Source organism: Musca autumnalis, unplaced genomic scaffold (assembly GCF_047663935.1).
Source record: "Musca autumnalis isolate F117 unplaced genomic scaffold, ASM4766393v1 scaffold_3, whole genome shotgun sequence".
Lineage (NCBI taxonomy): Eukaryota > Metazoa > Arthropoda > Insecta > Diptera > Muscidae > Musca > Musca autumnalis.
Window position 1 is genome coordinate 127,366,336 of NW_027411866.1, and position 60,948 is coordinate 127,427,283.

At 35.8% G+C, this 60,948-nt stretch overlaps 6 protein-coding genes and 1 long non-coding RNA gene across 7 annotated transcripts; 3 read left to right on the top strand and 4 right to left on the bottom strand.

The window, feature by feature from the left end:
* Positions 1–7,190: 7,190 nt before the first annotated feature.
* LOC141399661 (uncharacterized) lies at positions 7,191–13,766 on the bottom strand. The gene is made up of 2 exons (XM_073978798.1): positions 13,427–13,766; positions 7,191–11,958 (listed from the first exon to the last, which is right to left on the bottom strand). The coding sequence occupies exon 2, from the start codon at positions 11,924–11,926 to the stop codon at positions 8,240–8,242; it is 3,687 nt and encodes a 1,228-aa protein (XP_073834899.1). The 5' UTR covers positions 11,927–11,958; positions 13,427–13,766; the 3' UTR covers positions 7,191–8,239.
* Rpn12 (regulatory particle non-ATPase 12) lies at positions 13,325–37,312 on the top strand. The gene is made up of 6 exons (XM_073978801.1): positions 13,325–13,662; positions 13,725–13,931; positions 34,634–34,874; positions 34,962–35,137; positions 36,587–36,794; positions 36,855–37,312. The coding sequence occupies exons 3-6, from the start codon at positions 34,767–34,769 to the stop codon at positions 37,158–37,160; spliced, it is 798 nt and encodes a 265-aa protein (XP_073834902.1). The 5' UTR covers positions 13,325–13,662; positions 13,725–13,931; positions 34,634–34,766; the 3' UTR covers positions 37,161–37,312.
* On the top strand, positions 21,885–30,547 carry LOC141397703 (uncharacterized). The gene is made up of 3 exons (XR_012411483.1): positions 21,885–24,313; positions 29,476–29,790; positions 29,969–30,547. It is a non-coding gene; the product is annotated as an uncharacterized lncRNA (long non-coding RNA).
* On the bottom strand, positions 37,257–37,700 carry NdufV3 (NADH:ubiquinone oxidoreductase subunit V3). Its single transcript, XM_073978804.1, has one exon. It carries the CDS (start codon positions 37,618–37,620, stop codon positions 37,324–37,326), a length of 297 nt encoding a protein of 98 aa, XP_073834905.1. The 5' UTR covers positions 37,621–37,700; the 3' UTR covers positions 37,257–37,323.
* A 2,986-nt stretch (positions 37,701–40,686) lies between these two features.
* On the bottom strand, positions 40,687–41,383 carry LOC141399665 (uncharacterized). The gene has a single exon (XM_073978803.1). It carries the CDS (start codon positions 41,243–41,245, stop codon positions 40,715–40,717), a length of 531 nt encoding a protein of 176 aa, XP_073834904.1. The 5' UTR covers positions 41,246–41,383; the 3' UTR covers positions 40,687–40,714.
* A 432-nt stretch (positions 41,384–41,815) lies between these two features.
* Positions 41,816–50,788, top strand: LOC141399662 (nucleolar complex protein 4 homolog A). Its single transcript, XM_073978799.1, has 5 exons — positions 41,816–42,046; positions 42,111–42,882; positions 42,950–43,285; positions 43,348–43,541; positions 50,624–50,788. Exons 1-5 carry the CDS (start codon positions 41,912–41,914, stop codon positions 50,747–50,749), a joined length of 1,563 nt encoding a protein of 520 aa, XP_073834900.1. The 5' UTR covers positions 41,816–41,911; the 3' UTR covers positions 50,750–50,788.
* On the bottom strand, positions 50,774–55,224 carry DIP1 (DISCO Interacting Protein 1). Its single transcript, XM_073978800.1, has 4 exons — positions 54,948–55,224; positions 52,047–52,269; positions 51,369–51,973; positions 50,774–51,292 (listed from the first exon to the last, which is right to left on the bottom strand). Exons 1-4 carry the CDS (start codon positions 55,023–55,025, stop codon positions 51,092–51,094), a joined length of 1,107 nt encoding a protein of 368 aa, XP_073834901.1. The 5' UTR covers positions 55,026–55,224; the 3' UTR covers positions 50,774–51,091.
* Between the last annotated feature and the right edge of the window lie 5,724 nt (positions 55,225–60,948).

The following is a 60,948-nucleotide window of genomic DNA, read 5'->3' on the forward strand; positions in this document are numbered from 1 at the left end:
CTGGGATTCGAACCTGGGTCTCCGACAACTGAATGTCAAGCATGGCACAATTACCAGGTAGATGCATCTGGTAGATGCATCAGCAAACAACTACAACAAAAACGAGTTCCGTACTGTGAAATGTCAAAAATGTTTTCCAAAAATAAAGCGATTCACACATTTTTTTCAACAAAATTTTGTTAGGCAGTTATTAATAAACATATTATAACAAAAATCCGTAAAAAATTCACAGTTTTTCTTTTAAATTTTTGTTTTTTAATTTTGTGTTTTCAATTACAACAACTTTTTTGACAGCTCACAGTACATCAGCTGGGCTGACGCGGCTACCTGTATGATTGTGCCATGATGTCAAGGTTGCCGGCGTCATAGCGTTCTGAGCCACCATCAACTTGTCAAAACTTTAGTAGAAAACAAGTAAAAAAGTATCAGTCGGCTTTGCCGACAGAGATATACCCTCAGCCTGTGTATATTGAAACAATTTTTTTTCCAAAAAAAAAACGTATGTATTTAGGGGTTTTTAAGAATTTTGGGCAACGACAAAAACGTTGATTAGGATTAAAGAGCAAAAGTTTTGCGGAGGAAATACTTAAAGTAATGGATCGACATTGACCATTATGAAAGTGGATCTCCAGCCACTACGAGTACATATGGTGCCATAGGGGGTTTTTACACCCTTTGGGATGTTTGCTCAAGAAGTATGAACTTGCCCCTGAAAAAAACTTTTACCATCGCAATTGAGGCAGCGAATGCAAGTTGCTTCAACAAAAATCAAAGTGATTCAATAGCAGGTCTTAAAGTGAACTTATCCGAAATTTTGTTTCGGAGGTACTGGATGAAGTGGACAAATATAGTCCATATTTGTACCTGATCTATATCTGGTAGATATATTAGGATGTGTAAAGTATGGTCCAATTCGGCCACTCCCTTCAAGAGTTACCGTATAAACAAATTTTCCAAAAATGTTTGAACTTTTGTGGGGGAGGTACTGAAGGAGTGGACCGATATGGCTTATCTTCAAACTTAAACTATGTTTGGACAAAATATTACTAAGGCTCGTTCGAGAGTTATCTTGCGCTCCATCCACTACACACGGTGTTAAAGGGCCTTTTTGCATCTTTCAGGCTCTTTTCTTAGGAAGTATGGACTTGCCCCTGATTAAACTTGTACCGTCGTATGGGGGTGAATGAATACAAGTTGTTGCAACAAAAATTACAGCCATTCGAGAGCAGGTCCTAATCTGAACATAACCAAAATTTTGTGTGGTAGGTACCGGAAGGAGTGGACTGATTGAGTCCATTTTGGAACTTCATCTAAGTTTAGTATAAATTTCAGGATGTGCAAAGTATGGGTCAAATCGGTTACTTCCTGTTAGACCCCCATCAACCCCCAAAATTTCGTGAGGATCCAATAAAAATTTCGTAGTGTGATTGCACAAAAATGGAAAAAGGGATGCATTAGCGACTATTGCGATATCCCTGTTGTTTGACCACCTATGACAACCTACTTCACATCGTTGTAAAGGTGATCTTTTCCTTGCCAGGTGTTGCTTTCGATATACCTCCTACAGAAGGGAGATATTAACTTTGAAATAAAACGTTGGTCTTTTTTCCTTTTTTTGTCACATTCCGACCCCTGAATAATATCCGACCATTATCAAAAATCAAAACGTTTTTTCCTCTGTAGGACCCCCAATAACATCGTGACGATCCAATTAAAATTGCGACCTGTAGCGTGATTTCCAATAAAGTGGAAAAATGGGATGTATTACCGACTATTGCGATATCTCCGTTATTTGGATACCTACGCCAACCTGCTTTAATCATTGTAATGATGGGATTTTTACTTTCATTGTCAGACTTTGCTTTTGGAAGGTCCCGAACCAAAGCTGTGATATTCGTCATTATTATTAAAATCGCAAAAATGAAAAGTTGTGTTCTATTAGCGGCTTTTGCGATATCTGCGTTGTTTGACCACCTACGACAACCTACGTAACATCGTTGCAAAGGTGATATTTTCTACTTTCATTAGCAGGTTTTGCTTTTGATATAACCCTTTTAGAAGCGGAGATATTCGCTTTGGAAAAAGACGTTGTCTTTTAATCCACATAAGTTTTTTGCCCATTCCGGCCCCTAAATATTATCCGACCCATGGTACAATAATTCTTAGGTAGGCCACAGCTAACAGCTGATTACAATTTTTTTTGTTATGGCTTAATCTGTCAAAACCGTGTTGACATGCAGAGTTGATATTTATTATTGATCAAAAAATTCAACTCTGTTTTGTTTTCATTTCAACATTTCGTTCTTCTTCTTCTTTGTTTACTCATCCGTTATCATTCATCAAAACAATTTTGACGTTTTAAGCCATAGCGACAGGGTTGTATTTTTTTGGCGATTCTCATACCTGGCCTACCTATGAATTATTGTACCATGATCCGACCATTACTAAAATATAGGCTTCTTCCCCTCCGGGACCTCCATCAACATACAAAATTTCGTGACGATCCGATCAAAATTGCGACCTGTAGCGTGATTACAAGGTTTAGATGGACAGAAGGACGGACAAACACAGATCGACTCAGCTCGTCGAGACATTCATTTTGGTATATATAAGTATGGGTCTACGACCATTATTTCGATGCGTTACAAACTTTTTGGCCAAAACCAACTTATAATACCCTTCCCACATAGTGGTGTAGGGTATAAATACAATTCACTACAATAGGAAGTGTCCTTTTGAACAATGATCCTTATACCCCGTTTATATATATCCGGATTTAACAAACCGACTGGGTTTTAAATGTCAATTCCATTGCTTATATTTCAAACAAATCCTCTTAAAGAAGGTTAACCCTGCAAAAAGCTCTAATATAAACAGCATATTAGATACATCTATTAAATATTTTATGCCAGTAATACGTTAAAAATATGAATCTGTGGTAAACATAAATAATAGCACGCATGGTACAATAATTCATAGGTAGGCCAGGTATGAGAATCGCCAAAAAATACAACCCTGTCGTTATGGCTTAAAACGTCAAAATTGTTTTGATGAGTGATAACGGATGAGTAAACAAAGAAGAAGAACGAAATGTAGCACGGTTACACAACAGCTTTTTGCCGGGTTAACCCACTTCATGAGGATTTATTTGCTTAATCTGCTCAAATCTGACCGGTAGTGGGATTCTGTAACTCACTTTTGCTGTTATCGATAATTGTCGAAATTTTCGGTAAGTTAACGATGAATAAAAAGTAGTCGCTAGCCTCTACCGACACAAACAGTGATGCAAACTTTTCTTTATGTTTTTAGTCATAATTTTACGATTTAATTTTACCGATTTTTGTCGGTAATAGGCCGTTTACATATAACCGGGTTTACCCAGTGGGTCTGGGTTTCAAATGCCATTTCCATTGTGTATACTTCAAATAAATCCTCATAAAGAAGGTTAACCCTGCAAAAAACTATAATATAAACGCCGTATTACAGCAAACATGAGTTACAGAATCCCACTACAGATTTGCCATACAAAAATTAAATCCTCTCATGGCTGGGTTTATTTTAAATCCGGCACAAATCCACCAAAAATACAGTGTTGTATTCGGTATTTGTGCAAAAAAATCCAACTCTGCTCAAAAAGTACCAAAAGTTGCAAATATTTTTGCAACAGATATTTGGTGTGTTCGTTTACTCAAAATTTGTACAAATTGTTACTGGATGTTGTTCGTTTACTCTACAGTACAATGCAAAAGACTTTAGTCGTTTACAAGAAGTTACTGGACTTGTACAAATTTGTACAAATTATTGAGTAAACGAACACACCTTTTGTCGTGTTTTACACATTTACGATTGGTCGCATGAGATTTTATGGAGTTAATAAATCTAAAGTTATTTGGAAATCATAAAATTATTTTTTTTCACTAGACACTTTTTTAACAAAAAGTACGATTGATACCATGATACAAAAATGTATCCCTGTGTGTAAAATATACCAATATGAGCAAAGAGGCGACGATATCTCATACGAGAAATTGTAAAAGTGTAACACACGACTTTATTAGTTATTTTTTATGTATACGTAAACAAACATCGGCTGATAGTTTATATCCTCTGTTTATATATAACCGGATTTAAGAAACCCACTGGGTTTCAAATGTCAACTCCTTTACGTATATGTCAAATAAATCCTCATTAAGAAGGTTAACCCTGCAAAAGGCTATAATATAAACATGGCCTAAGTGTAACCAGCAAAGATTAACCCACTGGATCTATTAAACGGAATTCAAAATTAACATAATTCAAACTTCTAATGAAATTATTTAAATTGCTACTGTTTATAAAATGATTATGTTTCAAATTATATTTAGAGAAATTCAACTTAAATATTTTAAAAAATCCCCGTTAAAACTATAAACGTACGTTTTAAATTGTGTATATTTATTAATTATTTCAGAATTACGTATTATCAGGGAATATGACGACCATGGTGATATTTACCTGGCCTAATAATTCATAGGTAGGCCAGGTATGAGAACCGCCAAAAAAATACAACCCTGTCGCTATGGCTTAAAACGTCAAAATTGTTTTGATGAATGATAACGGATGAGTAAACAAAGAAGAAGAAGAACGAAATGTTGAATTAAAAAGAAAACAGAGTTGAATTTTTTGATCAATAATAAATATCAACTCTGCATGTCAACACGGTTTTGACAGATTAAGCCATAACAAAAAAAAAATTGTAATCAGCTGTTAGCTGTGGCCTACCTAAGAATTATTGTACCATGGTACCATGGGTACGGCAGTGTTAAACGCGAAGCATTGTACACTAAAACGTTCACATTTTTAACTAAGGAGTCATCTCGATCGAACTATTCTTTTATCCAAGTGAGTTCTAAGTAAGAATCGAAAGATCGATTCTTGAGATCTAAGTAAGAATCAAAAGATCGATTTTTGCTTGGTAATACGTAGGCCATAGCTAACAGCTGATTACAATTGTTTTCTTGTTATGGCCTATTCTGTCAAAAGTAGGGTTGACATTTTTACCGTTGTTGACATTATGCAATTATTAAGGTAAATGCATCGGTGAATTGTTCCAATAAAAAACTGCTTTAACACCACAGCAAAAAATGTTGGAAGTGGGGCATGTGGAGTTATGATTTTACAACAACCCTTGATGCAGTCCATATGGAGTTATGAAAAATGCAGTTGGTTGATCCCTACCCGATGCTGGCGAAATCATTTATTCTAAAAATAAGAGGGAGTGCAAGGCCTACAGAAGGTCGGCCATTCAGGGTACTGTTAACAACATTTGACAACAAACATACTACATTTTACATTATTGTGATTTTAGTTTCTTTGTATTTTAAATCACAATAATGTTTTTGATATCAAACATAATAATCATAATTTTACAAATGTTTTTGCAGTTGTCTGGACGCCTACGTCACACAGGCAAGTTTTGGGTTTTTGGCAATCAATACAGCTGTGTTCCTTTACTTACCTGAGGTTACCATTTTTACCTTTTGTTGCCATTTTTAACCTGCAAAGCGTTCCTTAACCCCGAAAGGTGGCAAAACTGGAAGCAATTTTTAAGAGAGTGAGAGAGGAGAGAGAGAGAGAGCGAAAATGGCTTTCTCTTCTACCACAGGCTACCAGCAAAATTTCTGCAGGTAACAAATGGCAGAACTGATTTTTCGACTTTTGTTTGACGATTATTTCACAATGACGAAGAAAATGGACGAAAAACAGAAGAAAAAGTCGAACGCTGACAAAACTAAATTAAAAACTGTGAAATAAAAGACGAAAATTTATTTTTTTATGTTTCTTTTTGACATTGCTGCCAGATCTACCATTTTTTCCGTTCCTTTACTTTTCTGGTAAAAATGTTCATGAGAGAGCAATTTTGACACTTTCCTCTTTTACCACCCTTACCATTAAAAAAGTATAGGAACAAAGCTTACATGTACTCAACTGTCCTGTCATGTGTAAACGCAGGGTAAATGTAGTAGGAATTTTTGTAGAAATCGTCGGGACTTCATAAATGCAACAAGACGCATCACATTGTGCAGTAATTGCCAAATTTGTGGAGTTTACCATTTGTGTTGCGCTGGCAATTGACATTTACCCTGCGTTTACAAATGACAGGACAGTTGACTTCATGTATTGATTGTCAAAATCCCACAACTTGCCTGTGTGACGTAGGCGTCCGGACAACTGCAACAACAGTTGTAAAATTTTGAATGAAAATCATCGATTTATTTTTGTTTTCCGTTCTCATATTTTGTTTTTGTTCATGTTCTTTTGTTTTTAACACATTTCAATTATTATCTCACTTATTTTTACAAAAATGCCCAAAATTTGTCTTCCTTACTGTCTGTGAAAAAATGATGGACAGCTGAGAGACAAACGACAAATGTATGTATGTGTTGGTAAATCAGAGTTGTATTTGAAGACAAACTGGCTGGTGTAAACGCCTAGTGAAGACTGACGATACGGAAGTCATACTATGTTTACATTTACGAAATCACCTCTCGATTTGAACTGTCATTTCCATTGCTCAAACGTAAAATGAAATCGAATCGATTTCAGATGAGTTTTCATTTGACGTATACGCAAAGGAATTGACAGTTGAAATCGAGTGGATTTCGTAAATGTAAACGTAGTGTCAGCCTATGTGTTAGTAAATCAGAATTGTATTCTAAGACAAATTGTCTGGTGTAAACGCCTAATTATTTAATACTGTTATGCCAACTGACATTTGCGAAGAAAATCAGAAAAAAATAATAAAAACAATTAGAAATGGCGGATTTGTGGTATGTACAAAAATAATAAATTTATTTTCAATAAAAACAGAATATTAAAAAAGTAAAGCAATGTATGCATTCATAAATGCAGTAAAATGACATGTCCCCTTTTTGACAATGCTGTCACACATTGTCAATATTTACAATGTAAGTATTGCATTTATGAAGACAGCCAACAACAGCATATATATATATATATATATATGTACATATATGTAAATGCTATAGTCATATATAAACATTACATAGGACAATAAGAAAATTTAACTGGATGAACACCCACAAATCGGCCTGTTACCAGAACCCTTAAATTAAATGAAAAATCCTCCGTTATTTTTTACAGTGTAGACAATTAGAGTTGCCAGATTATTGAAAATAAAAAACGCACAATTTTTGTTAGCTCCTTTATTAGAAAAAAATCAGATATTGTTCATACATGTTATTTTTACAGGGGGAAATAAAACTTCAAGAAAACAAATTTCACTTGTTTTAAAAATCTATATTCTCTTAGTGTAGATTATTTGTTTAATTATATTATTTTTTTAACTAAAAATAAAAAATGATGATGTCAATAAAACGATTGCAAAAAATAATTATGAAGAAAAATAAATGAAATAAAATTAATTTTCAACAATATTTGTTTCATGTTTTTTTTTTTTTTTTTGTAATAATTTACATAAACTTGTAAACTAAAAAAGAAATGCTTAAAAATTAACTTATTTGCATTAAAACATAAAATATAGGTTAACAGACATTTCTGCTGTAATTATTTAATTTAATTGTTTTTTGTGTGTGAAAATAAAATAATTGAAAGTTTTAAGATCAAAGGGGGTTGTTGTTTACATTGCAAATGTAAGCTTGGTGATTCCTTTTTCTTTACATTTTTTGTTGTTGTAAATGTTTTATTAAGTGGGATATTACTAATTTTCTTATTATTAATATTATTACAATGGTACAAAGTCAACATATTTTAACAATATATTTCAAGATTGTGTTCTTGTTGTGGTGTGTGTTTTAGAGAATTTTTACACATTCTTACATTTACGTAATTCAATTACATATTCCTCTTCTTTGTTGTTTATGATTAGGTTTCTTATTTTAAACTAAATAATAAAGTTAAACTTATTGCTACTGTCTAAAAGTAAAAAGGTTCTCGTCCTCTGCTCTATTTCTAGGGTGTTTTCTTTTAATAAAAACAGAAGTTGAAAAGTTGTTGGGTTTTAAAATAAATATGTTAAGTTAATTTGTATACTCCCTTCTCTTTTATTTCAAACTTCTGTCCAATTTATATTCCAATTAAATTTTAATTTGGCCAACAAAAAATGTTTTTTTACGCCTAGGGCATTTTTGAATCTGACAGCTTATCGATCGTCCTTGGAATATACCTGCTTTTGGGATATATTTCTGTGCTTGTGGGGGAAACCATGATATCTAAGACATTACTGCAGTATTGTGGCATATTCCACAAAATCACTTTGTAAATTTAATGAATCCACAATTTCGAGCAATATTTCAATATCTCTTTCACTACTTATAATGCTTGGAGCACCAACCAGGCGTATATTCTTTCCCTCAATGTTTGTAGAGAAGGTTTTATTTTTTAAAATAACAGCGCGGTCGTATGGCATACGTGAAAGCTGGCGATTTTCAATTGCCCTACGGAACATGACACACGATGGTTGATATTTACCACGATCCTCTTCACTGATATTATACTCCTCCAGATCGCCGGTGTACGTAACAAATGTACCCTTGGCCAATGTTGTGGCTGAAAGTTCGTACAACGTCACCTTACAACTCCACAATCCCGATGGTAATTGTATTGATTTGGCATTATTTGCCAAATTTATTAATGGCATATCCAGTTGATTTTTAATAATTGTGGGTCGTTTGGGTTCCATGGGCATATTTATCACATACCAGGTTTCAAAGCAGGTTATCTTTTTTATGATTTTATCTCCTTGTTTTGATATGACAACCTTTTCGGGTGGTTGTTTACGAGTTTGGGGTGTTATGTGTGAAGGTGAGGAGCTTAGACTGCTGGTTTTTGTGTCGTTGACTTGTTGATTTGTGGCCGCCAATGAATTTTCTTTTGCCGCAATGGGTGTCAATATCCGTTTTTTGTTGGTGGTAACAGCAACTGGGGAAGTTTGAGTATTTTGTTGGGCTGCTGTTGCCAGGCGTTTCTTTCTTTGGGCAGGTGAGGGGGATTTCTTGGTCACCGTTGATGATTTCACTTGTTGGCCTCTAGGTGTTAAAGCTTTGCTGATTGGAACAACAATTTCCTCAGGATCGGAATTTTGTGACTCCGTATCCTCGGTATCGTCAATATCCATCAGGGGATAGTTGGAGCTGTCGTTTTCTGCCTCCGCCTGCTGTTCTTGTTCAAACGATTTGCTTTCTGCCTCATCTTCGGTTTCTTCTTCATCCAGCGACAGGGGGAAACTTTCTTCAGCAGAATCATCGAGATTGGTTATCATTGGCTTGACGGGTTGGGTCTTCTTGGCCACAACGGAATTAAGGATACGTGGTGCAGGCTTGTCTGATGTAGAAGTCACTGACGCACTGGTTTTTCCTGCAAGCCTTGCATTATTTCTCAAACCTAATCTGTGATTAAGTATTTGTGGTTTGTTGGCGTTCACTGCATGGGTCTTAGGACCCATCGCCGGGGGAGATGGTTTGTTCAGGGGTCTACTTGGTTTCTTTACCGGCATTGGTGTAACATCACCATCCTCACCAGCATCCCCACCACCGCTACTACGCGTCAATGGTAATTTCTTCTTTTGTTCGGCTTTGTTATTTTGTGGAGATGACTTTTTGAGTTTGGCGGGCACTTGGGCTGCCGCAGTTTGACGTTTGATAGATGATTTTCTCCTAATGGCGCCTTTATCACCATCTTCATTTTCGTTTTCTTCTTCATCATCGCCATCTCCTTCTTCATCCTCATCATCAAGGCTAATACTTTCGCTAATCTCCAAAACCGTGGGCGTAGATCCACTAGTGTTGCCTTTATTGGACTTTGTTATTAGCACATCTCCTTTTTTGTTGATGATATCATTGACATTGACAATGGTAAATGTGGGCATCGTTTCAAAATCGTCCATAGTCGAGTTTGGAGAGTCATCATTTATTGCCACTACACTATCATCCAGGGAGATTGGGGTGGATGGTTGTGGTGGTGCTGATGCTGCTGTTGCCACTCTTGTACTAGTGGATTGTGTTGCAGATGATGTTGGTGAGGAAGTTTTACTGCCAGTTGCACCACCCTTTGTAACTGGTCCGTGTGAGGCAGAGGAATTGTTGTTTGCTACCGAGGATTGTAGAGCAGATTTTAATTTATCAATTGGCTTGGTAACAGTGGTTAACTTCTTTTGTTGTTGTTGTTGAGTCTGTTGGCTCGATGATGATGATGCTGTTGTTGTGCCGGACGAATTTGTTGGTGTCTTTGTTGAAGTATTACCGGCATCCTTTCTAGTCAAGGGAGGCTTTGGTGAACTGGTTCGTGTTAAACGATTTATATTTGTTACCCCAGATCCCAGAATATTCTTCTGATGGACCGTCACCGTTTGTGGTGTATTTGTGGCAGTTCTAGTTGTAGAAGATGATTTGTTAGCCGCCATTCCCGCACTCATTGTTTGTTGTTGTTGTTGCCTATTTCCTAAAGTTTTAATAGTCAACCGGTTGTTGTTGGTAGTGGTGGTATCCGAAGTTGTTGCTTTATTGGACTCTATAATTTTCTTTCTATCAATAAGCTGGGTTTGTAGCGTGCGATTTCCACCATTAAGTGAGACACGTGATTCGTTGTTGCCAACAACTCTCAGGCCCGGTGTGACGATTCTTGGTTTATTGGCTGTATTCGACGATGAATTCTCTTTGACCGGCATTCTAAGCCTAAGACCCGATGAGGTAGTAACTAACATTTGTTTGCGTGGCACCGTATACGTTACACCACTGGCACCGCCGCCGCCTCCATCATCGCTATCACTTTCATCTGGGTCTCTGGTTGCAGCCAGTTTACGCTTTTGGGCCACAATACCACTACCGGCCAAAAGATTTTGATTACGCTGGGCATTGGCAGATTGTAGAGATCTGCGTAGCTGTTGCAATTGTGTTGGAACGGTACGTTGTGTGCCGGTACTTCCAGGTGTTTGAAACAACCGCTTAACATTGCTACTCTGTGGTGTCTGGTTATTGGGTTTATTTATAGAGGTGGAATTTTGTTGAGGATGCGCTCGTGGTCTACCCCTTGCCTTGCCTGAAACTTTTGTTATCTCTTCCTCCAGTTCTGAGATATCTGAATCATGAGAATCCTCTTCCTTGTCATCCACTTTATATGCCTTATCCCCCTTGGCTTCCTTATACATGTTGCGTCCACCATCTTCATCATATTCATCATCAGAGTTGCGATTGTAAAAATCATCTGATGAAGTGGAGTTTTTACGCCGTTTTGTATCTCCTCCTCCTCCTCCGGTGGTCGCTTGAGATTTTGCCGCCACATTACGTACCATTTTAGGTGTTACCATATCATCACTGGCATATTTGGGATTTGGTTTTATGGCTCGACGAGATCGACCAGCAGCAATTGTTGGTGTTGGGGTTTCCTCTCTGGCAGGGGTAGGTGCTTTTGAGGCTGGTGTTGCTGCCCGCGTGTTACCTCCTCGCAAAACTCCTTTTGGTACGGGTTTAATTTTTTGATTTGAACGCAAGGCTGACATATTTGGAGATTGTTTTTGTTGTTGCTGTTGTTGCGGCTTTTGAGGCTGTGGGGTTTGTGGGTTGCTTTTAATGGGACCACCACCACCACTAACAACACCTTTCTTTATGGGACCTTTAAAAATTTTCACCTCTCTCGATTGTGCTGTAGTTGCTGATCCTGCTCCTCCTGTCGCTATTTGTTTGGGAGTTGCTCCCATAACAATCTTGTTCTTTGCTTGTGGCGCTTCACGTTGATTTCGATTTTGGCTCTGTGACTGTTGCGATATCGAGTGGCGAGTCCTTCTAATGTTTGTTGGCGATGTATTTGGGGAGGAAAATGATTCGGGGGATATTTTCTCTAGACGAACTACACAGGAACGAGTTTTCTTCTTTATGTCCGTCGTCTTAGTTATTTTTTTTCCAACACGCATTTTTTACATTTGGGAAAATCATATGAAATGATCTGAAAGAAAATAAGAACATTTATTAGAATTTGTAGATGATTTAGGAAAGAAAAGTTATTCTATAGACTCTTTCTGAAAGAAAGATTGATTCTATAGACCCTTTCTGAAAGAAAAGGTGCTTCTGAAAGAATGGGGGCTCTTAGCCCTAAGGACTAGGTTCCCATTTATGAAAATAAATTGAAATTGAAAGGGGTCTGTAGACATTTTCTGAAAGAAAGGTTGCTTCTATAGGCCCTTTCTGAAAGAAAGGTTGCTTCTATAGGCCCTTTCTGAAAGAAAAGGTTGCTTCTATAGATCCTTTCTGAAAGAGAGATTGCTTCTATAGATCCTTTCTGAAAGAAAGATTGCTTCTAAAAACCCTTTCTGAAAGAAAGGTCGCTTCTATAGACTCTTTCAGATGTTTGTTAAGGCCACTCATATTGTTTTTTTAATGTTGTCCTACAGAAAGGCTTTTTACACTTAAATTTAAATTAAACGACCTTCATGGTCTAGTTCAAGGCTAGCCCTGGTCTAGAATTTTATGATTTTTTTCCTAGGTAGAAGTTTAAAATGCCGGTGGACAATTCTGCCGTGGTGAGTTTGTATAAATTGACTTCGACAAAGAATGAATTCTGATAGTGCTTAAAGCCTTAGAACCCTACAACTCGGGAAGCATACTTCGGTGCTAAAAAATGTACTTGTGTTATCTTAACTATCAATTCAATTTACATTCAAAATTACCTTAAAAAGTATAACTTCTAGGCGATAGGGACCTTTTTATAGAGTTTTACGTCGTACTACCTACATTTTCAATACTAGGCTACGCGAAGCTGCGAAATTGTCTTTAATGTTTACTTCAGCGGATCATATGATATGTATGGACTTCAACCACAAATGATATGTTCAGGACAACAAGACCCGCCTCTGGTAAAAACTTTTTAATTTTCTTTTTTTTATTTATCCATTCATAATATTATTGACACGAATAACACAATCGGCCTGCTTCCATATCCAATTCTACAAAACTATTGGAAATATTTTTAAAAATTACCCCCCAATATACCCTCACCCCATGTAATCTCGCAAACAAAACTAAACTAGTAATCTGGCAACCCAGTTTGACACACAAATTGGCGGGAGTTTTATACCTCCCGCCCGCAACACAATAAATAATATACATATTCCAATACTAAATATAGTATCGATTCATCAAATTTCACAAAAGTTTTTTCTGGAAAATTGTTACAAATATCGCCTAAACTTTGAGGCAAAAAAAACATGGGTTAACATCTTTGATTTACTGTACTGCCCAGCGCAACGCAACACATTCTTTCCACCATAATCTGTGTGTAGTGTGTACGAACGTAGTTTTATATGCAGGGCTGCATATTGAAATACGTCTACTAGCCACCATGAAAGTATCTATTGCGCGGAATTTATCATAACATTTCAACACATTACGCATAATTGTAACAAATATTCACTTACTTTTTACTTTAATAAATGAAATATTACACTTTACACTCCAAAGTTGTGGTCATCAATTCGGTTTTCTTAAATTTAAGAAACTGGAAAAAGTGGTACATATACGGCGGACAAAACGAAACGATGGGGTACAGCTAATATTTTTCTTCTGTTGTTTTACTTTCGTTCCTTGACACAACGCAACGTTCGCTGCAGTACAAAAGAATTTCCACTGTTAACACTTGGCTTACAATTTAATTGTACAAAATCTTATAGATTTTTATTTTCTTGTTAATAATTTTATAAATTATTTTCTTTTCAGCACACCACAATTTGTTTTTTTTTTATTGCTACGTAAAAACGAGAAAGAAAATGAAATAAAATGGATGACGACCAAGCGTTTTGGCTCAATTATGTACAGATAACGAAGCTGGCAATTTGTTCACTACGTCTATGCCAGCCAACGGCGGCGGCACGCCGATGCGGACTTGTTTCCCGACTCGCTGCTAAATTTCGGTTTAGGAATTAGGTACACTAATTAACCCGTTCACACGACACTCTACATAATTCATCATAGCAACATGTTTTGCAGCTTATTATTTACTAATTTTAAGTTAAATTAAAAAATTAATTAAAATTATTTGATATGAACTGAAAAAAATATAATTGGCATTGTAGCTTCTTTCTTTGTATTGAATACACAAATAAATAAATAAATTGGTATGTTCCAGAACTGCAAGAATCTACTAATTTTTACTATTTTTTCCGATAACATAAAGGAAAAAATTTTATCATAGTAAAAAATAGTAGCTTCTTGCAGGTTCTGGAACAGAGCAAATTTTGTCCTTACTTCAAAGATTATATTTTATATTAAATTCTGTTTTTTTCATTTTTTCTTGAAATGTTTGAGTTTTCAGACTTCCTGGCACATATTGATTTTTGTTTCTAGTTTGTACGCGAATTTGAAACAATAGACGGAAAATCGGAAAATGCTTTGAATGTATATTAATCGCGGAACCGTTTACTTTTCATTCATGTTTTGCAGTTTTTCTAAAATTATTTATGCGGATAGTGACTTAAAATGGACGTAGAAAAATCGTCTTTTGCTCACAAAATTTTATTTTGTATGGAAAATTAAGTAATTTATTCTTATTTGAGGGTTGAACGACGAATAGAGAGCGAAACACGTTCCGTCTGAACAAGGCATTAGAAGCGATTTCATAAATATAATTTTATTTTTAAATTTTTTTTATTTATTTAATCCATAATGTAATAATTAAGCCCATTTAGCCCAAAAATGAAAAATTATTACATATTATTAAATTATATTTTTAAAGAAAACATTAAAATTCTATATAGTTTAATATTTTCGAGACTTTTTAAGATTTTAAAAAATAACTTTTTTTCTCTAAAACGTATAGTTTTCCCTTAGAAGGGTTATATAGGTGTATTCATACATGATATGGTTGATGGTTTTGATTCAGAAAATACTCTAACTATATTCTTAACAAATTTTTGAATTCATTTGCTTGTTTATATGTATATTTAAATTTTTCTCAAAAGTCGAAAATACAAAAAAGTCGGGTTTTTTTATTGCTCGCGTTTTAAATTAAATACCTGAAATACTCTATAACAACCTCAAAAAAAAAAAGCGAAAATTCTCGACACCAAACGTCAAAAAAAAAAAATGCGAAAATTCTCGACACCAAACGCCGTTTAAACGACTAAAATCATCATGTTATTAGGAAAAAAAGAAAATTAGAAAATAACAGTCAAAACTAACAGAAAAAACGAGGCTCAATTTGAAAATAAAACTCCAACAAATATTATTTTATATTTATTTTAACTTGTTTATATTTAAGATTTTGAAATACCGTTAGTAAAAAGTTGCTTTTTTTGATTTTTTTATTTTTTTTTTTTTGTTGAAGACAAACGAAATATTTTAAAAATTTTAGTTTTTGCTCAGATTATTAAATAATAAATTATCAAAAAAACTCAGCTCTTTTGCTCTGGAACAGAACTTACATTTTTATATCTGCATCTCTACATCTACCTGAATAAATAAATATGGCCGATTCGCGCCATAATTTACGTCAAAATCACGCCATAATTACGTCAACATATCGATTTTCGATTTTTATCGATTTCTTTTCACTTTTTCTCTCTTCTTCTTTTTCTTCTCTTTTCTGCTTCTTTTTCTGTTAATAAATTGATAAATTGAGGAGGTTATAAAAATTTTAAAATTTTCAAAAAAAATTTTCAAAAAGTTTTTCAAAAGCAAAAAAAAAACAAAATGTTAACAATAAAAACAGAAAATTTTGGTATGCATATTATATTTATAATATATTTATTTGTAATTATGAATTCATATAAACTCATAAGATACCCAGCAAAAAAAAATGGAAGTGGTGCAAGTTGGAGTGAGGATTTCATTACATGCATAGATGCGCTTCCAGTGGACTAATGAAAAAGGCAATCCTTTTCCTCACATTTGGATTACATCCAACAAGCACTTTTATGTATAAACGATAAAAAATTCAATTTTCATTCAACAAATGAAATTAAAGTAATACGGCGTTTATATTATAGTTTTTTTGCAGGGTTAACCTTCTTTATGAGGATTTGTTTGAAGTATATACAATGGAAATGACATTTGAAACCCAGACCCACTGGGTTAACCTTGTTATATATAAACGGCCTATAAGAATAAAATTAAAATGTTCTATTAATGGCCTGTTCCCGTACTTTACAAAGTGGTAAAAGTCGTAAACGATTTTCATACAAATTTTGTGTACGGGAACGCAAAACTCGTAAAAGTGGTAAAAATTTTAAAAATGGAGTGCTTCCTAGCTGCGTGCTGCGGAAGCAAAATGGAGTGCTTCCTAACTGCGTGCTGCGGAAGCAAAATGGAGTGCTTCCTTTCTGCGCGCTCCCTTGTAAAATTCACTGAGGAATTCATAGAAAAAGAAGCACTTCGTGACACTTGCACCAGTGATTTAACTGCTTCCGTGGATGCAAACTTTTTGCTGGGTATTAATATAAGAATGAATGAAAAATTCAAATCGTGGTTTCAAAATTTCAAACGAAAACTTATTTCGCATAAAGTTTGCTATTAAACTACAGCTTTGGTCCAGAGGGATCCCTCATCCCTCTGAAATGCTTTAAATTTACTAAGTATGTGCAATAATGGTACCTCCCGATTGATTTCGGTATTTGAAGGTTATGACCACAACCCACCGAAATACCATGGAATATATCCCCCCATACCTGTATTCTTTGATCTAAAAACTTGGAATTTGTGGCTATGTATAGTCTTCATAAAAAGCTGGAAGTCGGTCTAAATTTGTTTTACCCTCATAGTGGAGGGTATAATTAAATTTGTCATTCCGTTTGTAACACATCGTTTGTACAAAGTATATATATATATATATATATATATATATATATATATATATTATTGATAAGCATAAAATTCTATGTCGATTTAATAATGTCCGATCTGTCTGTCGCAATTTTTAGCTAGAGGCTTTTTTTGTAATTTGCTTTTGGTATAGAAGTTTCTATTACTCTAGGATGTTTGGTATATCAAGTGGGCTTACATCGGTCCACGTTTTTATATAGCCACCATAGAAGCGAGATTTTTGCCTCATTTTCACACCAAAATTGCTGAAATTTGGTACTTTGTATATAGCCCGCATTGAACAGTACCTACCGATTTTCGGTATTTTGAATGATCCCACGAAATAGCTGAAATGCTTATTCGTAATAATTGTTCCACAAACATCCCAGATGGGACAAGGGAGACTTCTCTCATATCAATGAGTGCACGCCGATTCATATTGGCTCAATGATATGGGACCTACTTTTTATTGCCGAGTCCGAACGGCGTGTCTTACGACACCACTTGTAGAGAAGTTTTTCATGGCTTAAATACTCAGGAAATGTCGCCAAGCATTACTGAGGGGGAATTTTGCCACCGTTGAAAATTTGATGTTGCTTGGCTTGGGATTCGAACCGCAGACCTTCTGAGTGCAAGGCGGACGTGCTAACCATTGCACCACGGTGGCCCCCAATGCTTATTCGTAGTTGATCTAAAACTTATTCCTTTCCACCCGAAATTTGTCAGTACAGGGGTCCATGTTTTCATATAGTTTTTATCTATGTATATTAACCAAGTTAGGAAGTCAATACCCTTTTTGTCCCTAGGGAGGGCATTATACTTATATATATCAACATGAATGTCTCGACGAGCTGAGTCCGATCTGGCTATTTGTGTCCGTCCGTCTGTCCATCTAAACCTTGTAATCACGGTCGCAATTTTAATCGGATCGTCACCAAATGTTGGGTGTTTTGAGGGGTTGGAGATTTTGGTGATGCTCGGATAATATTCAGTGGTCGGGAATGGACAACAAACTTATGTGGATGAAATTCAAAGTTTTATTCATATGCGAATATCTCCGCTTTTAGAATGGTAGTCCAAAAGGTTGTCATAGGTGATCGGCAATGTATATCATTTTCTTAGATCGGAAGAAGTATGTCGAGTTTAATGATCGGTCGGATAATATTCCCTAAAATAAAAATGTACCACTGAAAAGCTTACGAACAGGGGTAGTGGTGTAGGGTATCGCACAGTCGGCCCGTCCTATGCCTTTGCTCATTTGTTAATAATAACTTCAGTTTAAAATTTATACATTTTTATAATTTTTTACATAGTCGACTTATTTTTATGCACAGTACGTTTGTTTATTGTTGTTGTCTCACTTAAAAATATTAATTCTTTCTTAAGTTTAACTTAAGTTCCACATATTTTTTTTTCTTGTGTTGTATTTTCATCTAGATTGTATTGCTTCTAGCAGCTGGCGATTACGTTCATTGTTGAGAAAATCTTGATTTGTGGGATAATAAGGTTGTCTTCATCTCCGGTTGGAAGAGTATCACAACTTATACGTTGCTTTGGTGCATGGCTGAGGATAAATCCAATTCATTGGGGCTAGATGATGATTCTCTTTGGTTGCTTCCACTTGAATCATTGATTCCGCTTGCTACATCTTTAGATCCAATAGCTGGCTTGGTGGTGTTTGTTGTTTATGCAATTTCTGTTTCATTATTACTTTTCCCGACATTGTTGTTACGTAGATTCGTTTCGTTATTAAGTTTTGTTTTTCCGATCTAAATTTTAGTTTTTCTTTTTCGTTGGAGTGTTGTGTTCACAAACACATACAACCATTACCCCCACACTGCTGAAATCAGATTAAACTGCTAACATCCCCTTTCATATACACATAATGCTCATTATGCCCTACAAGGGTATTATGTGTTAGTGCATTTGTATGTAACATGCCTAATGAAAAGATATAGACCCGTAGTTCCTTTTGGGGATATACATAGAATCACTTTCTGAGTCGATTTATACAAGTCCGTCCGTTCGCAAGGTACAGGTCGCATTTATTGTCCGATTTGGCTCAAAATTGGGGAATGTCATTTTATTAGCCATTGGAAGAACGCTATTTCTTTTGGTGAAAATCGGTTCAGATTTGGATATAGCTCCCATATATATTTTCCTCCGATTTCACGTATTTGCTGCACGAAACATGCTATATACGTCCGATTGTGCTGAAATTTGGAATAGAGACTGAACGCGGCCTAGAAATAAGAAATTCTCGCAAATTTAAATTATTTTCTCTATAATTATTTATTATTCAACTCAAATTTTTTAACTTTAATCAATTTTTTAAATGATTATTGTTATTTGGTTATTACATAGATGTTTATTTATCAAAATCGAATTCGCATAAAAATAAAGCATGTGCTTCCTCATTTGAAAATGTGTTTTCCAGAGCCGCATCGAATCTCCGCTTCGCATATGCCATGGTAATCGAGGTTGGAGTTCCCTCCACCCTTCTTCTTATGTCATAGAAAAATTTCTCAATCGTAGAATGAGAAGTTGCGCTGTTTATATTGATGTCACCATATGTACGGAGCATTTTTTCCAATGTCTTCATAGTGGTTACAAAATTATACATTGTGTAGGTTGGACTCTCGGTAACAACAATTCTGGAAAAGAGTGTTATCAACTTTTCCACTGTGCTAATTTTTTCTTGCAGAGGCAATTCGGTTGTAAGCAATCTTATTAACCTTTTCATACCTCGGACAAATTTTAAAATTCCTGTGAAGGTATTGTCACTCCTGTTGAGCCTCTGTCTTTGACGATGCTTTTCATGAAGTACAGCCCACACATTATTGTTAAATAACTCCTGATATGCTTCTATTTTAAAGCTATCGTAATAATAATCATTTCGGAGATGTTCCACATCACTGCAATAATGCTTAAGGGCTGTTTACACCATCTATCAATGTCATATGAGCTGTCATTTCTTTCACCCATTCGACATTCTCTATGTTTGTCAAAATTGACGTCATCACACGACATTGATAGATGGTGTAAACAACCCTTTAACATGGTGATAATAAATGTCTGTGCCCAGATAATTTAGTAAGGAATAAGTAAAGAATCGCACTATGTTTACCATCATGTGGTATACATCGAAAAGGAAGTATTTTCCTTGGAACTTCAAACATCCATCCTCATTAATTGGTATAGGTGTGTGAGGGCTGTTGGCATCACAGATGTACGAAATTACCTTTGCACCTATATCTGCAGCTACTGTCGACATTCTTATCAGCATTTCCTGGACATTATCAGTATTATAGGTACTATGCCACTCCGTCCCAATAAAAATGGTGTATTTCATAAATGCACCTACCAGCAAAAACCCATACTGAGTCTGATTGGTCAGACCTGGACGTTTTACGCATAGAGCGTCAGAAACAAGGTGACACTGTCTGTCGTTTTCATCCAAACTGCTAAAGTATGCAGAAAGCGTATTTGTGGTGGATTGGGTACCATGCTTCGATGACATTGATTTCTGGTGTTTGAACTCTATAGAGGCGTTTCTCCGTTGCAAACCCCTCTTTTCCCATTAGTTGTAATTTTCCGATTAAAACCCTTCTGTCCTCGGCATCCGTGAATGGTTCACGGGTTTCTCCTATGCCGATCCTGAGAAGTCTCTGCTGATCTTCCATTTTATTTACTTATATTGCTTTGCAATTAAATTTAGTTTTGAGTAGAATTATCAAACACTTCTTTTGCCGCTCACTTTTAGCTTGGTTAGGACGTTTTAGAATTTTTGAATTTTTGATATTGCCACATTGCGGGGAACTCGATGTAGAAACGGGGTAATTTCATAAAAGCTGTGTTCCAGAACTAAAAAGTTTTTACAATTTTTACAACTTTTACACATTTTACTCGAAAAAGCGTTCCCGTACACAAAAAAGTTGTAAAATGTTCACTTCTCTTTAAACAAAAATGGCGCTGAATGACGCTCTCTTTAAAAACTTTTTACACGACAAATTTGGGCGAGTAAAAAAATAGTAACATGGTTGCCGGCGTCTGATTGGCTGATACGCCGACTTTGACATTTGTTCCAGTTTTTTTGACGTATTTTCCATTTTTCCGTTCCCGAACTATTTCAGAAAACTTGTGTGTAAGAACAAATTTTTTGCAGTTCTCTCTTTTACGAGTTTTACCATTAAAAAGTACGGGAACAAAGCTAAAATGTTTGCAACGAAATCTACTACAAAAGATACAATAAGTCCGTGTTTACACGTTCAAAGTTAATGGGAAAGAAAATTGAGTTTTTTGGGAGAGAGGGGAGAGCAAAGAGCCCCTCCTTGCTCTTTCTTACACCGCTCCCACCCAAAAACTCAATTTTCTTTCCCATTCACTTTGAACGTGTAAACGCGGACAAAGAAAGATAATTTATAACATAGAAACAGTGTTGCCATGTGTTTGAAATAACTATTGAAATACACCACACTTTCGTTTCAGAAATTACACTACCCTACAACAACCAGAACTCACTACAAACTGTAAGTATATATTTTTATTATTATTTTTATACCCTCAGCCTTTAGGCTATGAAGGGTATTGTTACGTGTCCCTTTTTGTCTCGGCTAGGAGATGTCCTGACAAACTCCGACTAACTCTGCCGACTCTCTGAGGGCAGGTCCCATCCCGACATCTCAAGCCCAGGAACGTAAACAATCAAAAATAAACAGGGATAACTGCTGCAAACTACATCTATCATTAACCTATCCCATCACAACACCAAAAACCCCAAACATCGAGGTCCTTTAGCCGCCCACCCTACCATGATCATCAGCTCCAATCCCCTTTCCTGATGACCCCTATTCCCGCATTTCACCACACCACTTACCTTTCCTTCACCACCTCCTTAATAATGCTTTAACACCTCATATTTTCTATCCTCAAAACATCAAGTCATATTTTATTTTTTTAATAGTGTAAAATTAATATTATCCTAAAAGCTAACAAATTTCTTTATTTTATATTTAGCAGATCAAGTAATCTCTAAGTGTAATATAAAAAAAATTAAAATAAATAAAAATGTATTATTAAAATAAATCAATCTCTCTTTTTTTTTAAGGCCTTATGCCTATTTTTTTTGTCAAAACATTTTAATTAATTAAACGATCGGTCTATTGACCAGTTAACAGATCACTTTAATGTCTTTAATCGTCCTTAGGACCAAATCAAAATCAATATCCAAAAAGGATTACTTAAAACAAAAGACTCAACAGACAAGCACAATGTTTCTGAGTACCTAACCCACCCTAATGTCGCAAAAAAAGAGCTCTTTTCTATCAAGGGACTACTAAGGGGGTCTAACAATCAGATTCACGAAAGCTTGCTCTATAGCAAATTATGAAATAATGTCCAAATAAGGATCAACTAAACATTAAATTGACGTACCTATTTAGCTTGAAAAGTTGAAACAATTAACAAATTTGAAAAAAAAAACAAAATTAACAAATAAATATAAATATGTCTATAAAAATATATAAAGATATAGGATAAAAATTTAAAATAAACTAAATATACTAATAAAGTCAAATATAAATTGATTAATAGTTGATTAAAATTTAGGTCCAATAGCTTTTTCTCATGATGGACAAAAATCAATAGTTAAATCTGGCCGGATATTTCCGTCACCAGGTTTTTTGTAATTAAAAGTAGTTTCTTCTTCGATCAATCAATTTTCACCGTCAATTGGGACCTTTTTTTGGATTGGTATATGTGCACATAATTTTCTTATCTTTTTGAAACAATTCCAGAACACTGTGGTGGTAATAAACGGTGTGGAGACTTCTTTGTATAAGATGAAATTTGTTGTCTCCAATAAATTATTTGGTGCTGAGCTTGGATGCGACGAGTGGGGACTCAATTTGTCGTTCCGGGTTTTGCCCATAGATGGTACTGGCAAATATAGGTAATGCAGTATCTTACCTTATTTTTCCCCGGATTATTTGGGTGTGTGGTTGTAGTGTCACTATCGCCTACAAGATATCGCTATCTGTCCACGAACCTGGCTTCGACCTTCTGAGTTTGTCGAAGTATATTTAATATACTGGCTCGCTTAGACTTTCACCACTCAAAAAAATGGATTATCCCACACTCGTAACCTTTATTCTCAATAAAACAGTCTTTAGATATATAATATTTTCTTCACTGCTAAACTGTTCAAAACTGTTGACTTTATTACGGAATAAAAACGCTTACTAGCTCAACACCACTGAAAAACTAACCTTTTTTCCCATTTTTACTCTCTTTTATAGGTTCGTGAGAGAAAATGGCCTCTTTTCAAGTCGCGACATATTGAAATTACCCTAGATTTGTCCTTTTTTTTCTACCATTAGTCATCCCCTTCTCGGTTTGCCTGCAAAAAAAAACCTTTGCAACATTAACATTAGAACTTTATTTAAGAGAAACTTGCCCTTAGAGAACCCTCCTGTTAATGATAATATCGTACCTTTTACATTTTGGTTGGCAACGCGGAATCAGCTGCTCGTCTGAACACTTCCCAATTTTTGGAGACTATAGATTCCCCATATGATCGAAATGTCAAACTAACATAAAACAAAAACACACGCACAACACGCTGGCGGTATCGTTCCAATTTTTTAGTTTGTTTCATTTTTATTAATTAATATCTTTTTTTCTTTTTCAGGCGCCACTATGGGGATACTCTGGATTATCATTTGCAGTTGTGAAACACATCTTGGGGACATTATGCTTCCAATTTGCTGTTTCAGTATTGCAGACGATATCCATTGCATCGGCCATACATGCAAAACAGCCCAATATCCGCATCCACAACAATTCTTGGCATGGCTATCCATGGCCCGCATACCCATGGTTACCCTTAACAAGTGCCACCAATCGGCATGGCTATCCATGGCTCGCATACCCATGGATACCCTTATCAAGTGCCACCTGATAAAAATTTATAAAAAATACGAAAACAAAAACATTGAATCGACGTCAGTGGGCACGGCGGACCATTACAGGCATTACCGTGGTCTGCCACTCGGGAGTGCTCGCTCTAGCTACCTCCAGCTCTCCCAACTTTAATGCATCACGAGAGCTGGTGGAATTTCGTGGTTATGTGGCTGCCACGGAGGCGTCAAAAGCCACCCCCTAAGGTCCCTCCACGCAAAATTTTTTTTTGCTTGGCGATTGGGACTTAACATTTATGATGCCCCGCAACAAAACTCCAGGGCTGGCAAAGGAATGTAGTCAGGACTGGTGTGCGGGGCTATAGAAGTTTGAAGTCCGCGGTAAAGCCCAACGTGGGGAATTCTCACGCCCTGAGATTAAGCCGGGCTCTGGATTCCATTCTTGGTCTTAGGGAAGTATTATTGAACAGTCCTAAGTATAAGATATTACTTGGTGTGTTCTTACAGATCTTTCACCGGGATTTTGAGGCAAAAGTGAACGTCACATAAGCTACCGATTCCAAGATCGAAAAAAAAAATGGACGAAGACATCGGGTAAGGGTATTCTATATTTTATGTTTATTCGTGATAGGGTTAATCTGGGTAGGAGTATAATTAAGAGTTGGGATGTATAATCAAAAGGTATAATCAAGATAGGGTGTATAATTAAAAGGTTGTATAATTTAGGTATAGGAGAAGTATGAATACTAAGTAGAATATAATTTAGGGAAAGTATCAGACACATTGGTATCTATCACAGACGAGGTATCTTATTGCACCTATAGAAGTAAATCTATGAATGAGACAAGCACGACATACACTTAACGCTACCTAATTCTAATATTGCACTTGTCTATCACAGGATTTAATTCTATATTGCACTAATACTTTATATCCTTGACATGGTAAATACCAATGGACCTTCCTTGCATATTCTCCAATTCATACATGTTTTGCCCTACCGGCCGTACTATTCGACACTTAACAAACTTTTTGCAAAACTTTGAATTAATGTTTTTTGAAAAGTCGGATAGTATGGTATTCCGGCGATAGACTTCCTGTCCCGGACGAAACTTGACTACTCGAGCCCTTTTGTTATATTTTTCGGAACTTCTTATGTATGCATGGTGAAGGTTGGTTTTTATCTTTTCTCTAACCAGCTCAAGCTTGCCAGACCTATGCAATGATTTGAGTTCATGGTCGGTAAAAGACATCAATTTCCTGGCTAACTTATAATCAGAGCCATTTAAGAACATATGGTAACCAAATACCGCAAAAAAAGGGGTTACGCCAGTTGAGGCATGTATCGAATTTCTCAGAGCGCATTCTATTTCGGATAAATACATATCCCAATCCCTATGATCTTGATCTAGATATGTCCTTATGGCATTTATTACGGATTGGTTGACGCGCTCTGAGGCATTGGACTGAGGTGAATATACTGCGGTCCTCAGGTGTGTAATTTGATAGGCCTCCATCAGATCCTTGAATGATTGGGAAGTAAACTGTGCCCCATTATCGCTGTGGATCACCTCGGGAACACCAAATTTATGAAAAATTTCATCCACGAGAAATTTCACCACATTTCCGGTGGTTGCTTCTTTCATGGCTTTCAAAAATGTGAACTTGGTGAAGTGATCCACAACGATAAAAATATATGTATTGCCTTTTTTAGACCTTGGGTACTTCCCAAGGAAGTCTACATATAATTTTTGGAATGGCCTATCAGTTACAACCTCTTGTCCAATGCTAGGCATCATGTGCAGATTACTGGGTTTGGATTCTTTACACAATTGGCAGTTCCGCACATATTCCCTAACTTGAACGGTCATACGTGGCCAATAGAAAAATCTCCGAACACGTTCAAGTGTCTTAACTATACCGCCATGCGCTGATGTGTTAGTGTCATGGGCCTTTTTAATTAATTCACACGTTATACTAGATGGAATCCACAGTTTCCATCGAATCTCTTCATCATCCTGATCAGGTAGTACCTTCTTATACACATACCCATCTTCTATCTTAAGATCGGGTAATTTGTCTTGGTTCTCTTTAATGTTTTTAATTAGTTCAAGATACTCTTCACTCTCAAACTCGGTGGTCTCAAAATCTAAAAGTTCGTCTTTCGTAATTTCACTGACATCGATAGTCGGAGCTCTGGACAACATGTCGGCAACAACGTTATCTGCCCCCTTTCTATGTTCGATATTAAAATTAAAAGCTTGTAACTGTAAAGACCACCTAGCTAGCCTTCCAGTCAAGTCTTTTAAAGTCATAAGCCATTTCAGTGAGGCGTGGTCTGTAATGACTGTGAATGGCATTAATTCGACATATGGTCGGAATTTCTTGATTGCCATCACAGCAGCCAAACATTCCTTTTCTGTCACGCTATAATTGCGTTGACAGGCATTCAATTTCGCCGAATAAAAGGCTATTGGATGTTCTTCACCTTTATCATTTAGTTGATATAACACTGCTCCTATGCCATATTCGGATGCATCGCATTGTATGTAAAAATGCTTTGCAAAATTGGCATGGCGAAGCACTGGAGCAGATGTTAATGCTTTTTTTAAATTCTCGAATGCTTTTATTGCTGCCTCACTGATTTCAAATTTCTTTGTCTTCTTCAACGTATCGGTTAGAGGTGCGGAGATGGTGGCAAAGTCTTTAATAAAACGCCTATACCATCCCGCAGTCCCCAAGAAGCTTCGTACTTCTCTGGCATTTCTTGGAATTTTGATATTTCGTATTGCCCTTATCTTATCGGGGTCGGTTTTCAACTTCCCGCCGCCAATAATGAAACCCAGATACCTCAATTCCCTAAAACAAAATTGAGATTTCTTCAACCCAATCGTCAAATTTGCTCTCTTTAGGCATTCCGCTACTTCATTTAGGAGTCTCAGGTGATCTTGAAAGTCGCTAGATATGACCAGTAGGTCGTCTAAGTAAATGAATACATTTTCTTTTAGATGTGACGGTATAACCTTATCCATAAGCCTACACAAGCGTTGGGCCGCATTGCAAAGCCCAAAAGGCATTACCCGAAACTGATATAATGGGCGGCCTGGGACCGTAAACGCTGTGTAGGACTTACTCTCGTCATCAAGTTCTATTTGCCAAAAGGCGTACTTGAGATCGACACTACTTATATAATGCGTTTCATCGATTCTGCTTATAATGCCGTCAATGTTTTGGAGCGGGTAAGCGTCCTTTACGGTTAATTTGTTTAATTTTCGGGCATCCAAACAGAACCGATTCTTGCCTGGTTTTCTCACTATTGTAGTCCTGTTACTCCATGGACTATCACTTTCTTCTATCACGTTTAATCGTAGCATATTGTCCACCTCTTCATAGACGATTGTCTGAACTGCCGGGGATATTGGGTAATGGCGGTCTTTAACTGGTTCCGCGCCATCAACGAGCTTAATGGAGTGCTTTTCTAATGTTGTTTTTCCCAAACCCTTCTCCTCAAAAGTATCAAAATTCTTAATGACGTCATTCAATTGTTCCTCTTGTTCTTTCGACAGTTCATGGGGGTTCAACTTATACTTTTCTCCGTCTACCATATCGTTTTGAATCTGCTCTACATTTATTTCCTCGACCGGTAATATATTCGGGGCTATATTATAAAGTTTCCAGAAGTCGATTCCTAAATATAGCTCCTGTTCTAGGTCGGGACATAAATATAAATCGATATCCTTCTCACTTTCATTATACTTTATTCTAATTCTGACCTTTCCAATGACTCTATGTTGTTTCCCAGAGGCAGTTTTCACACTCGAGAAAATTGGTTTTATATCTTTTCCCAAATTCTCAACTATTTCCCTGCAACCTTTCCCCAACAAGCTTACTGACGCCCCAGAGTCAAGCAGTCCTTTCAGTATATGTCCTTCTAAATCCACTTCCGCAAAAGGTCTTGGATCGTATTGACGATTGGCTCTGGCTATGGCCTCAATAACACCTTTAAAAATGGTTCTCTTTTCTGCGAATTTCTGTCTGACTTTGGGAATTTTTTTAGTTGACAGTGGGACCTCATTACTTCCAAATATTCTCTGTCTTACTATGTCATAATTTGCCTCTCGTTCTTGGACAGGTAAATAGTGTCTAATTCTAGCATAATTTACATTTTTATTACCGGTTACGGTCTTTTCGTTCATATATTTTGACTCTTTAACGTTTTCTTGTTTATTTAAAATACTTCCAGGGGTATCTAGTTCGGACGAGGACCCCCTTCGCGTTCCCCGCCCTTGCTCCCATTTCCCTGCTGACAAATATTACATCTGGGAGTTGTAGTTCCCGGATTGCCACATCGGTAACAAAATAAAGATCTGGCAACCTCCTCACAGTCGCGGAAACCATGTCCTGACTTCCTGCAGTTCCAACAGGTTAGTTGGGGTTTTGATTGCCTATTATATTGAATTGCAGAGGCCGTTTCCATCTCTCCCACATCCTGTTCATAGTCAGACCTATGATATATATCCTCTACAATCTCACTAACCTGTCGGATAGGACGAGAATTTGGAATCGGCTGTCGATTTTCCCTCCTCAAAAAGTTCCTATCGGCCTCATTACATTCAACCCTAAGTTGTTCAACAGACGAGACCGGGATCGGGTAAACAATTCTACCAATACTTTCTTTCATGTTCTTTTTCAAAATCTTGATCATGTCAAAATCTGAGATCGGTTGTATCAACTTGGCTCGAATTTGACCCATAGCATGGAAGAAACTGTCTATCGATTCATTCATCTGCTGTTTTCTCTGGGCTAGGTCGGTGACGATTTCAACATTTGACCTAGAAGTCTGGTATTGGCTCATAATACTAAATTTCAGTTGCTCCCAGTCATGGACTCCGTGGGTCTTCAGAAATAGCCAGTACCATGATTCTGCCCTTCCCGATAATAGGAGAGGAAAGTCTCTGATGATTTCTGACCAGGGGAATTTATACTGATTTTGATAATACTCTAATCGGTATATAAATTCTTCAACCCCTAATCCACTTGAACTCCCATCAAAAGTTAGACCTAACTTGTTAATTCGTACCATACTGTACTCTTTCCTCGGTTCCACTATCACCTGTCTACCTTGCGACACATCTGAACCCCTAGCTGTCTCGTTTATTCCGGAAGTCGTCGATGTCCCGGGTACTTCCCTATTCTGCACTACATTCGACTGACCTACTGGGTTACTGGCGGTATTTGGGGCCTGGTTTGTGGTAGATCGCAGGAGCTTCTCCATAGCTAAGCTCAAATCCCCAAGTGTCTTTTTAATGTCCCTCATTTCGGACTGAACATTATGAACTGAAGATTCCAAAACTCTTATCTGAGGCAGATTATTCTGTAAGTATAGCGGACCCAAGGAATTTGATACCGGGGTTCCTACATTAATGGTTTCAGAGAAATCCATTATCGGATTATCACCCCCTCGATTCTCTTCGGCCATGTTTCCTTGAACACCCGTCTTTTTTCTTTTCTCTTCTACACTATTTATAGTCCTATTCAGGTCGAATATACTAGGTCTATCTCGTTTTCTGTTTTTAGATTGGGACCGGGTCTCCCTACTCATCCCCTTGTTCAAGTATTTGCAAAAACAAAACGTCTTTTGGAATTGTGAAAAGGTCGTTCTTTTAATTATTTTTTTAAACTTTTAACTAATTCAAAACTCTATCACTATATAAATATAAAAATCGTACTAATTGTTCTTCTATATATTTTTCCAGGAGGTGTTTTCTGGAGAGGTATGGTGTGTGCGGTTTAACATTGGCTATCCGTCTTCTTGGGTTGTGATGGATCATTCAAGAACACAAACAAAGGCTATACGTTTTACACAGTCTGATAAGTGCACTGATTTCGCCATTTCCGTAAACGACACCAGATATCAGTTCATGTATAAGGGTACTACTGACCTCTAAACTGTATCCAGAGCGGATACCCTCATCTTTAAACTGGATCACTATCAAACCTCAGGCTGATTCTAAAACTTCGATTCCTACCTGACATAATCTGTGCGGATACGGCTGTTTACGACAAAACAGGTATGTCACATCTTACACCAGTGTGTATTGGTCATTACTAATTTTTCCTTTAGAGCATCCACCATCAGATATCCTTGTACATCACTTCCTGGCACCTGTCCAGAAGGGTTACAACGATCACTGATTAAGTCACTCCATTTTCCAAAATAGTAATGTTATTCTATTTTTTCTTTTCTAGTGGGATATTTTCTAAGTGTTTTGATGACCTACACTTCCTAACATCTTTCACCGCGAGGGCTTCTTTGGTATGGGCGCCATATTGTTACGTGTCCCTTTTTGTCTCGGCTAGGAGATGTCCTGACAAACTCCGACTAACTCTGCCGACTCTCTGAGGGCAGGTCCCATCCCGACATCTCAAGCCCAGGAACGTAAACAATCAAAAATAAACAGGGATAACTGCTGCAAACTACATCTATCATTAACCTATCCCATCACAACACCAAAAACCCCAAACATCGAGGTCCTTTAGCCGCCCACCCTACCATGATCATCAGCTCCAATCCCCTTTCCTGATGACCCCTATTCCCGCATTTCACCACACCACTTACCTTTCCTTCACCACCTCCTTAATAATGCTTTAACACCTCATATTTTCTATCCTCAAAACATCAAGTCATATTTTATTTTTTTAATAGTGTAAAATTAATATTATCCTAAAAGCTAACAAATTTCTTTATTTTATATTTAGCAGATCAAGTAATCTCTAAGTGTAATATAAAAAAAATTAAAATAAATAAAAATGTATTATTAAAATAAATCAATCTCTCTTTTTTTTTAAGGCCTTATGCCTATTTTTTTTGTCAAAACATTTTAATTAATTAAACGATCGGTCTATTGACCAGTTAACAGATCACTTTAATGTCTTTAATCGTCCTTAGGACCAAATCAAAATCAATATCCAAAAAGGATTACTTAAAACAAAAGACTCAACAGACAAGCACAATGTTTCTGAGTACCTAACCCACCCTAATGTCGCAAAAAAAGAGCTCTTTTCTATCAAGGGACTACTAAGGGGGTCTAACAATCAGATTCACGAAAGCTTGCTCTATAGCAAATTATGAAATAATGTCCAAATAAGGATCAACTAAACATTAAATTGACGTACCTATTTAGCTTGAAAAGTTGAAACAATTAACAAATTTGAAAAAAAAAACAAAATTAACAAATAAATATAAATATGTCTATAAAAATATATAAAGATATAGGATAAAAATTTAAAATAAACTAAATATACTAATAAAGTCAAATATAAATTGATTAATAGTTGATTAAAATTTAGGTCCAATAGCTTTTTCTCATGATGGACAAAAATCAATAGTTAAATCTGGCCGGATATTTCCGTCACCAGGTTTTTTGTAATTAAAAGTAGTTTCTTCTTCGATCAATCAATTTTCACCGTCAATTGGGACCTTTTTTTGGATTGGTATATGTGCACATAATTTTCTTATCTTTTTGAAACAATTCCAGAACACTGTGGTGGTAATAAACGGTGTGGAGACTTCTTTGTATAAGATGAAATTTGTTGTCTCCAATAAATTATTTGGTGCTGAGCTTGGATGCGACGAGTGGGGACTCAATTTGTCGTTCCGGGTTTTGCCCATAGATGGTACTGGCAAATATAGGTAATGCAGTATCTTACCTTATTTTTCCCCGGATTATTTGGGTGTGTGGTTGTAGTGTCACTATCGCCTACAAGATATCGCTATCTGTCCACGAACCTGGCTTCGACCTTCTGAGTTTGTCGAAGTATATTTAATATACTGGCTCGCTTAGACTTTCACCACTCAAAAAAATGGATTATCCCACACTCGTAACCTTTATTCTCAATAAAACAGTCTTTAGATATATAATATTTTCTTCACTGCTAAACTGTTCAAAACTGTTGACTTTATTACGGAATAAAAACGCTTACTAGCTCAACACCACTGAAAAACTAACCTTTTTTCCCATTTTTACTCTCTTTTATAGGTTCGTGAGAGAAAATGGCCTCTTTTCAAGTCGCGACATATTGAAATTACCCTAGATTTGTCCTTTTTTTTCTACCATTAGTCATCCCCTTCTCGGTTTGCCTGCAAAAAAAAACCTTTGCAACATTAACATTAGAACTTTATTTAAGAGAAACTTGCCCTTAGAGAACCCTCCTGTTAATGATAATATCGTACCTTTTACATTTTGGTTGGCAACGCGGAATCAGCTGCTCGTCTGAACACTTCCCAATTTTTGGAGACTATAGATTCCCCATATGATCGAAATGTCAAACTAACATAAAACAAAAACACACGCACAACACGCTGGCGGTATCGTTCCAATTTTTTAGTTTGTTTCATTTTTATTAATTAATATCTTTTTTTCTTTTTCAGGCGCCACTATGGGGATACTCTGGATTATCATTTGCAGTTGTGAAACACATCTTGGGGACATTATGCTTCCAATTTGCTGTTTCAGTATTGCAGACGATATCCATTGCATCGGCCATACATGCAAAACAGCCCAATATCCGCATCCACAACAATTCTTGGCATGGCTATCCATGGCCCGCATACCCATGGTTACCCTTAACAAGTGCCACCAATCGGCATGGCTATCCATGGCTCGCATACCCATGGATACCCTTATCAAGTGCCACCTGATAAAAATTTATAAAAAATACGAAAACAAAAACATTGAATCGACGTCAGTGGGCACGGCGGACCATTACAGGCATTACCGTGGTCTGCCACTCGGGAGTGCTCGCTCTAGCTACCTCCAGCTCTCCCAACTTTAATGCATCACGAGAGCTGGTGGAATTTCGTGGTTATGTGGCTGCCACGGAGGCGTCAAAAGCCACCCCCTAAGGTCCCTCCACGCAAAATTTTTTTTTGCTTGGCGATTGGGACTTAACATTTATGATGCCCCGCAACAGTATATACACTTTCATACGGGCAAAATGTGCCTCATCGAAATAATGGTTTTAGACCCCAAGTATGTTTGGACGAAATGTGTTTCAGACAAATTTGGAGTCGATTAAGCAATGTCCGTCCGTCTGTCTGTCTGTCTGGCTGGAGCGCACGATAACTCTCGAACGGATGAACCGATTCGGTTCAAATTTTGGCTTTCGTAATATTTTGCCCAAACTTAGTTTAAGTTCAAAGATGAGCTATATCGGTCCACTCCTTCCGGTACCTCCCCCACAAAAGTTCGAAAATGTTCGGAAAATTTGTGCGCACGATAACTCTTGAAGGGAGTAACCGATATGGTCCATACTTTGCCCATCGTGGAGCGTGTACCATACTTAGATCAGGTTTTAATATGGACTCAATCGGTCCACTCCGTCGGGTACCTCCCACACAAAATTTTGGAAAAGTTCAGTTTAGGAACATCTCTCGAATCGCTTTGATTTTTGCTTTAGCAACTTGTATTCACTGCCCTCCATACGACGGTATAAGTTTCATCAGGGGCAAGTCCATACTTCCTGAGAAAATAGCCTGAAAGTTGCAAAAAAACCCCTATGACACCGTGTGAGGAGGTTGGAGGGCAAAATAACTCTCGAACAGGTCTGCCGATTCGGTCCAAAGTTTGGTTTTAGTAATATTTTGTCCAAACATAGTTTAAGTTCGAAGATAAGCCACTCCTTTAGGTACCTCCCCCACAAAAGTTCAAAAATGTTCGGTAAAATTGTGCGTACGATAACTCTTGAAGAGAGTGGCCGAATTGGACCATACTTTACACATCTTAATATATCTACCAGATATAGATCAGGTTCAAATATGGACTATATTTGTCCACTCCATCCGGTACCTCCCACACAAAATTTCGGATACATGTTCACTTTAAGACCTGCTTTCGAATCACTTTGATTTTTGTTAAAGCAACTTGCATTCGCTGCATCAATTGCGATGGTAAAAGTTGTTTCAGCGGCAAGTCCATACTTCTTGAGCAAACATCCCTGAAGTTGTAAAAAACCCCTATGGTACCATATGTAGTGGCTAGAGATCCATTCTTTTTAGTATCTCCTCCGCAAAACTTTTGATCTCTAATCCTAATCAACATTTTTGTCAGTTCAAACGCCCAAAATTCCTTAAATACATGCGTTTTTTTTTTTGGGAAAAAATTGTTTCAATATACACAGGCTGAGGGTATATTTCTGTCGGCCAAGCCGACTGATACTTTTTTACTTGTTATTTATGAACCTACGTCCCAATTTACATTAGGCGAGTTTACTTGCGGCAATGTACTGTAGTACTGTTTTTTTAAGATTTTTCTGAAGATTTATTTTTCATTTTTATTTGTAAGTATAAACATTTTTATCAACGATATATTTTTATTAATTTTGAAACTATCTGTTCTTGGTTTTAGATCAGGAATCGGCACACAACAATAACAATTTGAGCCATACTGTATCCACTGCATAGTTCTTCAAGTATGGGAGATGGAGGCTGAAGGCTGTTTTAGACTGAAATATATCAAACTTTAAAATGGTAGAATCATGGTTTAATAAGAAAGGTTAGCCAAAGCTGTATGTCAAATTAAATTTTTTCATTCGAGTATGCCTAAAACTTCAAAACAATATAAACAAACTGTGTATGTATGTGTGGTGTTTGGATAATATGCCAAACAATTTTAAAAACAATCGAATTCAATGATTTTTAAAAATGTTTTAGACAAGTACTCTATTTTCTTAACTGTTTTAGAATTTTCGGAATCACTTGAAAGTGAAGTTTTTTGAATTTTTTTGTCGAAAATAAAATTACTTTTGACTTTTTTAAATATTTTTTATTATAAATGTTTGGGGATTTTTTGGAGGAAATCAACTCTGTTTGGGGATTTTTGTTTTGAGGTAATCAACTCTGCGCCGTAGACGTAGCAAACAGAGAGCAAATGACAAACGAGAGCGAGAGAAAAAACCAAACAAAACATCAAAGATTTGCAAATCATTCATCCAAACACAGCGGCGCTTCGCCATAAATTGAATTAATCTTTAAGAAAAGGAAGGAATAATGTCTCAATTGGAAAGTGTGGAAACCTTATTTAAGGAATTAAATACAGAATGGTCCAAAAAGCCAAAAAATTTGCCTAAATGCGGACAATTGCTGGATCAATTGAAGGTTTGTGTATGCAAAAACATACTGGGAGTTTAACCTAAAAAAAGTTATTGACCGTCCTTTTCTTGATAAAACAATTTTGTTTTTTAGGTGGCCCTAACAAAATTAGCATTTTTGCCCACAAAGGATGTTACCTCAACAAAGGCCGAGATGGTGTTATCACGGAATGTTTTGGAAATAGCTGTTGAATATAGTGTGGCTACCAAAGACATTCCGGCTTTCGAGAGATACATGTCTCAATTGAAGTGTTATTATTATGACTACAAGTAAGTACTTGTTAAGGGATGGTGAGCAGCTTCGATGCATTATATTGAAGTTATAAGTGGTGACTTGCAATTAGGAATATGTATAATATATATTAACTTTAGGGTGGTAGCCAGAAATACATCTCTATACCTCTTCGAGGGACGGAATGTCTACGGTGACTAACTGTATTATGTCACTTTGGTGCTAGACTGCAACAAAGGAAGCGACATTTTCATCATTTTCATTTCAAGTCCGTACTCCATATCCATATGAACCTTGAAAGTACAAAAAGAAACGGCATTCCAAATATCAATAAGTTGTGTTCAGGTATATCGGCAAATTGCCGGATACACCCCTTATACGTTTTCTTGTGTTATAGTTTGGATTTTTCGTTAAGATTTATAGTTGTATAGTTATATTAAAGTTGCTCGTTAAATTTATTTATTTGGATCATTAACTTTTCCTGTGAATTTTACATGCCTCTGTTTAATGCCTCTGAACTTATTTATTTAGAGTTCTGAACCTCAGGCAATAGCAATAACCCATAGTTTTGAAACTCTGGAAAGAAAAGTTCAGATTTTCTAGATAGCTGATCTACGGCCAAACCATCTACATGAGGAGGCAAAGATTCTTCCAGTATAGCAATGCAATGAAATGCTTTCGTTGCAGTACTTGCTTGGGTGTTACCGTGAGAGCCATGCCACGGATACAGTTGCTAAGGCCATAAGCAAATATAGTGTGAATAAAGTCCTCGTAATACATCCCCCATCTATCGCTGCTGAGGAGCGTCAGCTACCACGACAAACTAGAGTAGTTTTGGCTCAACTACTCTCGGGATATTGCAGTCATTTAAATTTTTATTGGGCGGAAATCGACTGCGCCGTGCAACACATCTGCGGATCTGTGGTTACATCGCAACGAAGCAGGCACTTTCCTGGAACTGGAGATAGACCCAGAGCCAGATTGAACAGAGGAACGAACATACAAAGGCCGAAGATTGACATAATCCCAACGGCAAGATGCAAATCCCGCTTACGTGTTCAAAATTAAATGTCTACTATTCGACCAGTTGGGTTAAAGTCCAAAGTTAATCCCAAAGCTCTTAAATAATAATGGACGGTACTTCCATAATATCAAATATCAATCTATAAATAATCAAATGCTGTAAGTCCCAAACGGAAGTCCTTGTAAAACCTGTTGGTTTTCAGTATATAGGTACTCGTATAATATATTTTGAGATATGTTACTTAAATTTGTCACAAAAGCAATGAACAACTGAAGTCTCAGTGGGCAATAAACTTTCCATTCATGACTTGTTGCAGAAATAAAAAAATTGTTGTTTAAGGTTTTGGAATATATGATAAGCTTTTATATGACCACGAATTACTATTGCCATCATTATTTTTTATTTATTTTCATTAATTTTTAAAGCCAAAAATTGTTATTTATTATTTTTTTTTTAACTTTAGGAAACAAATTGGAGAATCCGAGAACATGTTTAAATTGCTTGGATTAAATCTCTTGTACTTGCTGTCAGTTAATCGTGTATCAGAATTCCACACTGAACTTGAGCTATTATCGGCAGAAATTATACACACCAACAAGTACATTGGACCCATTTTGGCCTTGGAACAATACATTATGGAGGGACGTTATAATAAAATATTCCAAGCCAAGGTAAACCAAAACACCATATCTATATATAACTTCTTATAATGATGCTAATCCCTTTTACAGAGTTCGGCACCCTCTGAAATCTATTGCTATTTCATGGATATTTTATTGTGTACCGTGCGTGATGAAATAGCAGGTTGTATTGAAAAAGCCTATGATAAAATTTCTCTCCAAGATGCTGCCAAACGGTTAAATCTTAAGACAATTGATGAGGTCAAAAGTTTTGGTACAAAACGCAATTGGCAATTGGATGCAGATGGTGTTTTTAATTTCGTCGATAAGTCTGTGAAGCCTAAGGAAGTTCTGCCCTCAGTGGAATTGGCCGAGCAGGCTATATTCTATGCCCGTGAATTGGAAATGATAGTTTAAAAGTATTTTGTATCCACTCTTGCATTGTTCATAATAATATAAAAGAATTTGCACACTCTCACATAAACACAAACAAAATAAAAGAATACTTCGCAATTTTTTAGATCGTGTAGATTTTCTAACTTTATTTAAGGTATATTTTAAAACAATAATTCTAATTCGTTTATTTCTTCAAAGCAGATGGTTGGGGGCAACGATATTTGGCCATTTCTACTTCAGCTTCATGGTAGGAAAAACGATTGAAGGAGAAATATTCTGGAACTTTGTAGTTGGGATTATCAGCCGAAGCACCCATAAAACCAACAGGGCTAGTTGTTGGCTTTACACAATTTGAACTTAGTCCAGTAACATTTGGTGTAGTGGCGATGGCGGGACTACCAGTTGGTGGTTTGGCAGCTCCAGTGGCCTTTGAGTAACAGCGTACCAGAAGAGAATTGCAGGAACGTACGTTTCGCAACATTTTCTTGGGGTTTCTTCGAGTATTTCCAAAATCACGTAACCACAAAACGCAAAAATACGACTACTGCCGTACACAACGAATCATATGTTGGTCGAAATTCAACTCTGTGAGCAAAAATTATACCATGTTTACATGACAATGTTATTTGGAAATGTGAAAGACTTTGTCAATTTCAAGGTCAGAAAAGTGAAAAAAACATGGGATATCTGGTACAAAATTCTTAAAGGATTAGTAAGTTTGTCTAGGAGGATGCTCCTCATAAATTATTAAAGGAAACATAAAATGCATGGACATCTCAGAAGGGACAACAGGGGTATTAGAACAAGTACAGTTTAGGGCCCGGATCATGCTGATATACATACATACATATATACGACATATTGTGCCTGAGTACCTCCCAAGATATGGGCATTTAAAATTCCGTAAATATCTATATTTTTACAGCCGACCAAGGCAATATGATTACACTGTGCAACATTTTTAAGGTGATATTGTGCAAACAATTCGAACTGAGGATTTTTTGAAAGTACAGACACAAACGACAAGATACCCTAGTTGGGTTTTGTTGTGTCAGATCCAGCTCGGATATTAGACCATGTTTATATTATAGCCTTTTGCAGGGTTAACCTTCTTTATGAGGATTTATTTGAAATATAAGCAATGGAATTGACATTTGAAACCCAGTGGGTTTGTTAAATACGTTTATATATAAACGTACTATTATGGCCCCATCTAAACATGTTTAAATATTGAGTTTTTAAAGAAATTCGAGGCTATATCTCTGAAACCAATGCGAATCTTCTTCTGACCTCTGAAGCAAATTTGTAGATAAGGACAAGAATAAAATATTTGGAGAAATAATGAACTCGAGAAACTACATTTATTGCCTCAAATTTCAAAATATATGCAAAACTACCACAATTTTTATACATTTCGCACCTCTCCAAAACCGTTAATTTTTCCTGAATATTTTATTTTGGAAAAATATTCCCTGGAATGTAATACATAACTCTTCAGAACATGTCATTGTTGTAAAATGCCTCTATCCCGGTGTTTTCAGTACATTTTTCAACGACGATTTAATAAAAATGTCAATAATGTAGTGAAATCCGAAATGCGAGAACAAACTGTTGGTGTGAACTGTGTTTGAAATACGTGTTGTAAAAGATATGATGCAAAATACCGCTGAAACAACACGAAGTAAGCATTTTAGAGTTTCAGAATGTTCTAAAGAATTGTTGAGAACTTTATTTGGAAGATTTTTGCAAAAGGTTACTTGGTTCAACTCCCAATAGTTTAGCCGATACCGACCAGAATTTCAGCAATTATGTAAAATTTTCTATATTTTATAGATTTTCATGCCCTAGATGGAGTTTTTCTTATGTGGTTTCCTCAAAAGATAAGTTCTACTAGTTTTGGGCTACAATATTGCTAAAGACAGCAAGGCCAAATTCCTATTCGTTTCTGAGATAAAGGCCTGATAAGTGCAAAAAAGTGTAGATTTAGCCGGGTTTAGATGAGGCCATAAAATCCCAACTGGATCTGACAGGACAAAACCCAACTAGGGGTTTTGTAGTTTAAGTATGTACTTTCAAAAAATCCATACTAGAAGTTGTTTGCATTTTCAGTGTTGCACAGTGTTATCATTGTAAAGCCCACGATGAAATCTCCCTGTCTATGGACAGGGACCAAACACCGGCGACGCGGTTAAATCTTCCATTTTACAAGTAAGAAAGTATTATTCAAGGGAGATATACCCTCAGCTGAATAATAAGTAGATATACCCTCAGCCTGTGACCAAAAAGAAGCGAACACAATAATTGTGCCCTATATAAAATATAATGATTTTGTATTACAAGATTGCTTAAAAATTCGTGGAATACCGTTTGAAAACGATTCGAGAGTAGCTCTTAAACCTAAACTTTTCCAAAATTTGTGTGGGAGGTACCCGAAGGAGTGGACCGATATAGTGAACTTCCGAACCCGATCTATATCTGGACGGAATAATACGATGTGCAAAGATTTGTCCTAATCGATTGATCCCTTCGAGAGCTATAGTTCACACCATTTCTCCAGAAAAATTTTGAACTTTTGTGTGGGAGGTACCCGAAGGAGTGGAACGATATGGCCCATCTTATCGTGCGCACCAGCCCGACAGACGAACAGGGCTAAATCGACTCCAAATTTTCTGAAAAGAATTTCGTCCAAACATACTTGGTGTCTAAAACCATTATTTCGATGAGGCATATTTTTGGTCGTATTAAATTGTATATTCACTCTATAGCCGAAGGCTGAGAGTATGAAAATCAAAATATTACCAACACCCGCCGGTTGCAATCAAGACTTCCTCGGCTATAAAAATATAGACTTGCGCAAGAGATTATATCGGTATATACATATATATACTCAGGACGCCAAGGGTGGGTCTGGTACATATATGAACATAATCCGGGACTGGGCCAAAGCTGGACTTAAGCCGTAACATTTGTTACAATTTGGGTTTAGATTCCGGAAGCATCAAAAATTAGGAATGATTTCCGATGTTGAAACGTTTTGTTTGCTGGGACGTTTTTATGAGTTCTACGTCTAACAAATGTTGCATAGGATGGCTGACATAATTTCGAAACAAACTGAGGGACGTTTTTGCTGGCACTTCATTGCGAAAGCGGACCGAACTTGAAGGAAAAACTTTGGGAAATGAAGAGAAATAAAATAAAACCTTAAAATTCGAAAAGAAAACGGAGCACAATCGTTAGAAGGTTCTTCCAGAATGATGACTCTTAAAATCATATAGCAGTTACTCAAACTCCCGAAAACAACGGCATGGGTAAAAGAAGAATTGTTTAGGTCCGAGTTGATCTGGGGTTCTATTAATAATATTTATATTTTTTCCCTTCTTAAGCTTCCCAAACGTATGTATATTTTGGTTAGTTTCCTAGTAGTTTGTTTAAGCTCCGTGGTAGTGTTCCATACGACGCTTCTCTTGCTAGGAAAGGTAAGGTGAAACGATGCTACCATCACACAGTTCCCTGGGATAAATAATTTAATTTAAAACATACATTTTTGTGTTTTTTCTCTTATCATTTACATTTATTCATTTCTTTTTCTTAAGTTTAGGATTAACTTTGCCATAATATTGATCTATAGCCGAAACAGGTGCACGTTTCTTTGCTTGTTTTTCAAGTTTCGTTTTACTACGACACTTGACCGATGCTGAACCAGTTTGATTTTTACCCAACTGATGGAATTTTTTCCTTTCCTCACGAATTTCCTTAAGCCGACGTTTTTCATCCAACAGCTCTTTGTAGTTTTTATAGGTTTTCTTTGGTTTTGCACCCAATTGGACCATTTGAAATATTTTCATCTTCTTCTGATTTTTCTGTACACGTTGATTATTCATTGCAAAATTTAAGATTTCATGTCTTGCTTTTTTAATATCAAATTCATTTTCATCCGGTTTTGTTTCCGTGGAGGAGGCATCATTGGATCTTTTCTTCTTCGGATCTTCTTCGGATTTTGTTGGTTTGGGTTCCTCAAATACCATAGCTTTAAATGCATTATTTTGCTTGTTTTTTAAAGCCAATGCTGCTTTAGTTAGAACAGGTTCAAAGGTGGCAGTGCTCATAATGTTTCCTTTTTTTTATTATTTTATCTTGTATATTTAACTAATTTTTACTTTGTTGTTCCATGTGCTGACAATTATTTGTTTTGATTTGTACAGTGGAAGAGAGTGGGAGAGATAATGGTCAACTCAACTTACGATTAATTGTTGTTTATTTATCCATAAATTCAAACCATGCGTATTTTCTTTTAATTTTTAATAAATTATTAATATTTAATTTTATTTGTTTATTAATATTTTTTATTACAAACAAGAAACACAAAAATAGAAATTAAAAGGAGCTTCTCTCTCACTAGATAAAATTCACCTCCTGCTGTCATATGTTGGCATGTTAACAGCAATTATTCTTAACGTAACGTAAATTCACGTGAATGAAGATCGGGAAAACAAGTAAAATATATGTTTTTATTGCAAATATCTTAATTGTTTGACTAAATGAAAAATTTTTAAAATGAAATATGGATTTTTTGCTTATTTCCAAGACTATTTTATTATAAACTCAAAGTTTTCGTTGAAATCTACCAAAATAAGTGCTTACTGTGTGGTGAATAACTTTACCCACCATGCCCATGTGTTTACATTTTCCTGCACATGTTATTGTTGACATTTAGTTGTTGTATCTTCATTCTTCATTTGCTTGCAGCAATTTAATAGAATTTAAAAGAAATAATGGCCCCAATTGATACTCCTCCTGCAAATAATCTTAAGAGTAAAATATCAAAGGAGCTTAGAGCAAAGGCCAATGATTTCCTCAACAGTAAAGTTAAGTCCAAAAACTTGGAAGAAATCATACAATACTTGGATGTAAGTTTGTACCGAAATAGATCAATAAAAACTGAAACTAATAAATTAAACATTCCTTTTGCAGAATGCCATTAAAATTAAGGACTCCCTAACACCAGCTCTACTAACCTTAGAAGTTGTATTTGTCCAACTGCTGAAAAGGAAAGAAATGTTTGTTGCGGTCAATAAGCAAAACTTGGAAACAGAAGCTGAAACCAAATATCGTGATTGGTTAAGGGAACGTTATGAACAGACATGGAATCTAATGTTATGTGCTATTGAAAGTTGTGAAAAATCTCAAGACTCCTCACAAGCTTTAGTATCGTGTATGAAACTATTGGCGGCAGAGGGAAAGTATCCCATAAATGTAGATGAAGAACCTTTGCATTTTCCACGTAAACGTTTGCGTAGCATTATAGAAAAGCTGGTGACCGAAAAACGTCTCATACAAACCGCAATAATTCAAAGTTTTAAAGAATACGCCGAATATTTGGATGTTGTACAGAATTGCTGGTTCGTGTTGTCATCAATGGTCAAAAAGACAATGACCCAAAATGAAAACGTGGCTATAAATTGTTTAAATCTAATAAATGCCTTACCATTGAATAAATCCGTACAGGATAATGCCAAGCAGCTGGTGCCATTAACAGAAAATGCCCCCGATACGGAACATTTTGATTATGCTAATACGCGAAAACACATCAATCGTATTTGGAATAATATAATGACATGGCTGGAACCAAATTTAGCTGAATCTGTACATAGGCAAATGTTAATTGTCCTACTGGAATGTGTTTTGCCACATTACGAAAAGCCTGTGCTGTTAACAGACTTCCTTATGGACTCGTTGGATTGTGGTAAGTAAAGATATACATACATCCCAAAAAATAAGCTTCTAACTTTAATATTGTTTCATTGCAACAGGTGGTCCCGTGTCCCTATTGGCTCTGCAAGGTGTTTTCACCTTAATCCAAAAGCACAATATAACCTATCCAAATGTATATGAAAAACTGTATTCGATGTTTGAACCTGAAATCTTTCATACGAAATATAAGGCACGTCTATTCTATTTGGGTGATATATTTCTGTCATCTACTCATTTGCCAGAAAATCTTGTTGCTGCCTTTATGAAACGTTTGGCACGTTTATGTTTAATAGCACCACCGCAGGATGCTGTAATTATGCTACAATTTATTGGTAATTTGTTGTTGCGACATTTGGGTTTAAAGCGTTTAATATGTGCTACACAAGTATTAGAAGGTTTGTAAACTTTTGTTATGGTTTTATGGCGAATTTTATATTTATGTGTTTTCTCCCAACAGTCTCCACTGACCCTTACAACATGCAAGAACGTGATCCGGTCAAGTCAAATGCCATCGAGAGTTCATTATGGGAAATTGTGGCATTACAAAAACATGCCATACCCTCTGTGGCTACAGCAGCACGTTTTATATCGCAGCCATTACCGAAACAAGAATGGGATTTATCCGAAATCTTGGAAGTCAAAGAAGAAGATGTAAGTACAAATTAACTCTCTCTACCTATTGGAAATAACTTTGTGAAGGAAAATTGATATTAAAAGCAACTTTATTGACGAAAGAGAAGTTAGGAATCCCCTTATCAGCATCAACGAAAAGTGGCTGACTTCCAAAACGTGATAAAACTCCGTTATTTCAGTTATTACTGCAATATGGAATAGGAGGCTTAAAACATTTACATAGCAATTGAGATTTCGGAAGTCAGCCAGAATGTCGCATTGTGACTGTACCAAAAGCGTTCATCGATAAATGAACTGAAACCAACAATCTTCTGGGGTACTTCGACTAAACAATTCCTTAATTTGCCGGAATCCTACCCCGAGTTCAGTAATGTAATTACATTGTTTTAAGTTTTAAAACTGTCCAAGTGAGGAAAGCTTATGAATTTATCAAATTGCTTCTAACCTAAAAAATTATTTAAAAACAAAGTTGTCTAAAAAGTGGGACTGTTATCACCAAACATGACGACCTAAATTAATAAGTATGTACCATGGCACAATTAATTGCCATACAATAATGTACAATAATAGTTCGACAGATATCGGTTTCCTATAATATCAATATCATAGCAGTAACTTTCTCCAGTCCAGGACGACAATGTACAGATTTTGACGAAATTAAAATATAACGGCAGGGACCAACGAAAGCTTTATGTCATATTTCTATTCTACTGATACTTTTTTAACAACAATTTAAGGGCTATTAGAGGATCGTTTGCAAATTTTTACCGAAAGTACTCCTTGTGGTCCTGTTTAAAACGATATAATGAGGGATATTCTGAGCGTAAATTTTTCGTGTGATTTCAAACTTTCTCTTTTAAGTTGAAACGACGGAATTTACGGTGAATTTTTAAAATGCCTGATTGGGACTACATATATTTAAAGTAGTGTTTGGCCTTGGTCCAAACTTTGCACATCGTAATATTATTGGACTAGTTGGACTAGTTCGGTGCATTACTTCGAGTACCTCCCCAGCAAAATAAATTGGAAGTAGTGCAATGTAGACTAGTTCTGTCACGGCATGTTTTGATGCAGTTCAACTGGAGTCGTGAAAAAGGCACTCCATTCCTCACATTTTAACCGCATTTGGATGCAATCCAAAGAATCACATCCATTTGTCACATTTTAACAACATCCAAAGGCAGTTCAACGGAGTCGGGAAAAAGGCACTCCAATTCCTCACAATTTAACAGCATCCGTATGCAGTGCAAACAGAGTCCTGAAAAAGGCACTCCGTTCACTACATTTTATTAGCAGTTGTTAGAGATCCCTACATGTACATAAATCAGTTTGTACATCTCTACAGCAGCGGAATACATTTGTTAATACAAACTAAATAATATTTAATTTGTGAAAATTTTTCCGGTAACTCACGAGAAGAAAATTTCCCAATGGAGTGCTGTTGGAGTACATGTCGAAATCTTAACTGGTGATGGGAAGACAATATCAAACCCATTTAGCGGATGAAGCAAAAGCAGTTAAGCTTGGATTAAATGAAAAGCGGTTGAAACACACATGTTTGCAATTAAATTCAATAGAGAATTTTCATAATTTGAGTTCATTTAATAAAGTTATTAATATTTTTATTTTACACAAATAATAAATGCATTTTATTTTGTTATTCAAAACACGTGCTCCGGACTGCCTCCTATTCTACTCCAAAGGGTCAGTTAAAATGCAATGCCAAAGAGTCAGTTAAAATGCAGTGCCAAAGGTTCAGTTAAAATGCAATGCCAAAGGGTCAGTTAAAATGCAGTGCCAAAGGTTCAGTTAAAATGCAATGCCAAAGGGTCAGTTAAAATGCGATGCAATGGAGTGCCTCTTTCCGGGGTCACTCCCTTGTAAAAATCATGAGTGAAAATGCATAATTTGATGCACTTCCAAATCACTTATACATATCATTTAACTGCCTCTTTGGAGGCAAACTTTTCGCTGGGCTCCCATACAAAATCTCGAAATGTTAACAGTGTAGTCTATTTTTTCTCGGAGGTGGCACCAACTAAAATGACTCTTAAATGTTGCCCCGATATTTTCCAATCATGGACATTGTAATCTTCCAAACATGCATCAATATCAACACATTAATACAGTCGTCTCTATGATAATTTTTTCTTTAAGATGCCTTTATAGTACTGACCTATCCTTGCATATCCATGTTAGGCAGCGTTTGGCTCATGGAATGATTTATTTATTTATTTATTTAATTCATTTTGTAATACAAGCCATCAAGGCCAGAAACATTACAAAGTATAATTCAACTGAGTAAGATAATAAAATAAAAGAGTAAGATAATAAAATTAAACATCAAAGAATATAAGTAAATATGAGTAAAATATGGTTCCCCAACCATAAAATTTGAGAAAGAATTTATTAATCAAATAATAAGTCCTAGTCAGCAGTAGTCATAAAAATCAAAGTGCCTAGCCCGGCTAGTTTGGCCACAAAAGAACTGGAGAAGTTTTAACTTAAAAAGATTGTTAGAATGAGAGAAAACCCGTAACTCTGACGGTAAACGATTCCAGCTTCGAGCTATTCGTACTAAAAATGATCTTCTAAATACGTTTTTCCAAATTCTTGGGATAGGAATTTGCGGGTTTCTGAACGAGCGACCAAAGCTAAAACCACTATATAAAGAGACTGGTTTTGCCCATGGTACTATATTGTTTGGAGATACATATATTCTGCCACTTCTGAAGTCAATGTGAATATAATTGTGCTTGCAATAAACAGAGTATTGCGATTTGCTTTTTGTCTTAATCGAAGAATACATATCGCTTCTTAGGTAAACAATTTTATTGGTATAACATTTCAAAATTTTGTTAAAAGGAGAGAACCCCTAGATCAACAAGCATATCAAGCAGGTTTGAATAGCATTCACACGGATGCAGTTGCTAACGCCTTAAGCAAATATAGTGTGAATAATGTCCTCGGAGTACATAACCCATCTGCTGCGATATATTGATAGGAGCGTCAGCTGCCACGACAAACCAGAGTAGTTTTGGCTCAACTACGCTCGGTATATTGCAGTCGCTTAAATTCGTATTTGGCGGAAATTGATCGCGCCGTGCAAGACATCTGGCCAGTATGCGCATGCGCCCGCACGACACAAAACACCTTTTTAACTGCCCCGCCAAACCTACTCATCTAACTCCAGTGGATCTGTGGCTACATCCCATCGAAGTAGCCACTATCCTGGAACTGGAGATAGACCCAGATTGAACAGGAGAACGAACATACAAACATAATAATAAAACACTGTTACAACAACAACTATGGTGGAGGTCTGTCTTTGAAAAACAATTACACTCAAACTCAAATGTCTGCCTGAAAGTCTGTATACCAAAAAGTTATTTGACAGGTCTCACTTGTAAATTTTGAAAATACGAAATTTGAAAAAGGTGTTGAAAACACCATAATTGTAAGAAAAAAATAGAAAACATGACTGAAATGAATAGCATTTGAAATAAAATAGATGTTTGAAGGAAAGAAAAGTGTATTTCCAGTTCATATCAACTAATTTGCATTTCTTTTGGTTGAAACTTTCTTTAAAATCAGCAAACAAAATGTATGAAAATATAAACTATTGCTCTGTTCCAGAACCTGCAAGAAGCTACTAATTTTTACTACGATAAAATTTTTTCCTTTATGTTATCGGCAAAAATAGTAAAAATTAGTAGATTCTTGCAGTTCTCGAACAGACCATATGTTGGTATGAAGTATGTACCATGTCATATGAACGGGTTAATTCGTATACGTAATTGTGAGAGCGAACAACATAATTATAGTGTTGGTATGAACATGGCATAAGCAACGACGCAACTTCGAAAACAACGCAAAGCGAGGTCCTTTTGTATTTCTAAATTATCGAAGGCCAATGCCTTAATACGTCCGTATTCACGTCGTATATGAAAAAAGTAGAACCACAGGTATTCTTATGAATACTACCGAAATACGTCGAGCGTATTTTATGTTTTGTATATACAGTGGCACAGATAAGTATACGTAGACCTTACAAAAATGAAGTTTAGGCTAAATCGTTGGGTTTTTTAAAGCAACAAATGCCCAATTTGAAGAAAGACGTTTCTACAAACTATAAGGGGTCGATTATGGATAGCAAGCCAACTCCAGTTGCGTTGCCGACAGCAAATTTAATAATAGAAAATTCCATTTCTGTATTGAAATTCATACTGCTTTACAATTAAACTAATAGTAGAAGGCTCAAAACACTTATATTGAATTTACAAAAATATATGTCGTTTCACTTATGGGTCGATTCCGTATTGCGACGCGAGTCATTTCGCGTCGTCAATCGTCTCTGCGACAAAATTTTAAAATTGTATTGATAGAAAATAATCTTCGATAACAAGTTATTGGTGATGTAGCGGAGCGTTTTTTGTTTTGATCTGAATAAATCAGAAAAAAATATTAGAGCAAGTGGCCTGTTCCCGTACTTTATAAAGTGGTAGAAGTCGTAAAAGTTGTAAAAGTCGTAAACGATTTTCATATACATTTTGTGTACGGGAAGGCAAAATGTGTAAAAATGGTAAAAATTGTAAAAACTTTTTAGTTCTGGAACAGAGCTAAGTTGTACACAAAAGTTATAGTTTTCTAAAATAATAAGCTCAGTGGAACAATTTTTTGATGACAATGAAGAAAATATAGTTAACGTAGCATCTATCAGACGACACTTAAGAGATAAATCGAATCCTTTAGAATTGCCATCAGTATTGTGAGTATGTTTGGTTTCCAACATTCATCAAAATAATTGTTAATTTTTTAGGTTTAAAGCGTATTTTCGGCTTCCAAAAGACGCTGTTATTTGTATAGTAGAGGCATTAAAAAATTACTTTAAAAAAAGACAGATCAACAGCAATACAGCCACTCCTTAAAGTGTGTGCTGCTTTAAGATTTTTTGCAGAAGGAAGCTTTAAAAAATGCCATGGCAATGACTTTAACCTCGGGTTTGCTCAACATTGTCAAATGTATTAAGTGAATTTCTGGAGTTAATAGAGGCAAAGCAGTGTAAAATTTGGTTTGTTTCCAAAATAACAGAAGAGGAAAATCGTCAAAATAAAAACTATTTTTATTCAAAAACAAATTTCCCGGGCGTTGTCGGATGCATTGACGGATCACATGTACATGTAATGGGACCAAAGGAAGATGTTCGCCATTTATATCTGAATAGACATTTTTTGAGACATGTTTTTCTTTAGTTTGGATTTAACATGGGTCCAAACTCAGTGCCATTCATCTGGTGTACGCACACAACAATTTAATTGCCTCATCAGAAGTGGCTTTAGTTTCGCCAAAAAGTCTGACTCCAAGAGCTACGTTTGGGTGCTCTTGTAGTAATTTTTACCAATATAAGTACTGAAAACCCAAAAAAACGTACATAATTGGTTTGTTCCAGTACTGCATGTATCTACTAATTTTTAATATTTGCAAGAAGCTACTATTTTTTACTTCGATAACATTTTTCCCTTCTTCTGGTTCTGGAACAGAGCAAATATTAAATAAATTCACTTAAAATAAATGAAAATGTGACTTAGGTCATGTTTATATTATAGCTTTTTGCAGGGTTAACCTTCTCAATGAGGATTTATTTGAAATATAAGCAATGGAATTGACATTTGAAACCCAGTGGGTTTGTTAAATCCGGTTATATATAAACGTACTATTACGTTTCAGTTTTCGTTTTTATTCGTTTGTAAAAATGCACGGCGACAGCTAGTTTGTTGTCGCCGGAAAAGGTACAGTTTATGGCGACAGAATTTGACGTCGTCGGGCGACTTTTGCCATACGAAAAAATTGCAATTGGTAACGCGACACGACTCGCGTCGCAATACGGAATCGAACCATAAAATAAAAAAAACGAAAATCGGTAGGTACCGTTATATGGGGCAATAGCAAAACATGGACCTTTGTTGACAGTTTTTGGTGGAGATGTTTTGTGATTACTAGGAACCTCAACTGTCATGGGCCGATTCCGTACAGCGAGGCGAGTCATGTCGCGTCGTCTATCGTCTCTGTGACAAAATTTAAAAAATGCACTACGTACAGCGATTTTTTGAACCAGCATTTCAAATTGCTGTCTTGTAGTAATTTTCACCATTATAAGTACTGAAACATCAAAAACGTATATAATATTAAGTAAATTCACTTAAAATAAATGAAAATGTTACTTACGATTCAATTTTTCGTTTTTTTTTTTTTTTTTTTGTCGCCGGAAAATGAGCATTACGGCGACAAAATTTGACGGCGTCAGGCGAATATTGCCGTACGGAATCTAAAAATTGCATTTGGCAACGCGGCACGACTCGCCTCGCTGTACGGAATCGGCCCATCAATTTACAGGTACTTCGGTCAAAAAATGTAGCTAAAATCTTCAAAATACCGAAAATCGAGAGGTACCGTTATATGTATGTGTGACTACTGGGAACCTCAAATGTCGACTTACAAATAGTTCGGTCGAAAATTGTAGCTAAATCTTCAAAATACCGAAAACCGGGGGGTAACTTTATACTGGGGCTATACCAAAACTTGGACCTATGTTGTCATTTTTAGGTGGAGATGTTTTGTGATTACTAGGAACCTCATCTGTCAATTTACAGGTAGTTCGGTCAAAAATTGTAGCTAAAATCTTCAAAATAACGAAAATCGAGAGGTATCGTTATATGAGGGCTATGCCAAAACATGGACCTATGTTGACCGTTTTTGATCATTCTCTTAAGGCTGCGGCAAATATGATCCATTAAGCGTCTCGTTACAACAACCACATGAAAACTTCAAGAACAAACTTGGCATCAATTACACTTTTTTCATGTGGTTGTTGTTTTTACCGCGACGCACAACGGACCGTATGTGTCGTGGCCTTTTTTCTACTTGACAAGTTTGGCTGATCTAACATCTTATTAAATCAAGGATAAAAGAAATCAAAAGAAATCTGCACCCTATCAAAACATTGATAGATGAAACTATAGGAATACCTCATCTGATTGTTTTTCCTCCATGCTTTACTTTTTTTTATACTAATGAAATTCTTTTACTTTCCTTCCTTACAGATCTTTGAACAGGAAATCACAAAGAAACCGAAGCAGCAACAACAGTATGCCTTGGCATTTGAGAAGCCGGAAACACTCTTCTTACCAAAAAATGATCAATTCAAAAGTTATTGGAGTTTAGTTTAATAAAAGCAATGAAAATAATAAACATTTGTAAGTTTTTAATCATTTTTTGTCTATTTATTTTAATTAAAATCCAGAATTCATTTTTTTGGAAGTATCAGCAGTAGCATAAATTAAATAGCAGGAATAGACAAATGTCATCATCATTGTAAAATAGAGACCACCATAATGTGGAATATAAACTAAAACTAAGAGAAAAATTACAATTTGAGAGTCCGTCTACATTGTATGATTTTGTTTATATGAACTAGGATGTGTGTGTCTGGGTGTTGTTTTGTGGAGGAACTGTGCCGATCCTCCTTAATGTCTAAAAATTGACTTACAAACTAAAAAGTATAGGGAAATTTATTCAGTTTTCATTTCCTCAGCAAAATTTGTGCTGAACAGGGTATTGCAGGCCATGGCGGCAACATTGCGTCGTGCAATTTTCTTCGAACGTCCACTAGCTTCAAAATCTTGGTCGTCAACTGTTATGGCCAACGTGTGTAGAATGTTTGGCTTTTCGCCAGTTGTGCCTTTGTCTGTATAGGTGACACCAGGACGCATCTGTGGATGAGAGAGGGGAAAATTAATGTTTGTTTTTATCTATCCTATAAATGAAGGTGTCAAAAAAAAAACTTACAAAGCATAGCAAAGAAGCTGGGTGCATGGCCTCCCAATTGGGTGGCAATTCCGTGCGAATTGGTGGCTTTTTGGGTTCCTTGGCGGCGCCAGACATGCTCTCGTTGTCACTTATGTTGCCACTGATAGCTGCTGATGCTGGATGCATTTCGGGTATGACAAACCCTTCATTTTCCCATTCCGAGAAAAGTTTGTAAATGGCAAAGGAGGCCAAATTTACCATCGGAACGTCCTCAGCTTCATCTAGGGTTGTGTCATTGCCACCTTCATTGGTGTTGTCGTTGCCATCTTCGGCGGTATCCATGACATTGGCATTATTGCCATTTGACATTTTACGTGGACGCTCACGCATTTTGGCAATAATATAATCACGCAGGGCCTTCTCACAGGCACTGTTCTTGGCAGCTGTTTTGGAAATGCCACGTCCTTCATATTGGTTGTTATTGCAGGTAACCAACGCAATAAAACCTCCATTCGGGTTAGAGTTGATGACAAAATCTCCAACCGACACACCCTTCAATTCATTCAGGGCCATTAAGGCATTCTTGGGTACCAGTGTTTTGCGTAGACGGCGATTTTGTCTGATGCGCTTCTCCTTGGCACGAACTACAACAAAGTAAAGATGATGTTTATTAACATTAGTTTATTTTATGGCTATTATAATTTTTAGACGTTTTACCTGAAGCCTTCTTGCGAACAGCAAAGATTTTCTTGAATTTAACTTTGCCATTTTCATCAACCAAACCCGAAACATTCAATTCCGAATCATTGTCCTTGAAGGGATTACCCTCTGGTTGAGGATCTGGTTGTTGGGGCTGTTGTTGCTGTTGCACCGGTGCAGGTACAGGTGTTGGAGCAGCTTGCTGTTGCGGTTGAGCTTTAGTAGGGGTATTATATGCTTCCTATATTATGCAAAAATCATCAACATTAGTTTTGGTTATTAATTTCTCTCTTAAAGGAACTTCAATTTACTTTTTTATTATAAACTTAAACAAAGGTTGTGTTTAAAAATAAATTACCCAATAAAACACAAATAATGAACACCACCATTACATAGTATGCGTGTATGCGGCGCACATCATCTTCTACAACCTTTTGATGACAACAATTCACGGATGTGATGTCGGTGATTTCTAATGTACTTATCTGGAGGACACCAACAATTTTTCAATGCATTGTGCCTTTTTTGCCTCCACACTCACAGTCCATTATCGTCATCATCGCTGGTTTCTTACAACACCATCACTTTGGTATTTTTGCATACTAAAACTTTAGTTTAGCAATAGCTATGGACATTTCTACAGCTAAAAACCCAAACGTTTTTGTAAATACCACTTTTTTAATTTCGCCAAAATTTGTTTTGTTGTTCTGTTTTTACCACAGGTAGATTTCATTTTCCTGAACGCTGAAGGTCTATGGGAAGTCCATACATCCCAAAATATATCCCTTTAATGTTCCAAAAATCTCGTAGGCATGCAATTCTTAAATCCCCTTCAAAAGACCGACTATTGGAACAAACTTATAATTTATAAGAAAGTTTTAAATACTTCGCCGAAGGCCTTCTATTTGGAAAATATTACTATTTATAAGAAAATTTTGGGGTTGAGCAGGGCTTAGGCACGGCACCGCAGTGTCTTTGAAATTTTCCTGAACACAAACATGATTTTTTTTATCTGGGGAATGTCCATGCTTTCCGAGATGAGGGCCTTGAAAGTACAAAAAGACAAAAGATCGGGCGTAAACCACACTTATTCCCATTTGGACAACAAATGTGACGCAGTCAAAGATGTCTGGGTGCAACATCTGCTCGCATGAGCTTGGTTACACAACAAATTTAATGAGGTCTCCAATTTTAACGTTTATGTTTTCAGTGTTGCTGGCTTTGAGGGATCATATCTGGAGAAGTGTGGATTTCCACTAGAAAAGATTTGTTTGGCAACAATCAGTTCTTCCGAGCCCAGCTGCAGTAAAAATTTTAAAATGATTTTTGTGGAGCTTCCAAACTAGACTTAAGTCAAATAAAAGTACCCCATCTCACAACATGGCAGTGTGTATGCGGTGCATACAGACCAACAAAACATATTTAGATGAAACCCTATAAGGAAATGAAATAATTACAATGTAATAAATATATTTACAATAGGGATTGCTATGGAATGATATTTTACTTTTTTGTAATTGATTTCATTTTCTTGGAACGCTCACTATTTGGCATCAGCAGAGGATTGGTTGTCAAATATTTTGGGCATTTATTGACACCTGCAATGCAAATGTTGGGGGATGATTTGCCTTTTCACCCCAGCAACGTATTGCAGAGATGACATGTAAATAACCCCTGTACTAAAACCATGGATACATACACAAATGGCAAGGCACGCTATTGAAGACAGAGTCAAATAAACCACGATGATTGGGTAAATAAATGTGCTTCACAATGGATTTTTTCTTGTTTCAGACAAAATGTCTAGTTTTTATCAACCTTTCTATCATTTTACACATTTTAACAAAAATAATAGAATAGAAAAAATAAAAGGAGAAAAAACAGTTGTGTATACCGGCAAAAATCGAGTCTCTTTGCCGTTACTCACACACACTCTCTCTCTTAATGCATTTTTAATGACTAATCAAAATAATATTTTGTTGCTAAAGTAAAGAAGTTAATCTAACCAAAGATACAATTTGAAACACCAATCATATAATTAGTTAGAAATATAAAAAAAGATGCAAACATACGAAAAATATAAAATTTCTGTATACCGGCAAAATGATTTTTACCCTCTCTCCTCTCTTTCACCAACAATTGACAGGTAAACGAACACAGCGTTTCTGTGAAACTCATTGAAACAACGCTATAAAGTTTAATGAAAAAACCCTCATGTTTCCCAGATTCTTTTGTGTATAGTATCCATGTTTTTTTTTTTTCTTTGTACACACTACAAATTTGTCGACTTGCAATTATTTTTACGTTTGAGCATTAAGCAACAATAAAATGTACATAACTATAAAACACAAAACTAATAATTTAAGCAATTGTTCACATAGAACGTTTTTCAATAATCATTCACAAAAGCGCTAAGATTCCACATCCACATTTTTGACACATACACAGAATTTTGTGCCTTAGCCATTCTTTTTTTTTCACATTTCTTCTCTGCAAGTTTACATAACTGAGTAAAAGGAAGTTTTTAGGGCACATCCCCAACAAAATAAATTAGTTTCCTCCAATTTATTTGCTAGCAGCAGCAGCGAGCGCGCAGCACTAGAACCTCCCTTTCTCTAGTTATAGAAACCTACTAGTATACATAAAAATTTTAGCGCTTGTAAAGATTATTGCAAAAAAGTCTAAGAATTTGGTTTTGTTTCATTACGTTTTTTTCAACCACAAAACAGACTTTTTCGCTGCAAAAAACAAATCATAAAAAAAGAAATAACTTATTAACAAAATTGTTCGTTCTTTCTTCATTACAATTTACAAATAGTGAGATTTTCACAATTACTATCTTAACATTGTTGTTCTAAGTTGAAACAATAATTGTATAATACACAGTATATAGTATTTTTCTCCATTTTGTATTCTTACCCCGGTGTCAGCACTTATAAAAGGTTTAGCTTGCATGGGACGTCTGCCACCACGATTTCCAGCTCTGTAGCTACTCATTTTTAAATATTCTTTTTAATTTTCTTTGCACACACGAGAACAATTATTAACTGACAAAGCACGTCTGCACACAACAACTTCTTCAATTCGTGTGACGAATAAATACAAGTGTAGAATTTTTCAATGCAGCGGAAGTGCCAAGCCGAAGCCGAGTAATTTTAATAGTTCTGTGCCAAGCTATTTAACGCCGGCCACTTATAGAAGCCGTCAATTTTTATTTACAAATTTTGGCTTAAGACGGGTTTACACGCGCACGCCCGATTTTTTTGAAATTTTTACCACAGGTAGGTCTCGTTGCCCTAATCACAAAAATGTATATATCGTCTAGATGTAGTCCATACTTCCCGAGATATAGGCCTTTAAAGTTCCAAAAATATGTAGCCGAAGGCCGGCTAATTAGAGCACAATTAATAATATAAAATAAAGTTTTGTTTCCATTCCCTAGATTTGCACTTGTCCATAGTTGAAAGTCTTAAGTCCCCGGCCGAAGGCCGGCTATTTAGAAAAAAATTTAATTTAAAAGAAAATTTTGTGCCCGTTCCCGAGACTTGTACCTGTCCATAGCAGAAAGCCTTAAATCCCCGGCCGAAGGCCGGCTAATTAAAGAAACATTTATAATTTAAAATAAATTTTTGTTCCCGTTCCCTAGATTTGCCCCTGTCCATAGGAGAAAGTCTTAAATCCCCGGCCGAAGGCCGGCTATTGCGAAAGAAAATTACAATTTAAAAGAAAATTTGGAACTTTAATGGCCTATATCTCGGGAAGTATGGACTACATCTAGACGATATATACATTTTTGTGATTAGGGCAACGAGACCTACCTGTGGTAAAAATTTCAAAAAAATCGGGTGTGCGCGTGTAAACCCGTCTTGTTCCCAAATTTTATGCTACATGTCCACACTTCAAATTGCAAAATGTAAAGATTTGTGTGTTTATTTAATAGTACGTATATATATCACCGGATTTAACAAACCCACTGGGTTTCAAATGCCAATTCCTTTGCGTATACGTCAAATGAATCCTCATTAAGAAGGTTAACCCTGCAAAAGGCTATAATATAAACATGATTTAAGGCCATGTTTGACGTGTACGCAAAGGAATTGGCATTTGAAACCCAGTGGGTTTATTAAATCCGGTTATATATAAACGTACTAAAACAATAGAGGGAATAGCAGAACTTTTACGAAATCGAGTGTATTTCAACTGTCAATTCCTTTGTGTATACGTTAAATGAAATCACATATGAAATCCATTGGATTTCATTTGACGTTTAAGCAATGGAATTGACAGTAGAAATCGAGTGGATTTCGTAAATGATAGTCTTATGCCAGACTATGAACATTTTCATTAACATGAAAATGAATTTATAGGTAAGAGGTGTGAATCTGGCTCACTTCCATATCGTGAATTGCTTAGTCAAAATATTTCAGTTGCACACTCATGCATTGTGCAACTGTGAACATTGTTTACATTGACGATGTGGAACAGCTGGCAGATGTTATTAGGGAAAACAAACATGCAGAATGCGTCCGCACAAATTTCGTTTGAACCTTTTTTTAATTTATCACAATGCGTGAATGAAACCTCCAGTCATGGTACAATAATTCATAGGTAGGCAAGGTATGAGAATCGCCAAAAAATACAAGCCTGTCGCTATGACTTAAAACGTCAAAATTGTTTTGATGAATGATAACGGATGAGTATACAAAGAAGAAGAACGAAATGTTAAAATGAAAACAAAACAGAGTTGAATTTTTTGATCAATAATAAATATCAACTCTGCATGTCAACACGGTTTTGACAGATTAAGCCATAGCAAAAAAAAATTGTAATCAGCTGTTAGCTGTGGCCTACCTAACAATTATTATTGTACCATGCCTCCAGTCAAAATTTGCTGAGTGTGATAAACACAATAAAAAGAAAAAGAAATGTTTTAGAATCATCGGAACATTTGCAACGCAGAAAGATTCCAAAGACATGTAACTTATCCAGGAGTATTGTTCCGCCTTTTTATCTTTTTGTACGTAACTAGAAAATTTAAAAAAAACTGTCCGCTTTCTTCGATTCGAACGAAAATCTGGTTCATTACGCAGCCTTGTTGTGAGAAGCAATTTTTTTGTTCGAATCTCCATCTATAATCACTGTAAATAAAAAACAACATTTTTGTACAAAATTGCTATTATTTATTGCTTCTATATACTTATCTTCGCGAATCATCCATGTTAATTATATATTTTTTGTTTAATTACAAAATTATCAAAATCAAAGAATTTGCTAGTGAAAATTTCATAGTCTGGCATAAGACTATTTTTTTAGAGAAATGCTTTAAATCATATCATAAAACTTTATATTAGTTTTTATGCACATTTTGAACTGTCATGAAGTCATTTTCTTTCAATTTTGTCATTTACTTCAAAAGAAAGGAAGCTGTACGATGTGATGCTACACCAAGGCACATTTATACAAGGTAGAAGTGACAATCAGCTGTATAATTACTTTTTTTTTGTAAATTTGATTTTCAAAATGTAATAGGGTCTACTCATGAAATTTGCTACCATAAAATACTGCTTTTCATCCTAAACGTGTAATAAAAATTACCTACGAGAGTTCTGAATTCTTTATAGCTGTGTTCCAGAACTAAAAAGTTTTTACAATTTTTACGACTTTTACACATTTTACTCGAAAAAGCGTTCCCGTACACAAAAAAGTAAAAAGTTGTAAAATGTTCACTTCTCTTTAAACAAAAATGGCGCTGAACGACGCTCTCTTTAAAAACTTTTTACTCGACAAATTTGAGCGTGTAAAAAATAGTAACATGGATGCCGGCGTCTGATTGGCTGGTATGCCGACTTTGACATTTGTTCCAGCTTTTTTGACGTTTTTTCCATTTTTGCGTTCCCGAACTTTTTGAAAAAACTTTTGTGTGACAACAATTTTTCTCTCTTTTACGAGTTTTACTATTAAAAAGTACGGGAACAAAGCTTATATTTACATTTTGATTCAAATGTGTTCTATTTGAGAGGATTTTAAAAATGTATTTGTTTTTCCTGAAAACATTTTTGAACGACCCTAATATTCAATATTTTCTTTGACAATTAATTTTCAATAACAACAATGTTATTTTTGTAAATTTGTTAGTTGTTGTAATTCATGCATATACTTACCTTAAGGGCTGTTTACACCATCTATCAATGTCATATGAGCTGTCATTTCTTTCACCCATTCGACATTCTCTATGTTTGTCAAAATTGACGTCATCCATACAACTTTCAATTTGTGCGTTCATACCTACAAGTGTTATTTTCGTATGACATAACCTATAAATATAAAAACAGCTGTTTTTGTCATTGTTTACATTTATTGTTGAGTTGCAAATTTGCGCAAATTTTAATTTTGGTTGAAGGAAAATGAATATCTAGCATGTTTGTTGTGGTAGAATAGGTTTTTGGGGTTATAGAGGCATTTATGTTTTTGCCACAAAGCAATCATTTCCAAGACTGCTTCTTTCGACCAATCGATCTGAAAATTACATTATAAACACCCTTTGTTTACTTTTCTAAATATTTAAATATACATAACTTTCTATTTTCTTTTTTAAAAGATTTTTTTTTCTTTTTTTTCTTTGAGAATGCCAGAAAGCAGCTGATAAATTTATGGGCCTGTTTCACTATGTCGAAAGAAAATGATTGCGAACGAAAAACAACTAAACGTTAGTTTTCATGGCAATATTGACTTTGTGTTTGCTTTAAAAGAACTACAAAATTTAAAAATCATACACGAGTTTAGTTGTTTTTCTTTCGTTTTCATTTTCATTCGACATAGTGAAACAGGCTATATGTTTACATACAGGAATGCCGTATCAAATAGAGCGCTCCCTAAATGAAAAATTTACATATGAGTTGCCAAATCATTTTGATAGATGAAAATTTTCATAGTGGTCACACTTGGTCTGTTCCTTTACTTTTGAAAATGGTAAAACCTGCAAAAGTAGCAAAAGTTGTAAACTGCTCACATATGAATTGTATGGTGTCAGAAGTAAAGGAACGCTTTTCGAGTAAAAAGTGGCAAAACTTGAAGATTCTTGCACGTAAAGGAACAGAGCTACTATGTGTACAACATTCGCAGGTAGAAAATTTGACATCTCATACGACATTGATAGATGGTGTAAACAACCCTTTATATAAATTTGCCTTGCATTTGACCAAGCCGTGTATTAATTTAGGCAACGGCGTAAAAGAGAATAGGAAAGACTTATTAGAACGTATGGCCACACTTCAACCAGGTAAATGTACTAAATAAATTGATTATTTCGTCGTGAACATGACCCTAGCAGTGATAAAACTAGCATTCAGTTTTTACTATAAAACCTGAGAAAAACCACTTTGCCAATATTTTTTTTTTATTTTAATTTATTTTCAATTTGTAATGCCCAGTCGTTCGACGATGCTAGGCGTTTACTCCAGAGAATTTGTCATCAAATTCAACAACACACAAGTTTCAGCAAATTTAAACTCTGTTCCAGAACTAAAAAGTTTTTACAATTTTTACCACTTTTACACATTTTGCGTTCCCGTACACAAAATTTATATGAAAATCGTTTACGACTTTTACAACTTTTACGACTTTTACCACTTTATAAAGAACGGGAACAGGCCATTAATTTGTCGTTAAAAATATACGACAATATACAAATTAAAGGCCTGCATACATAAGCTGCCTTGCCTGCTTACCTTGCTTACTTCTGATAAAAGAATAAACAAGGCACATTAAAGAAGGTAGCCGACTCGTATCAGCTGATTGAACATGAAATGACAAATAAAATTGTTGTAATTGTGAAATGTAAACAAACATATTGTTCTGATTGGCCGAAGCTAAATCGCTGCAAATTTAAGCGCCAAGGCGAATTGATTCTCTTTACAAATTTTGACGTATTATGTTACGGCAAAAGTTGCTTTGTTGTAGCAATTCGCCGAATCGGCTACCTTCTATATTTGCCTTGAGAATAAAAAAGAAAACGGCCTTTTTTATTCTTTTATTTTTATTATGTCAAAAATGAAGCAGGAAAGCAAGGCAATCAGGCAAACTTTTTGCTGGGTATTTAATGCATATTTTCAAAAAGGTTATGAAACACAAATAAAACATCTCGGTAGCTGCAATATATTAGCGGTAAATAAAGACATACAGCCGGTTTCTGTATGTCGAAAGAAGAATGTGTGCGAATGAAACACGCCCAAACTTTAGTTTTCGAAAAAATTTTACCTTTGCTCTTGCTTCAAAACAAAAAAATGAAAAACACGTAAGAGTTTGGACGTGTTTCATTCGCACACATTCTTCTTTCGACATACAGAAACTGGCTGATAATTTTGATGTTTTTCATGAAAATATAACTTGATAAATAATTTCCACTCTGGTATTATACAATATTGAAAAGACGGCAATACCAGATTCATTATGTTTATGATTGAAAACAATCTTTCATTCATTCTTTCATTTGACGTATGCGCAAAGGAATTGACAGTTGAAATCGAGTGGATTTCGTAAATGTAAACGTAGTATTACGTTCAAGAATCTTCAAGTTTTATCACTTTTTACTCGAAAAGCGTTCCTTTACTTCAGACACCATACAACTCATATGGGAGCAGTTTACAACTTTTAATGGTTTTATTATTTTCAAAAGTAAAGGGTTGTTTACACCATCTATCAATGTCGTATGAGATGTCAAATTTTCTACCTACGAATGTTGTACACATAGTGTGACCACTATGAAAATTTTCATCTATCAAAATGATTTGGCAACTCATATGTAAATTTTTCATTTAGGGAGCGCTCTATTTGATACGGCATTCTCGTATGTAAACATAAATTTATCAGCTGTTTTCTGGCATTCTCAAAAAAAAATTGAAAAACAAAATCTTTTAAAAAA

Excerpts from the sequence above, each read along its gene's own strand:
- LOC141399661 (XM_073978798.1), bottom strand. The coding sequence starts at position 11,926 with ATGCGTGTTGGAAAAAAAATAACTAAGACGACGGACATAAAGAAGAAA.
- DIP1 (XM_073978800.1), bottom strand. The coding sequence starts at position 55,025 with ATGAGTAGCTACAGAGCTGGAAATCGTGGTGGCAGACGTCCCATGCAA. Across the intron at positions 51,974-52,046 it reads TGTTCGCAAGAAGGCTTCAG|TTCGTGCCAAGGAGAAGCGC; the intron begins GTAAAACGTCTA and ends ACTTTGTTGTAG. Across the intron at positions 51,293-51,368 it reads CAGCTTCTTTGCTATGCTTT|ATGCGTCCTGGTGTCACCTA; the intron begins GTAAGTTTTTTT and ends TCTCATCCACAG.
- NdufV3 (XM_073978804.1), bottom strand. The coding sequence starts at position 37,620 with ATGTTGCGAAACGTACGTTCCTGCAATTCTCTTCTGGTACGCTGTTAC.
- LOC141399665 (XM_073978803.1), bottom strand. The coding sequence starts at position 41,245 with ATGAGCACTGCCACCTTTGAACCTGTTCTAACTAAAGCAGCATTGGCT.
- Rpn12 (XM_073978801.1), top strand. The coding sequence starts at position 34,767 with ATGTCTCAATTGGAAAGTGTGGAAACCTTATTTAAGGAATTAAATACA. Across the intron at positions 34,875-34,961 it reads AATTGCTGGATCAATTGAAG|GTGGCCCTAACAAAATTAGC; the intron begins GTTTGTGTATGC and ends TTTGTTTTTTAG. Across the intron at positions 36,795-36,854 it reads ATAAAATATTCCAAGCCAAG|AGTTCGGCACCCTCTGAAAT; the intron begins GTAAACCAAAAC and ends TCCCTTTTACAG.
- LOC141399662 (XM_073978799.1), top strand. The coding sequence starts at position 41,912 with ATGGCCCCAATTGATACTCCTCCTGCAAATAATCTTAAGAGTAAAATA. Across the intron at positions 42,047-42,110 it reads AAATCATACAATACTTGGAT|AATGCCATTAAAATTAAGGA; the intron begins GTAAGTTTGTAC and ends TTCCTTTTGCAG. Across the intron at positions 43,286-43,347 it reads TGCTACACAAGTATTAGAAG|TCTCCACTGACCCTTACAAC; the intron begins GTTTGTAAACTT and ends TTCTCCCAACAG.